Genomic DNA, 65,196 nt, shown 5'->3' with positions numbered 1-65,196 from the left:
CATTTCAAATAATGTGTACACTTTTAAAATCATCGTTCACTTACATTATCTGAGGCAAATGTTCAAGGCTATTGTAGTAGACTAAATATAGTATGATACTCATCGGGAAGAGTAATGGATGAATCAGTTTTTAGACAGTTTAGCAACATGTTCACATGTTTGGTCACTAAATAATGGCTAGTGGAAAGATGTTTCTGGAAAAAAAGACTTTGATTCCCAGGTGGGGAAAATGCCATTGTACTATTTGAACCAGGCAGTCAACCTGTATTGCCTCAATAAATATACACAGCTGTACAAATGTATATCATGTAAAATTTAAACCATGTAAGTCACCCCATGCAAAAAGGTCTGCGAGGTAGTAGTAATGTGTGAAACATTAGATGGGCAGACTCTCAGTTAGCAAGAATAAGGCACTGTGATGCATGCAGAGGTCCATGCCTGGATATATTCTGTGAGACGACAGGGTCTGGGGTGACGAGGGCACACATTAGGCCCCTTTATCTTCTGAAGGAACCTTCAGCAGAAAACAGCACTTACTGTAATTGGGATTGCAGGGAGAGCAGACTACATAGAATCCTCCTGGACTGGCTGGAGTGTATGTCTTGGGTTCCCCTTTTGGGGTTTCTAGCATATGCATGTGGGAAGCATGTTCATGTCGACAAAAGCACCAACGTGATCTGAGCCAAACGATCCATACAATAACACATTCTTTCAGTCATTCTTTCTTGACGTTTCCATTTAGTCCTTTGGCAGACACACTTATCCAGGATGACTTACAAAGCAGAGGTACACAAGGGCTAAGGAAAAGGTCACATGAACAACAACATGAACAGAAAACATCAGGCCAGCTCTGAACAAGAGTCAATACTTTACCCCAATGACCAGTGCCATGCTAAATACAGAGTAAGTGCTATAATATTTTAAAATTTCAACAGTTCCTTTGATCCCACTTTCTGTTCTATTTTAAAGAGTTTTCAAGAGTTATAAGAGTTTTAAACAGGATTTTCTTTCTAAATCACTGAGCTTCAGGTCTTAAGAGTGAATTCCTGTGATGAATTTTTGCAGCAGGAATGACTCATGTGATTCATGCCAGTCCATTCACTTCCCAGTTTGAACCCACGAATCAGCATGGTTTGTGTGTGTGTGACGGTGCGAGTTGTCTGTATACATGTTTGTGATACATTTAATTTCATAAAGATACTATGATAATGGCAAGACCAGAAAAGGAGCACATCTCTTGTTAAGGCCAACATTCAGTATTGCACCATAACAGAGAGCGATAGTCACCACACAAAGAGACAGAGAGCCTCCCTGCCTGGCCTGTCCTGTGCCCTGCTAAGTGGGGGGGGGCAGAATGCTCCCCAGGGAGCAGGTGTTTGAGTGGCTGATGTGCCGCGAGACTGAAAGCAGGCAGCAAACAAGGCTTTTCTGAACACTTGCACTGCCAATGCCCAGAGACAACATGGCGTCTCAACGGCCGCACTGAAGCCTTTAATTGGTTGTTTTCCATGAAAGGAATCAGCTACAAAGCTCATTGTATGGGACGACAATGTCTTTGCACCGAAAACCCTTCAACACTTTCAAGCTTTGGAGAGCCTGACACATGGCTTTACTTTTTCACCCATGCTCCCTTTTCACCGTGGAGTGAGCATTTTCCAGCTATGTGTTTTCGAATTTCTAGTATCAAGCGTTCTTTGCATAATGCATCCAATACTGAAACCTTCATACATGTAATTTTATGGTCATGCAGTGCTTCTAATGTTGTTGACTCCTTATGGTTTTTTTGATCGAGTTGTTCTCCGCCTCACTTCTAAGTTGCTTTGGATAAAAGCATCTGCCAATTGAATAAAAGTAAATGTAAATTTAAAATGGTCTTAATTACCACCGAAATAGATATTTCACTACGACTGAGGATGATGCATGTGTGAAAAATTTGTCATCTCATTGACTTCCAACTGTCAGAAACTAGGGGTGCATGCATTCACCTCCTGGATAGTGATTTTACGCTGCGATGTGACGATACTGTTCAGTAGCAAAGCGTAGCGGTCGGGAGGGAACATAGGTTTGCAGTAGTGCAGTCTTGTCCTCTGTCCATCTTAGCCCCTGTGGTGAAATGACTATTGTGAAATGACTACTGTGGCTAGAACAGTGGGATTGCTAGCCACATTCTGTGACAGACTGAAGACCCACCTCTTTAGACTGTTTGCCCTACCCTAGTGTGATCTCTTATTCCCCTTCTAAGTAAGTTTCTTATGTGGTAGTTTTGTTACTTGGTACGCGGCAGCTGTTTGTTTGGAATATTGTAGTCATGAAGTTAAAGAACATGAAGTTATTTGTGTAAATATGTCACAAAATAGATGCCACATGGGTAAGTTTTCGTCTGTTTTGTTCGGTGACAATTTGATTTGTAGCAAAAGCACTTATACTGCTTAGAATTTTTTATTGAATTTCTGTTTGCAGTAGGATGAACTGGCCACTCACCTCCACTGCTGTAGAGACTATGATTTTTTTTAATGTTTTCCACAGATCTATTCAATGTTATTCTGCATGTGATGTTTTGGGATGAATCATTTTGCCTTTAATTATATTTGATGTCAAATAATTTTAAAAAGTTCTTTTTTCCACTACATACAGCCAACCATAACCTTGCGAATAAAGACAAATACCTGAATTCAATTACTATTTGACCAACTGTCAGTACAAACATTTTTTAAATTCATTTTTGTGATTGCCCACCTTGCCAAATTATCCTTGTGAAGAAAAACGTAGCACCTGCATTTATTTGTAAGTCAAATTTGAGGACAACATTTGACTCCAAAGAACAGTCTTTATCTACACTTCAATTCAAGTGTATGCTCCAAAAAAACACAATTAAATTCTTAAATGTCTGCTATGCCTCCCAAAATACCAGGTTCAAAGTCATTACTATACAGAGAATGGATTTGACAGCTCTAGTCAACAATAATGCTACCTCTGTTTGCATACCAACCATCAGCAAAGGTTCAAGGTCAAAACTGAGCCTCATGTTTATACCTGAATGTGCAGTAAGTTTAGGATAACTTTTCCAGTCAAAGGATTCTTTCATAATTTCAGAGTTTTCCTTTGACCTCCACATATAACCTGAAAGCTAACATGACAGCTGATACTGTAGCATTACATTTTCATTGCAGAATCACACAGCTGACTTGATTTTGCGGCAGGTCCTTGGGTTGGTCTGTGCGCCTACTGAAATTCCAACCTTGGCAGAGATGAAATCAGCAGGAGAGCAATTGTAACATCCTGGGTGATGACACAGAAGAGAAGGTCACAAGGTCGACTGTGACTATTTTTAAGCCAAGCAAAAGTGGGTGTGGAAGGCACGCTAGAAGCCCGAATCTGACGTCACTGGATAGAGATCTTTTTAGATGTTCATTTTTTAAATCATTTAAAGGTCAATGCCACATCTTCAACACTAACATTTCTAACACTTAACACCAAAACAGGGCATCATATTTTGACATCATAGCATACGACACACCTACAACCCATAAGTCTGACATTCCTTTAATGTTGTGGTTTCCTCTGATTGAATTTCAAAAACTGGATTTGTTTACAGAGGGGATGTGCTTGAGTGCTCAAGAAAATGAAATTTCCACTGAGGTGAAAACTTCAAATAATTCCAACACCCCCAGAGTTCCCAAGATGAGCTCCCACATTTCTGGCAGCATGACCAATAGTCAGAGTACCAGTAGCAGTTTCCAGAGCATCTTAGAGTAGCTACATAAATGAAGATTCTGGTGAGGAAACTGGGATGATTGTCCTGTTTGTGACCTCTTTGTTCTGTATTTTCTGTTTCTCATTTAACTTCACAGGCTCTTCCAACACTGCCCTGTTGCTGACTTGCCCCACTGTTGAACAGGGTCAGGGTAACTTTGTCGCAAGCATCAGCCGGAAGTCGGAGATTTAACCCTCAAATTTCTGCATGCAAGGCCACTGAACTGCTGCATGTAACTCTGACATACTGTACAGCAGAGAACAATTTTGAAACAATTACAAAGATGAATAAAATGCTGTAGGAGTAGTCCCACACCCCCTCACACCCCGCTGAAATGGAGGCCTGAACAAGACTTTTACACAGAAACCGCATAACTGCATACTTCTCACCATATTACAAAAACAGATTATGCACAAACAGCGAGAAGGCCACAGGGAGGCTGAGCATTTCTCTCCTAAATACAAGAGGAAATACTCCATATTGTAGTTAATCTAAGAACAGTAATAAACAACATTAATACTAATAACATAATTGAGTCCTTTTTACCCGTAAGTTGTTTGCCATGTTTTTAGAGAGATTTGATACTCTTGCTCTTACATGATTGACTGTACCAGACAGATGGAACGGTGCTGGAGGAGCAGAATCAGCAAGCGACACGACAGGATCCACCATGGACGATCACACACACAGGAAAAAGTCACATGGCAACAGTGGGGGCATTGAAGACGCCATTGGAATGTAATAAAATGGAGGTTTTTACACTCTGTGAAAATTGCCTGTTGGTGTAGAAGTGACCCGAGTTGCGTACGTGTGTTTCTCTACACTGTGAATGTGAATTTTAAGGGATGCAATACGTGCTGTTAGACCAGAAAAGACTGCCACTAACACAGAAATCAAAGTAATAATTTATTGCACACAGATACAACACAGACACATACAAAGCTAGAGCCTCAGTGTAATCTATGACTCTAATGCTCTAGTGCTACATGAGACATTGAAATGAACACTGTACGTTTGAAGCTGGTCATTTAGATAACTCTCAGACCAGGTGTTGCTGCTGTTTCCTTCCATCCAACTATCTATTAAACCTTCCTGGTCTGTCCAAGCACCGACCATCTTAAGGTGAATGTTTCCGGATATCCAATCATTTAAAGCTTATTTCAAACCAAAATTACATCTCTGTGATTAATCATTGTGATATATATACATTCAAATCTAACCTGTTCCTCCTGGTTGAAGGAACAAAAAGTGTCTGATCACAATATGGTGCAAATTGATTCAGGGGGACAATGGGGTCTTTTAGATGGTTTTTGTATTGTAGGAACAAAGGTGAGCACACAGTGTGTGGGTGGTTTGGTTTCTGACCCATGGAATATTTGTGGTTGATTAAATTTTATAATGTGCATACATGTTTGTGTTCATTTGTGTATGTTTCAGTATATTGCAAGTGTGTGTGATTGTGTGTGCATTAGAGAAAGACAGGGAGAGAAAGACCTATTTCTCATCATGGAGGTATACAGCTAATGGGTAAATCTGGAAATGAGCATTAGACTCTGTCACTATGACAACCTACCTGTCAATCAGCATACACATAATAGGCAACAGACGTTCCAAACAGGCCACACCTGAACACACATGTTCCTCAATACAAGCAGTACACAAACACAAGAAAAGACACACTCCCAGACACGCACACACACAAATACATGCAATATGTAAAATCTAGTAAAAAACACTACTTTTTTACCTTTCCTTGCCTAAATTCTTATTGTGCTTGTTGCTTCTGTGCTATGGATTTAATGTAACCGACTACATAATGTATTCTTTCTTACAATGACTGCATCATTGTGGTGATGATCTGTCTTTGGCAGACTGCTGTGTGCTAGTTTTATATCTGATGTTCGTTTAAATGAAATAGCAGATTCCTAAAATTGTTTCTATTTGCACAAAAAGCAGACTAATTCTCAAGAAGAAAATATCATGCCAGGAGACTTGCAGACCACATATCCATTCAACACTGTAACTATGAAAAGTGGGGGGAAAGTTCTTGTACTTTCATAATTATTCTTTCAAATTCAAACATGTATTAATACATAACTACATTTATTTAATGCTTTGAAATGAATGGACATTTGCTCCACAGTGCAAAAACACATAACAAGTTGTAGTATTTATCACATAATGGCTTTTAATAAGTCAAGGACAGCTCATTATATGTAACATAATACAAACAATCCTTGACAAGTCTGTTTCTGTCTTCTAGCTCTGTCTGTGGTTTTCAACAATATAGTCCCCTTTAGTCCACAGGGGTTAAATCCCTCTGTCAACTGTTATGCTGTTGTGCACCTAGTCAGGGCCAAAACATTGCATGCTTTATGTCATTTTATTATAAAACACTGAAGGTGGAACAGTGAGTACAGTAGCTACCACTCATTGTGGTTATTGTATCCAAAAGTTACTTACATTATTGAGCACTAATCAAGCAAATGCCATCTATTTACTGCAAAGAGTGTCAGCACAATTATTAATTTCGTACAATAATATTAGAAAATAAAATTAATAACTTGGAAACAGGGACGTTTCTAGCTGTTGAAAAGATTCGGGTCTAAGTCAAGTTTGCCTGGGGCTTTTTTTTTTTTTTTTTTTTTTAAGGGAGATCGGCATCGGTATATGGTATATGAGGTTATATCTACCTTTATAATAAACAAATATTATCACACCTTCGGGCGGTGCAAGTCAAGTTCCGCTCTGTTACATAATCTGTCTGTTGTTTTGCTATAAACACCTCCCTCAGGGCGAAAATATTCGGGGCTAGGCTTAAAATATTATATATAATAATATATGATATAATATATGGTCGGACCTAACGACGCCACTACTTGGAACTTATGTAGCACACTGTACCCCATGCAACATTTCACTCTGACCGAAACGTTTTTTTCAGTCGGCAGAACCACTTGCGAACAGACTGCATAAGGGAAAAACTCTGAACAAATGTTGAGGCTTCTTTTAAAACACTACCCTCTTGTGGCCTTTGTGTGAACAGCAAAGGGAACACTGAACAGATCACTGAGCAATCCAGAGAACAGCGACAACAACCATGTGTTCCCGCAGCGAAACTTTCCTTTCATTCTGCTTTTTAGTGCTAAGGAAGTTTAAAGAAAAAAAATCTGTTCTTTTCATTAAATAGAGCGCTTTCTGGTTCAACTGAAATTTTCACCTGTCCATGCGCATAACCTGCCGGCTTGTAGAAAGATATAGTAGTCATATGGTCGCCAGGACGTCGAGGTCACGGACTGACAACGTCACAAAATAACGTTGCCGTTACGAAATGGCACCTTTCACTTTCCACGTTGCCGCGACGTCCGACTTGACTTTGCAGCAACATATGTTTGGTCTTTAAATTACGTTGCGGCAACGTGACTGTGTTAGCCTGGTAACCAAGTGCTTTCCAGAGATAGCCTATAACCAGTTGATATATGCCCTCCTCGGACCCAAGTGTTGGACAACGTTAAATAACTGAAATAACCTTCCATAAGGTTTTTACAAGTTGCGCTAAACCCAGGTTGTTTGTTTTTTAGCAGATATTTTTTTGATTATTTTATAGAGAGAGGAGAGCGGGAGTTTGAAAAAAAAAAAAACGACCATCATTGTTGGTAATGTGTTCTTTTAAAATGACATCCCTCCCATTAGTCAAAATGGGACATTACTCAATGCTGTGTTACTGAGTGGGTGAAATTAAGATAATGAAGATTATTTTGATTTGCAGTATTAGTTTTTCCAAGTATACGATGCTGTTTTTGTTGATTTAAGGCCCCAGAACCCAACTTTGAATCTCTCAGAGGCAGACTCTGATTTGGATCATTTGACAGTGTATCCTGAGATAGCATAATGGATGGAAGAGATGCTAAGTAAAGTTATATTTCTTTAGCATATACTCTTATTTTAAGGTGTTCTGAGCCCATCATGCATGTAAATTGGACATTTGTCTACTGACTGCAGCTAGTGGCAATATAAATTGGCAAAAGTTTGTGCGGAGAGTGGGCAGCCCTGTCTAGCACCTATGAATCCATTCCATTTGTAAGGACTGAGGCAATGGCGAATTGCATAGAATCATTATCCATTTCTTGAATGCTCGGCCAGGTCCAATTTGCTAAAATTACTGCAAAAATAAACAACGACTCTACTTTTGCTCTACAGGTGATTTTCCGCGTCTAGGGAGAATATTGTTGATGAGGATTGGGATTTTTTAAAATTCCCGTCGTACAGTAGTTCCTCACCGTGGTGTGTTGGTGAGGAGCGGGCCTCTTGCCCGGAACATAATTTCTGTGACTCCGGGGGAAGACTCCGCGGTTTGTTTCTCTGCTTCCCGGAAGCGGCTTTTCAGGATCCAGAAAGATGGCGTCTCTGTCGGTGTGCCAGCCTCAGTGCGGCGGTTTCAGTTTCGAATATTGTAAGAGGTAAGAATCACACGCGAATTAAAAAGGAAACGCGCTGTGTTCGCCTGATCGGCGCCGCCAGAGCGGACTTTAGATTTCTTAAAAGTGTTTGTGATTATTTGTGCCACCCGTCATTGTGTTGGTTCACAGTGGCTGTCACACGGCCTTGTTAACAGTGACTCAGGGAATTTCTCATCTTTCGTGAGCCGTGTACTCTGAGATGGCAGTGAATGAATGAGTTGTGTTGCTCATGAAAAGGGTTCACCTTAAAACTGTGAATGGAAACGTGTTAATTCAGTTGAAAAACATTTGTTTATGATTTTTAATGGTACTGTAGTTAGCTACTGGCTTGCTTGCTAGCTAGCTAACTGACGTTAGCTCCTCACCTCATTCTAACAGGTAGCTAGCGGGCTATTAGCGGAATCATGAATTCTGGCGAAATAATCAACTTTTTAATTTTTATGTAATTATTTTAAAAGTTTGGGATGTATTTTGAAAATTCTGAATGTAAGTAAGAGAATATGTAGCCAGCTGGATGGACCATGGTCTTGCGAGGTAACAGTAGTCTAGCTGAATAGCTAGCCAATACAAATGACCATTCTTGATAGCCGCGTTCGAGAACATAGTTAACGTTAGATAAGTAGATTGCTGGCCAATATCGTTGGCGATGGTAAAACAAATTCCATCACACCAATTAGTATTAACGTTATACATCGAGTCGATATAGCTGTAACACTGGCCGTAAATTTGATTGATTCCTACAATTACCCACGTTTCGTTTCTAGTTCTATTGTAAAGAACGCAATAACTATTTATCTGTGATATGTTACATTAATTAGGGAAATATCCAAGAAAAATTTCAGCCCTGTGTTAGGCTATGTGAAATCTGCATGAAATTGGCGTTTTAACGACTTTCAACGACTTTTAACGACTTTCCTGAAAATTGGCGTAAATAAATAAGTTAGGCTAAATCTCTGTGCAACTTGTAACTTCCCAAAGCTGATACAGAATTGTTTTCTATGAATGTCTGGTGAAGATGAATCAGCTGGGCTGTCTATAAGCCATACTGCTGAAGAGTCAGAGGTTCAAAAATGCAATGCATGCTTGTTCCTCGAAAACAGAGAGATGTCTGTAAAGGTCTCCAAAGTACAGCAAAAAGCATAGGAAAATTAAATACATTGTAGACTGTAAACAAAGAAAAGTATTGACCAACTGTCACCTTTTGAATTAGGCACAGATTGTAGAACAGAAATGATTGCTAAGTTAAAAGAGAAATATCTATGTTGTAGATGGGAAATTGAAGCATGCTTGAAATTAGGTACTTTTCAGAAAAAAAATGCTTTTCAAGGTTTGCTGGGTTAAAACAAAGCAAGCCCTTGCAAGGAGTGATAATTTGTTTGGATTGATATTTTGTACAGAATTTTGTGACAGTATCAGACAGGGATCCCAGTGTAGTGTATTGAACTGAACTGTACTGTGATCAGACACTACACTCCTAGAGGCTCATGATGATTGCGGCAAAAACTGCATTCTTGCAACTAGTGAAGTAATTCCTTTATCTACCATCACTGTCTTGCTGCTAGTTTGCAATCCAGCTCTGAAATGCCATCTCGAAGAGTGAGATTAATGCAAAAACATGAATCTCTGCTTTTGAAGAAACACCTGAGTGGTTTGAATATGAACATGATTGTTGAGCTTCAGTATAAACAGTTGTCAACGACGTAAACATTGGCTAAGAGTAGCAACGAGTTTTTGGAAAAATGTTGTTAAAAACTGGAGACCATTAGAAAGTATTGTTTTGTTGGAGAGCAGAAATGATCGTTTTGCAAAGCTCTGAGAGAGTCTTTGAATGGAAATGAGCTTCTTGTTTGTGATTTTTTTTTTTTTTGGAATATTACTTCTTTGTTGTTCAGGATGCTGCCCAAGGTTTTCATTGGAACGCCGTCCATTCCACTGTGCAGCCATTTGTTAGCTGTCACAGTAGCGACAGTTATCTTCAGTGTTTGCGTGTCTCTGATGTCTGCTTGCAGCGTAACAGCATGGCGGTGCACCCGTTTCAAAGAAGGCTCATTAAAATAAAATCTATTACCTCTCAAAGTGAGCAGCATCACAGGCTGAAGTGTAAAACCTTATTTATGTCACCACAGAGATTAGTTTGGGGCCCGTGTTAAGTGGCATTCTTTGCTTTTTTTCATGGAACGAAGGCATGTAGTAATATTGGGGCAACCAGATTCAGTGCTACCAAGACAATCCCAGATACAAATTTTACACTTATTTGACAAAGTGTCTAAAGCCACATTGCAGGTGAAGTGTTATTGCATGGACTCTGCCTGTGTTTGCCACTTTTTTTTGTGTGTATAATATTGGGGTTAGCAGGAGCTGTGTTTAACTGGCATAGGTGGGATCTTTAGTCAAATCCAGTGTCTGCCTGTAGCAGGAAAGGCTACATTCATGGCCACATCTGACACAGCTCTTTGTCTATACGCGTGTGTGTTTTATTTCCAGGAATGCTCTGTTGGAGGCAGAGATTACAAAACTAGGATGTAGCCTCCCAGCAGCTCGAAAAACCGGAACAACAATCTGTGGAGTCGTCTTCAAGGTAGGGGATTTCTGCCCAAAGGAACAGCTCACTGACTCTAAAGTTCTTTTTTCTGCTTTGTAAATAGCTTAATACGTCAACATATATCCAGGTTAGACTTGACCTGATCTCCTTTTCTGCGCTTTCTAAGTAAATGCCTCATTGTGTCATTTTTTAAAATGCATAAATATTTGCAGTCCACTGCATATAAATAATTGCTCTGTTACATCTTGGAGAACTGTGGTCTGAATCTGGAAGCAAAAACCACTTCTTCATGTGTATATAATTGGAGCTTGAAAGTCGTCATGGGATTTCTTGACAATCAGTCCTCTTCAAAGATGAACCCCCGGGGAAAGGTTTTGGTGTGACATTTCAAACGTACACCATGTCAGTGGCCATTGGAGGGTTAGTGAATGCTTGGTACAGCCAACTAAACACTTTGCACCAAGTTTTAATCTTACACAACCTTAGCTAAGGTTAGGTTAAAACACTGCCCATGTTTGGTGTGGTTTTTGTAGTGCATGAAATAAAGGCACATGTGGATAATAGAAAAGAACAGGACAGAGAAATTAAATTATTAATAGGTCTGCATCATGAAAGCTGGCATTTTGCACCACTGCAAATAGTCATGATGGCGTGAAACAAGTGATATTAATCCTAAATATTTATGAAAATGCAGGGTAACAGTAGTTGAGTATGTGTTTTGTCTATATATAACAGAAATACAGGGACTGGTGGGATTTTTTTCTTGAAAAGTTTTTTTTCTGGTGAAATGAGCTCCCTTTGTATTTTGCAGGATGGTGTGGTTCTGGGAGCCGACACCCGAGCTACAGAAGGAATGATTGTGGCTGACAAGAACTGCTCAAAAATCCACTATATTTCCCCCAACATTTAGTAAGTACATGCAGCACAAACTGACGCCACTTTGGAGGAAGACAGCCATATATAGCAACACCCGTCCCAAGTGCGTGTCATTCTGCTTTGCCTCTCCCACAGATATGCAGGGTGCAGGGTGTGTGATAGTTAACAGGGGACGTTGCCTTGCTTTTATTATTTCAATATTGTTTACTTAAGTCATACTTATAAAAGACATGCTTTGTGTCATTTTTTACACATCACACACATCCCTGTTTTACATATACGGATAATATAGGTTTATCATTTACTCCTCTTAAACAGCTGGACAGTTCGATAAGCACCCTGTTCAATTGCACAGCTGGGTTCAAACTTGCAACCCCTACCCTCTGCTCCACTGTGTGTTGAGGTGCTGCCTGATTTGAGCAGCGCTGTATTACTGCTCGTCATGTAATGCGCTGTTTGTCGTGCGAGTCGTGGCAGCGTCAGTGACCTCTGACCCCCCTGCTCTGTGCCGCGCAGCTGCTGTGGGGCCGGCACAGCAGCGGACACGGAGATGACCACGCAGATCATCTCCTCCAACCTGGAGCTGCACTCCCTGTCCACCGGCCGCCTGCCCCGTGTGGCCACCGCCAACCGCATGCTTAAGCAGATGCTGTTCAGGTAGGGCTTCCTCAAGAACGGAAATGCTGGGTCGTCAGTAAAGGCAGCATTTAACGTGGATGCCTAATTGGATGTTAATTGATGAAGTCACTCGCTGAATGGGTGGGGTTATTATTAGTTCTGTGATGTTCGATAGGTTTAGGATGAGGATGTAGTTGAGGATGAACTGTTCTTTGTTATCTTTACAAAATTTAAAGTACTTTACTAAAGTAATGAGGAAACATAAGGCAATAAACTGGCAGAATAAACTTAAAGAATATTTCAAATTAAAAGCTCTGAATTAGGTCAGAGGGGTCAAACACTAAAGTGAATAGAACAGATTTTAAACGTGTGTTTCATACAACTAGGTAGCATGAAGACTTCGTAAAGCATTTCCTTTCCTTCCTTCTGACTGTGAAGGGAAATGCACATTGTTGCCCCCTCAGGTTGGTGTGTGAACCCTGTGCTTTACCTCACAGGTATCAGGGTTACATCGGTGCCGCCCTCGTCCTGGGGGGAGTAGACTGCCTGGGGCCTCACCTGTACAGCATCTATCCTCACGGGTCCACGGACAAGCTGCCCTACGTCACCATGGGTGAGCTCAGCTCCCTTGCCTGTAACGGCCCGCAGCACCCTGTAATGGCCTGTAATTGTCTGTAATGCCTTGAACCAGCCTATAATGGCCAGCTTAGCACTCCCAGTGGTACAGTAACCTGTCCTATAACACCGTGTAATGACCTGGAAAGAAGGAGGAGAGCTTCCTGTTAAGCAAGGGTCACAGTACGCTAAGGAGGGAGGGAGTGACATGACTGACACAGGAGCTTCTATAGGAGATGTAATATATTGGATCAAGATGAGTACAGTGTTTTTCCACTGGTACAGGTGTGGGTTACTGACTCATGATCTGCCAGTGGGCACCTTGTTAAAAGGAGATGAGCAGTGAAGATCAGAGCATGCGTCACTGCTTATCTTTTTGCCTCTGTCATTCAGCCAACCACTAGAGGGCAGTGTTGTGTAACAACGGAGGAGTCGTTTTCTCTTAATTCAGTTCCTTTTCCCCAGTCCAGCTGTTTTACATGTGTTTCAGTGTTCTGTTGTGGGTTCTAATAACATCCATGGAGTGATCAGATTGTGGGCAACAGTGTGATTTAGTGGGCTGGGACTTAATAACCATGTGTAAGGCTTGGAATGGCGCTCATACCAGAGTAGGCAGTATAAACTGTCCTGGGAGAATGTTACATGGCAGACTGCATACAAATTGTATAAACTGTTTTCCTGACTTAGTTTCTAGCACTCTGCTGAAATGCTGGGTGGAGGTTGTGCTTCCCCCATTTGCACCGGTGTTCGTGATAGGAAAGATAGGCAGCTAGCCTGCAATTCATGACAAATGGAATGAAAATTTTATTTTATGAATGATTTACGCTAGTGTTATCAGTTAATATTTTTTTTATTTAAGAATTGCGAACTCTGAAAAATGATCTGTCTACATGGTTTCTTTTTTCACTGGGGTAATTCTCAGGTAAATAGTGCTACACTCATATCCCTGCTTCATTCTGAGCACCTGCAATTACTTTGGCGTCCTGTAAATGGAGATTAATTCGCTCTGTCTCTTGTTTTCCCCTCCTCAGTGTCCCTTGGTGTAATTTTAATAGTTAATGCCAAGTACATAAAACCATTGTTGTTTTGGGAAGAAGCAGCTGAACTTTCCCTGTGGAGCTGTTTAGTGCTTGCTCAGGACACCAGTCACTCAAGCTTTTGTGCTGACAAAAGAGAAATATGGCTTTGGCTTTTTTTTTTTTTACCTTTCCAGCTAATGATGCTAAGGATAGGGCTAGCCGTCGAAACAGTCCTGGGACCAAGAAAAGAGCGCTTGCTGTCTCTTCTAATGAACTGAATACAGGGGGTAACATCCTGCGCTCTGTGTCTGTGGATTGGGAACTTGGGTACTACAGAGGCAAAGAGACAGTTCCACACAACCCCCCCGCCCTTTCTCCTTTATCCTTCTGGTAGTCTGCTCTTTCTTTCTCTCTCCCTTCCTCTCTCTCTCTCCTGCCCCTTTCTTTTTCCTTCTCTTTCCCTTTCCTACCCCCCTTGCCACCAGTGGCCACACTCCCAGCTCATCCATATTCATAAATCAGTTTGAAGTGTTGCCAGGAAACTGTCTCCCTCCCAATTGTTGGGGGTGGGGGGGAAGAGCTGCCCCCTTTTTCCCTTGGGCATCTAATGGTGTCCCCGGGCTTAGGATGGCTTTGCCGTCTGTGGGTATGAACTGTGCAGTTACACTACTTCAGTTAAACTCAACTTACTTCTCCTCTTCAGCCCTTCTCAGTGTGGATTTAATGAATGGGACAGTCTGATAAAGATGTACTGACATCACCATGTAGTGCCCTTTTTGTGTGCTTCCAAACAAAGCTAGAGATGCATATAGTCACTTCAAGAGGGGTGAGCTCAGCACAGACTACCTGTCAGTGGGCCTTTCACCTCAGTAGAGAGATTAACTGCACGGTATTGCATTCCTAAAGAACTATGAAAGAGCATCTGTGTCCAAATTTGATTCATCTCCTGGATTCGTTGTTCCCTGTGAGACAGTGGAAAGCGTGGGTAACCACAGGAGTGTAACTGTGGAATGAAACAGGAAGTCCGCTGTGTGAAAAGAGGAAGTGTGTGACAGTTTGGAACTGGATGGCCTGGTGTTCTCTTGGTTCTACTGGTACGTCTCTGAGCTGTGACCAGAGCTAGGCACTTTAACAGGGCGTTTGCTAGTTGACTGTGGTTGGTGGTCCATTAGTCATGGGACCTGCGGTTGTTAGTAATGTGGTTTACGGTCGTTAACCACACATCTGACAGTCAGTTAGACGTGCGGTCAGCGATCGTTACCTATTCCATTGATGGTCTTTAACCATGTGGCTGCTTTCGTATGTTCTCTTCTAGGCTCCGGATCCCTGGCGGCCATGGCGGTGTTTGAGGACCGTTACAAACCGGACATGGAGGTGAGTGCGGGCACAGTTGCCTTATGGTCATCGCTGATGCAGGCAAGATGTACTCCCAGGCAAACTGGAGTCGAACCATCATTAAACATTGAAGGTTTGAAGTCTTGTTTAAGGATGCTGTGCATAATACCAGCTAGGTTAGACACCCTCTGTAGGGGCACTTGCAGAGAAAATACTGTAGTTACTGAAATAGTTATTGTAACTAGGTTAATGCTGCCCAGGTTAGTGTTTTGAGTAGTGAGTTTTTGAGCAGGTGAAAGGGTCCCAATGAGAGAGAATGCAACCTACCCTACCTAACCTCATTTAAACCAAACTGATATGATTCACCTATAGATGAACTCAACTAACAGGGAGTAAATTTTGAATGACTGAGAGCAGAGAATTCACTGTTTGTACAACATATTCATACTGAGGAAATTTACTGAGATTTTCCTACTTTTGTTGTCTTGTCTCCGCTTACTTGCATGTCCTTCTCATAGCTACCAAGAGCTCATGGACAAAAGTGAAATTGATGTGTATTTACATCAAAGGTTTTTATTTGTGGAAAAAATACCAGAATTATGCTAAAGCCCTTTTATAACACATGGTGTTTTTATGCGGGGGGGGGGTGGGGGTTGGGTTGCATTTCAGCCCGGCAGACGCGTGTGATTTATTGAAGTACTGCGCTGTGAATGATGTGTCTGTGAATCTGTGAAGCGGAGCATTAATCCTCTTTGTGCTAAATGTCAGGGAACGCTCGCGAACGCCGGTCCCGGGGGGGGCGGCCCGTCCCGCAGCCAGCGCTAATTAGGGGGAGGCTAACGAACGCAGCGCCGGGACGTGGTTACGGGGTGAGCCGGGGTCCCCCCCCCCCACCCCCCCCACCTCTCAGCTGCATCTCTGTCCGTCTCTGCAGGCAGTTTGCCGAGCGCATCAAACACGCGAAGAGGGTTTTGAAAGACAAAAGGGGGGAATTAGCATGCATTTGAAGAGCAGCGGTGCTGTCCGGGCTTATCTGTGGGCCTTCTGCTTTTGGCCCCCCCCCTCAGTGTCCCGGGAGGGGAGAGCTCAGTGCTCAGGAAGACCTTAATGACAGCCGGGAAGAAACGCAAGGGGTGGGGGTTGTTTAAGAAGAAGACGGGAGTGAAAGAGAGGAAAGGGGGGGGGGGGTGAAGAGAGGTGAAGAGAGAGAAAGAGAGCGGGGATGAGAAATGAAGAGGGAGAGAAGGAGGGAGAGGGAGAAGGAGGGGGGGATGAGAGAGAGAGCGAGAATGGCAAGGTGCGGAAGACTGTGTGGGTCCAGGCTGCCACCACAGCTCTGGAGCCCTGCAGTTGTGCCTTTGCTTTTTGAGGATGGTGCGCTCCACAGGCCCCAGGCCCAGCTGTGCCTCCTTCAGGATCTCGGGGCCCTGCTCTGAGCGTCCCGTTTGAAGATGCGTTCCTCCAGCATATCCCGCTTCCCACAGGCACGCTGCCGACCACCTGCTATCTGGACTGCTTTACTTCCTACTCTTTCTGCTTCTGTGTTTCTTCTTCCTCCCTCTCCATGTCTGTCTTCTCCCTTTCTCTCTCCCCCAGTGATTCAGTCTGACTGCATCAGCCTGTATTATAGAGTGTTCATCACCAGAGTACTTAAAGCATGAATGTAGATCAAGATCAACCCTCCCTTCCTCCTCTCCTCTCTTGTGGAGTAGAATGTAAATATTTCCTCCTCAGAGTCCCGATGCCAGCTGTGAGGCACTCTCTTTCTGTCCAAATTTATTGATCGGTAAACAGTCGAACATGTGCCTGGTGCTGGTGTATACTCCATTCACTCTGCAGCTGAGCTTTGTTGTGTCTGTCTTGACTGTCCTTGGGAAGATTGTGGGTCTTACTGGTAGTGAGGTGCTGCAGTGTGCTGATTAGGGAAGTCCTGGAAAGCAGGCCAGCACCGCCCCTGCCCTGCCCATGTCCTGCCCCAGCAGGGCTGCCCTTTAAAGCCTCGCTTTGGGTGTCCCTGGAGTCGCCATCCGCGGCCCTCGCCACTGTTGCCGTTTAACAAGGCCATGGCTCATAAATCATATTTTAAAAGGTGCTGCAGGCAGGTGTGGGTGAACGCTATGCTTGGCTCCGTGTATCGGCAGAAAGCGAGCCCTCGGCCCTTTCACAGTGACACTGCTGCAGGCAGCGATTAAGCAGAGCTGTTGTCTGCAGCTCTAATGAATCCCCAGGGAGGAAGCGCTCTGGAACCTGCATTGACTGCCCCCCAATCCCCCCTGCTGTTAGACAGCAGCCCAAACTTTTTCATCTACTTCAGTAAAATAAAACCTCATTTTTCTTCTGCTCTCTCCTTTCATCCAAATTAATACAGCGGATTACTGGCAGGGCACTATAATGGGAAAACTAGCCAAGCCCAGGGTGCTTTGGTTCAGCACAGTTCAGTCTACAGAAGGAGTGTTAGAAGAGAAGCAGAAGGTCCTGCTTGGTAGACAGAGGGGAGAGAGGAGCTGAAGAATGAGCTTGCTCCTGTTCTCACCTGAGCCTCCACAGCTCCACCCACAGTGAGCTGATTGGCTGAACAGGCCACACGCAGGCAGTCAATTGTACATCCAAACTCTTGTTTCGGCCATTTTTCTGTTTATTACTGTAACACTGAGAGTGCTAAGCTAAACAGCGCTGATTCTCTTTGGCAACCTGTGAGGAAAGCAGACACACACACACACACACACTCTTGTACAAAGACACACACAATGACAGACACCATGTTACATACACCCAGACACAGAGACGAGCTCTGTCCATTTCCTGAGGAGCATGCTCAGTCTGCCACAAGCTCAGCACTAAATAAGACCTTTCATAGGCTATCTGATGAGCGATCCATGAGTAGTCTTACTCCCTGCTGGGAAAAGGAAACCATTGTATATATTATTGCTCAAACCTATTAATCACAAATCATGTGGCAGCTGCAGACTGCTGATTTAAGATGAATTTACGAAATGACTCAGATTAGGTCTCTTTGTTGAGCAATAGAGGGAGCCCTTACTTTGCACAAGAGTATGCAGAAAGTCAGAAATCATTGTCGATAAATGACCCTAGTTATATTGACTGACATTCACCCTCCTTAGCTAGGCGCTATGTATTGCATCAGCTATAAAATGAATTATCCATTTTAATCTCTATAAACACTTTGGCTCACAAAGCCTAGAATTTGCTAGCAGTAAGATTTGAATGTGTAAAGTATGAAAGTGTTTCTGTGGTTTAAATTGTAAATTGGAGTTTGTGATTTAGATCTGATAGATCCAGACTAAGGCAGCAGCATTCTGTCAGCAACATTGTGGGGTGCCGCTTTGGTTTATGGTGATAATGAAATTAATTGTTCATTGAAAGTCAGTGTTACCACATGAATAAAGTAAGTGCTTATAATTCTGCTACCCATCCAACCCATATGCTTTCAATGGGCCTTTGATTCATTTGCTTTGCAAGTTCCTCTTAACCAGGGGAAGTCATGCCAGGCGCCTTGCTCAAGGGTAAAATGGCAGTGGTTAACCTGACACTTGAACCTGCAGGCTTGTGCAGGTCCTTGAAGCCTTGACTACGCTTTGGTCTTTGAGCAGTAATTAAGTGAGAGCACAGGATGAACGAACTCAAAGATGTTCACCAGGCGGCATGACGAACAGCAGAGCCATCAGAGTGCTGCAGCTACAACGTTAAAAAAAAATAACTGGCTGTAACCTCCGATGTTTGGTTCCCTTCCTTCCTCTTTATGGTCTCCTGTATTCTCTCCCTGTCTCTCTCTTGCATTTGCTGCCCTCCTCTGTCTCGCTACACCAGGAGGAGGATGCCAAGATGCTGGTGAGAGATGCCATTGCCGCTGGCATCTTCAACGACCTGGGCTCCGGCAGCAACATCGACCTTTGCGTCATCACCAAGGGCAAGGTGGACTACCTGCGCCCCCACGACGAGGCCAACAAGAAGGGCATCAGGTGAGGCACCCGTGGTCGGACACCCTGTCACCGCTCAGGTCCCAGGTTAAGGCCTGCATAATCACCCCCGTGGCACCGCCTCCCTCACTAAGCAGCAGCACAGGACTTGTTTAAAAAGCATGGGTGTTCATGATTGTCACTTGCATGAAGCAGTGCCGAAGAGAATGTTGGCATTTTCATATTTAACTAAATCCAATGTAATTGAGAGTCCAGCATTTTCAGATCCCCATTTCATATCTTACATACAGCATGTAATAGCTCTGTGTTTGTTTGTTTTGGGTTTTTTTTCCCCAAGCTTTTTCCAGAATCTGCTTCTCTTTTATTGGGAAGAAAGTGTAATCCAATTGTAGAACATGGGCGTTTGCAAATATATATTGATATTGTGGAGTGGAATGATGAGTTGTTAATGGGCGTTGTTTCGTTTGAAGAGCAATTGGGCTCGAAGCAGTGCCTGAGTAAGTAGAGCCCTCGTGTTTGTGTTGAAGTGATGTAGCCTCACTGCTAGAGTTTGAACACGTACTCACCACCTGAATGCGTCTGCTGTTGACCTCCTTTAACCCCACTTGTGTGTGTGCTTGCTCGCACGTGTGGCTTTTTTTTCTTTTCAGCTTTGAATTTACTCACCCACTTTCTAGTGCATGTCTCTGAGAGATAGACGTAGTCAGGCATTGGGTATTGGTACCGGGTATTGGGAATCGTCTGAGGTCCACTGTAGTGCCTTCCAGTGGCAGACGGAAGGCACGGATGATGAAGAGGAGGGTGAAGGGTGATAGTGGGTTATTGAACATGCACAACTTTGTCAGAGGTGACAGTCACAGGAGAGCCTTGGCCAGCTGAGTCTAAGCTGCCAGAGGCCCCCTTACATGGCAGCGTGTTCTTGTTGTGCCAGCAGCAAAGTGATTGGGCCTTTAAAAATTAAATATAGGAATTTTCCGTTCTTTGGGAAGGACCGTGAGCTCATTGGCTTGTCTCCCCCTCACCTGCAGAGCCGGAGACTACAGATACAAGCACGGCACCACGGGCGTGCTGACGAAAACTGTCACCCCGCTCCAGCTGGACCTGGTGGAGGAGACGGTCCAGACTATGGACACTTCCTAAGGAGCCAGCACACCTGTCACCTGAGTTTTTCATTTGTAAGATGCTCCCTACACCCCCCAAACCCCTCCCCCCATCTAAGTGTGAAGACGTGTCAGACCCCTCCATGGTTTACAATAAAAGCTTGTGTAATGAAGCACTTGCTTCAGTGTTATTTACTCTATATCTGAGGAAGAAGAAAAAACTCAAATCACTGCTGGCCTTGTCTTGGCCAAGCACCTTTTGATGGCTAATACGATGACTCCACCCATTCTTCACCTGTCATGAAGCCTCGCTTTCCCGTCGTTACTGTGCTGCATAGGTAACCTGGTTGGTTAGTTACAAGTCCATCTTTGTATGACTGCTTCCAGAATAATAACACAAAAAATGCCCTTATAAACAGCTGGTCATACCATCCAGAAATTTTTAGCATTTTCATTTTATTTCACCTACACAGATGCAGAAAAGAGATGCATCAACATGATTCCAAAAGATTAAAATCACAGTGACACCAAATTTCAAATCCCCTAAAGAAAGCTCAATTAAAAAAAAAACACAAAACCATAAAACAAACGTTTGTCTTCAAAATGATGAACAGTAATGGTTTCCATAAATGACATACCAGTCAGAAAATATGAAAGCAAGAGATCTGAAATTTAAACTATAACCATGTTACATGTTCAGTGTGTTGAGGTATTGAGGTCTGCCATAAGATTTAATACTAATTAACCTGCAGTCTACCCCTCTCCACTCAAACTTCTGAATTAAAATGAATAAGATACTTCTGAATAAGATTTATGTCTGCATTTATAGTGTCCTGCTTAAAAAAAAAAGAATAATTCTACAAGTAACAAAATTAAAAAATGTAATTCTGTCCCAAAAGTGTGAATCCCACAATTCCTTGAGCCACCTGATCCCCTGCTGTTCCCTTGCACTCAGTTTGAATCCAAGGCCTGGTGAGGATCGCATCTAAGAGAGGAATCCGAGAGTTACACCACCCTCTAGTGTCAGTCTGTCCCTTGCAGGGGGACAGGGTGTTGAGAGGAGGCACAGTTCAGGGGTTGACAGGCCAGTCCCACACAGCGACCTGATCACCTCCCCTTCTTGCTCACTGACGGATGGGCCGTGCGTCTCTCATTGACAGTTGTCACACAGCGATAGTCGTCCAATCAGAAAGCACAGAGCAGGGCTGGCACACGGGTTGCTCTGTCTCGTGACACATTGTGTCGCTGGAGTTTCTCATAACCTTACAGTCCAACGGAACATTTCCTGTCTGGGTTTGTGCAGAAGGGCATTTGCCGTTTTTGTCTTTTTTCTGTCATCACAGTTTATGACATGGAAACGACACAGCACACAGTTATTACATCAGCAAAGGAAGCCAAAACCCGTTGCCATGGCATCTTCCAGCAGGCGACTCCAAACCACCAAATGCAAAAAGTCCACTGAAGCTTTCAGACAACTGAATTTGGTGGAAAACCAGCAGTGAGCCTTTACAATATTTTATATTTTATAGGAGTTCCTGTGCTATGGTTACAAAGCATTGACAAAACGCTTAAGCATTAAAAATATGATAGCAAAAAGGAAAACTTAATATGCAGTCATTAAAATGCACAATTAGTATGAAAATAGTAAAAGCAGCCCCTTCTGCTGGGGCCTTCGCGTGGTTTGAGTTTGCGGGTGCATTCCAAACTGCTCTCACTCCCTTCTCCCCACAGCAAGTGATCACTATATGGAGTGTGCATATCTAGGGCAAGAGAGATGCAAGGGAGGGCAAGGGCATTATCTCTGAGGCACTTCAGTTTCAGGTCACACGATCAAGCCCACACAGGACAGGTTAACATAGGAAAACAGCACCATTTTTGCCAATGGTTTACAAATGCATCAAAATGAGCCCCTGTCTCATACACGCAATACATGAAAGAAGTGAAGAACCACTGTGTGAGGCGATATTAATGTGCTAAAATAAAAATGGCCTCTTGATTCATGTCTTCAAGGTTAACTGGTTACAGAATTATATGTCATCTTGTGCTTAACTTGTATATCGTTCTAACGCTATGTAAAAGACACATCAGAGTTACATTCTTTTTACTGAGTTCTTATCGCATGCATATCAAGGGGGAAAATAACATAGAAAAAAAGGACAACACAAGAACGGAAAACCAGTAGTGACTGGGTTTGGGTGAATCACCGTTACACATACAATGAAAACGCCTCCAAAATGGTGAAATTGTACTCGGCCAAAGCTGCTCGGTAGCAGCCCGTCTGAGTGGAGTCTAATTGTGGTGGGTGGAGTTCGCCCAACGGGCTGTTCAAAAGAGTGTTGCCATCCTAGTGTCCGCTTCCCATTCTAGTTGTCACCTGCCGTGCCCTCAGTGGGACTTACTGAAACAGCAAGTATCACAGATCGTACTTAAATTAAGGATGGAGACAGCAGACAGGCCAGTTTGATACTGCTGAAGAGCACAGACCTTAGTTTTTTTTCAGACAGACTACAGAGGAGCATCACTCCATCCCAATGGTTCGGACCAGCCCTATCAATACCAGCCCCTAGAAAGGGAACGAGGGAGAGAGCAATCTGGAATGCAACAGCTCTCACCACCTGCAGAGGTCTCTGTGTCGCCATAATCAAACGGACTGTTCTGTCCTTCTGTAAATCGGGACAAGGCCCTGACCTCCCATCTTCCTTTCCACCAATCACAGCACTTTGTATCAAGATTTTATTTTTTCATTTTTGCAAATAACCACCGCACTGTTGAAGGGGACTGTATAGGCCCTGATTAAAAAAAAAAAAAAAGATTTTCAAAAAAGAAAATGAACAAAAACTGGTGCACTCCACCCCCTTCTCAAACGTTCTCGGAGTGTTTCAAAGCACTTCCCTATCAGAAACAGAACCAGACCCTAAAGGACCAGGTCCAGGTAAGAGCGCAGGATGGCCTGCGTCCGCGAGGCGGTCTCCAGTCGGGAACACGGGCGTCCCGGGTGCGCTCAGGTGCTGGCCGTCCACAGCTGCATCTGCTTAGCAACCTGCAGCACGAAGACGATGTCGGGCCGCTGATCCGGGTCGGGGTTAATGCACATGCTCACCAGCTCTCTGAGCTGCAGAAACAGGGCAGGGACACGGGGTAAGACAGAGGCATTGATACAGCGCATTATACAAAGCAAGACACAATGGTTCATATCCAGGCGTTGCAGGCTTGAGTAACGGAGGTGCTGTTGTAGTACTTAACCGGAATGGCTTTACCAAATACGCAGATGTCAATAAATACAATATAAAAAATGAAAGCCAGGGTGTTTGTCAATCAAATAAATCATAGTTCTTTCATGTTTGAGGCATTTCTAAGGGTCTGTTGAAGAGGTGCTGTATGTATGAGGAAAACTGTTAGAAAAGGAAAAGAAAACGGTAACGCCAATCAGCGGTGATAAAAAATATCCTGACTCCTCTGTAAGTTCAGCGCTTGTCTTTTTCAGGGGAGCTTAAACTGTGACAAAAGCTGTTTGAATTCTGACCTTTATAATGCGAGCAGAGCGCAGAGCTGTCACAAGGTTCAGCATGAACACGGGGCCGAGAGACAGAGAGGCAGTTGTTGGGAGGGATATGCGGAGCTCTGCACCAGATAGCACTGCAGACTCTGACGTACGAGCCTTTTTGACTGGCCTCATTTAAAGGTCTGTCAGCGACTTCTCTGAAATCCTCCTACGTACTCGGAGACGGCACTCTCTCCCTCATCCCTGCGATCGCACCTCAGCCTCTTACCCTCATCTCTCTGTGCTGTCTCTTCCGCATCTTTCCACCCCTTCCTCTCTTCTCTGTACCCCCTCCGTTCTGTCTCCGACTTTTTTTTATCCTCCTGTGTTTCTCCTCTAACTCTCCATTCCATCCTTTCTGTTTCTGCTCTAGGTATCCATCTTTCTTCCCTTTTCTCTACTTGACACAATATGAATTACCCGACTGGATTGCATGCCACGGTCCTGCTGGAGTTCAGCTCGAGCGTCTGCTGTAATTCTGTTTAGTGATGTTTTTATTGAAATTCAGTAAATACCTTATTAAATACCTTATCCTTTGGTCACATCTGACATAATGTCTCATTTGTACAGCTGGATATCGAATGAAGTGATTCAGGCTGGGTAACTTGTAGAAGGTTGTGGTGGAACTGGCCCACCGGGCAATCAGAACTGCAGCCTTCTGATTACAAGTGCAGATCCTTTACCGCTTCCAATGAGTGATGGCAGAGGAAGAAAACCAACTTTCAGAGATGTAAGGTTCCGTAACAGGACCCCCTAAAAGCACTTCCATGAGTAAAGCAGGAATAACCTCTCTCCTGTTCCCATGAGGAACTGGCCCCAGTGTGCAGGACCTTACAGAAAATTTGCTAAGTCCTTTCTTGGCTGAAAGTATATTACAATGCACTGCAGTGTCTTACAATGAGCTAAAGTGCATTACAGCGTTACATTATTGGACGTTTCAGTGAGTTACAGTGCACCATGGTGCACTGCAGTACATTTAAGCATGGTATCCATTACAGTCCATTACAGTTTGTTACAGTCCATTACAGTGGATGACAGCTCTGGGACTCTCACCTTCTCAGAGTAGTGGTCAGACGGGAGCGGGGGGTAGTCACACTGCTCAATCTTCTGGCACAAAGACAGCAGGTTCATCTTATCCCCATAGAACGGACTCTGTAGGGCAGCCATCTGCAGGGAGAGATGATATTACTGTTGTGATTATCACTATCATTATTATTTGTTGCTGTTGTTGTTAATACTGGTTTTGATGTTTGTATGAGTTTGGTTATTACATATTAATTAACAGAGTATTACAATTATTATCACCAACACCAATGTTACGGTTACTGCTCTCCTTGTTTTTTTCATTATTATTATATCCATTAGCAATGCAAAATGTATGAAATCCTCATTAAAAATGGACAAAGTACATTCAAAAAATACACAAAGAATAAGAATATATTCCATACATGAAAATGAAGTACTATGAAATACGAAATACAATCCCTGTGAGAAGTGTAATTACCATGACACCGAATTGGAATGTCACAATAATGTTGTTTATGTCATGGATGGTGGCCATGCATATCATACAACAATGTATGTTCAGTGGCAAAAATGTGTCTGATCAAGTACTTCTGAAGGCAGTTCATTGTGCTAAGGTCTTATGTAGCTCCCTAGCACCATAGAAGGTGTTACTGTCAAAAGAATATTTCTTAGATGTGGACTTGTGTATTTTAAAGGAAATAGCTTTTCTGTGACGGTTGATAAGGGTCTCTGCCCTGCATGACGGATGACTCCAGACCACAGGAGGGCTGATCACATTACTCTTTGTTTTCACAGGTTTGCCAGATTTCTGTGATAGTAAAAACCGTTTTGGGCGTGGCGATACCTCTCCAGACGTGTCTTGAGCGTGTCGGTTCAGAGGTTCCATTCAAATTTAAAGAGCCTCCATGAAATACGGAGCACCGCTGAAATTCACAGCCGCAGCTGCTGCCCGTCTCTCTCCACACCGGCCACACGCGAGCCGTGGTTTCATCTGCCGTGCGATAACCCACTTCTCCCAGAATGCTTAATACGTGCCCCCCAGTGCTAGAGGAAGTCATCATGACCACTAATCCCCGGCTTTGATCAGATCCTCGGCGCACAGAGTCCTTTTCCTCCTTCCTGGAAAGCAGGAGGTGGTGTGGGAAAGGCTCGTGGGTTAATGCGTCGCGGTTTTGAGAGAGCAGCGTTAGGGCTTTGCTGCTCGGCGCTAAAAAAATAGCCCGGCGCGGGACAACAGAGTCGGACAGGAGTCAGTGGCCTGTTCTTTGAGTGATTTCCCTTTCTGCTTTCTGCGTTTAACATGCCAGGCATCACACACGGCACAAGGTGGCTGCCGTGATGTGGCGTGATGTTCGTCCGGCCTCCACGCCCACTCTTGTCACACTGGAGGGGAGGGCAGGGGGCAATGATGACCTGCATCTCTATTTCACACCACCCGTAACACATGAGACGCTCCCTGGGAGAGCAGCACGGTGTTTCACTGCCTGACGGCCTCGGTCCCACAGTGTTTAGCAGTGTAACGGTGTCTGTATTTACAGTGTAATGGTGTCATGGTGTCAGTGTTTGACACTGTGATGGGGTCAGTGTTCTACAGTGCAGTGATCTGTGTATCAGTGTTTTACAGCGTAAGGATCTCAGCGTGTCAGTATTTTACAGTTTAATGCTCTCAGCATGTAAATATTTCACTGTGTAATGGTGTCAGCATGCCACTGTGTAATGGTGTCAGTATGCCACTGTGTAATGGTGTCAGTATGCCACTGTGTCATGGTCTCAGTATGTTAGCGTGCCACTGTGTATTGGCCAATGTGTGTTCTCTGTGAAGCGTGCACTCATTATTCACGCACAGTGTCATTCAGTTTCAGACACACTGGGAATCTGAAAGAGCTGGGCTGCTGCGCGTCAGAGCTGTGTGAACAGGCAGGTGAGGAATGCAGGGCAGGGCATACATGTGTAAACAAGACCTCGCACATGCACACACTCTCACACATACACACACACACACACACACACATTTCTCTCACAAACTCTACCTTTCAAACATCCTCCCTCTTTCTCTCTCCCCTCTTTTGCACACACACTCATTCACATGTTCTGCCCTGCTTGCTTCTGCACTCTGTCATTAGCGGGATTTTGGAGGTGGGAGGGGCGAGGGCACAGTCTGCTGGTGGCTTTGAAGATGAATCCGTACATCACAACACTGATGATGAAAAAGAGTAGGCTTTTATTTTTAGAGATTATAGGTAATTCCCTTGCTCCCTCTGCTCTTCTATGAAGTCCTTTTTGTCCAAAGAACAGTAGTCCCGCATTTCAACTTCACACCACATCTACCACTGGTTTCCTCTTGCTCTCATTTCTCTCATCTAACACATGATACACTTCCATTCCCCTGGACAGCTGTGATATGGTATTGTAACAAATATAAAAAAGAAATGTAATTTTGATAGTGAAAAAGATTGCAAGTGTTGGAATAGAAAGTTTCAGGAGATGGAAGACCATTAGGATAAACGACCAATCACCACAAATGACCCGCAAAACCTTTCCATTCCGGCCCCTTTGGTGCTGCAGCCCTACACTCAATAAGGCCTTTCTGACTGAGCTCAACATGGAGCAGGATGAACCAAATGGCAGTCATTTAGCTTTTTTTACATGTTAATATACAGGACTTAGTTTGCAAGGATCTGTTTGTTAAATTTCTACTTATGCGGAAAGCAAATAGTAATTTATGCAGATTCAACAGAATCATTTGAATCTAAACATTACGCCACATTTCTTTAAACTTGAATTTAAGTAGATTCATTTTTTTAGTTCTTACAAATCATCGTAAGCTGGACAGCCAATGAAATAAACAAAGAAGTAATAATGTAACACTACAATAGTGTAGCATTTGCTTAAATTTGTTACTCAGCTTTCAGGGTGAGGTGTCATGACAGACTAAATTCCCCCCTTTGTCTTCCATGTATTAAACACAACCCAACCATTCACTTACAAAGTGTAATGAACCAGAAATTAATATGTATATATTGTGCAGGGATGCTGTAAATGTATAATATGTAAAATAAATGTAAGAAAGGGCGGGGTGGTGTGGAGGTCCCCGGCCCGGGAGCGGGGAGTGCTACCTGACGTGAATACTGGAGACCGCAAATGGCAGGGGTCTCCTGTGTGTCTTTTAGCAGAGGGCAAGTCAAGGCGGCTCAGGCTGGGCTTACCTCATACAGAAGGCAGCCCAGGGACCAGATGTCCGATTTAAAGTTGTATCCGTTTTCGTGGATCCGCTCTGGAGACATGTAGTACGGCGTTCCCACTGAAACACAAGGAGAAAAAGTCAATGATAGCGTTCACTCCCACCTCAAAACCCCCCACATACAGTCATCGGCTAAGCCAGCAGACAAGCAGTCACATGGATATGTTCCTCAGCTGCCACAGTGTCTCTGCCCATGTCCCGTTTAAAAAACACGTCAAATGCGCTCACGCTCTCTGGCCTTGAGCAGAGGTTGCGTCACTTAGTCCCACACACTCACACCACCCAAAGTCTGAAAAAGACATCCTTTCAAGGGATGCCCACACCAAACTTCTGACAAAACAGTGAGTGCTAAATGCATTGGCACTCGCCATTTGGCTGCGCTTTGAAAATAGCCATTGAGACTGTCTGAGCCCTCCGTCATCCTTTAATACCACTGGAAAGACACACTAGCCAAACCTTCAAAAAGTTTAGGTGAGAGGTTTGGCAGAAATGTTAAGATTACCCTGTCAACATCAACAACACACACCCTTGCGTTAGGTAAAATCCTAGTGTGGGCAACCGTTTAGCATGTTGACATTTACAACTTGTAAGACAAGATTATGTTTTTGTTCCTGGGGAATTGTGGCCAGAGCAGCACTGTGCTACACTTGAGCTCAGAACTTCTCAGCGAATATTCAGCTGTAGTAAGACTGATTGCATGTAAATATATGAGCTGTGGAGGTACTGCAAACCCGTTTAGGTATTGTACCAACCCAACATGCTCAGCGCTGTTGGAGAAGCACATCATTCAAGAGGTTAGGAGAGAGAGAGAGAACAATGTACAGGCTTATAACTGATGAATACGAGGCATATGGAAAGAAGGCAGGCGGCTTTGGTGGTCACTATCGCGTGAGCCTCTGAAATCTGCATCTGAGAAACTCATATGGAGTGAGTCACGGGTAAGCGTATGCTACACAAACAAACAACTCTGTGCGCATCAGAGCCCGCCAGATAACATCTGAGCAGACGACTAAAGAGACGATGCCCCTCACTCCATCCCACAACAAAAAAAACCCAAACAAACCACAGAGGGCTCATTTAGAAGCCACTACTCCGCTCTCCTCCATCACAGGAGAGAGCGCAGGGCATTAGTGGTGCACAGCCAGCCAGCCCTCTCCGGTTGTGCATTTGCATAGTAGATAAGTTTACCCGTACGTAAAGCATCTGGGATATGAACTTAAAGCCATGTGGTCGCAGGGACTTTCCCTAGTCCACGAGCCCATGCTTCAATCCACTGTTATGGAATGCCTGACTGCTCAGAGATGGGTCTGCGATGAGCATGCTCCATCAACTCACTCCAGATTAGTGCTGCGGATGAACGGATCAGCTAATCAGCTTGGGCCAGACGACACGACGAGAGCGCAGCGGGCGTCTGCCTGCCCAAACAGCATTTCTACTGATTGTCCTATGGGTCAGTGGATATTGAGGGGCAGAGGAACTCCAGTAACAATGTCAAACTTCAGCAATGATGCAAAATATCAGTGTGCGTAATTAAGGCCCTTTTGCAAAAGTCCATCCGCTTCCAAGCTCAACTGTACTGTAACATGACATCCAGTTTCCTATTCATTTTTAAGCTACAAAACTTCTGCGCTGGCCCTCATGGAAGATTAATATCTGCTTCAATGCACACATGCCACAACGTGCTACATCAAAATGTGCATGCTAAAATGTGCTCTGTTCATTTGGAGAAGAGGTCGTTAGGGCCATATGATTCTGTAATATGCTACAGTAACATTTAAGGAGGTACTGCTTTGAATTACTGGCATACTGGCATGAATTACTGATAAATTCCTTTTCATAAACCTTAAATCCTTTTGATTTCTATCATCTCTCCCAGCCTTGGCTTTCTCTGGCCTGTAATGAACATATCTGATGGTATTTGTGTGCAGTGAGTCACGCAGCCTTCCTGACAGGCTGTTAAAGTCCAGCATGAGCCACATCTCCTCCTTCGCTCTTTACACACAGGTTCACCTCACTTTCGCTAACTCTGAAAGGTGAATAACTTACATTCATTTTAGCTCACATCCTTGTTCTGGCAATTAAGTTTTTTTTCCCTTTTTGTGATATACCTTTTGATAAACATGAGCTTGTGCTGGGTATTTTACTTGACATTACCTCCACCCTCCCCCATTCCTGCTCCCCCCTTCCCCAGCAGGGGGCAGTGACACTCAAATGGACTCTGGGCTGCTGCAGTGGACAGGAGCTTCAGGAATGAAAAGATGGAGGAAGAGTGGAGATGGAGGAAGAGAGGCTGGTGGAGAGTGTGTGCCTGCACCCCTATTACCCTCATATTCAAACACACGGGGCAGGAACCTTAGGGGCAGGATATCAGAATCGTCACCAGGGAAATGAAAGCGGACTCAGGGCAGGCTCAGTAAAAGCTGCCTGAGCCATAATGGCTGCCATCTTGTTTAGGCTTCAGTGTCCTCTCCACTGTCCTCTACACACTAATGAGGATTCAGGTATCAAAAAGAAATGATGCACCGGTGCATTAAATCAGCACGGGCACACGCACACACACACGTGCGCATGAACGCTCGAATCAGTGATGTCACGAAAGTTCAAAAGTTGAAAAGAAGAAAGGTGAAAGAGGCTGCTGTTAGCGTTTTAGGTGTGGCTGTGAATAAACAAATTGCATCAGACTGTCTCGGTCCCAGACCTGTTCTCACACACAAGTGCAGTCAGAGGATGTGTACAGATAATGGTAGTCACCACTCTTACTCTCACGCCAAACAGGAAGTATCATTGTATTGCAGTATGTTGCTATGTTTGTGGCATAACCCCTGTGAGTCAGGCATGCGAACGAGTACGTGGGGTTATGTGCAGGTGTCTGTAGGGAGTGTGATGGGGACTTGCCAAGGAAATGGGTGGTGGTGCATAAGTGTTGAGGGAGTGTGTAAGGTGTAAGGTGTGTGTGTGTGTGTGTGTGTGTAGAGGAAATGAGCAGCAGCGTGTGAATGTTGCGGGCGTGTTTGCGTGGGGACTCTTACCCAGGGAATGTGCAGCGGTGGTCTTGGAGCTGAAGAAGCGTCCCAGCCCCAGGTCTCCCAGCTTCACCTCCCCTGTGGCTGTGATGAAGACGTTGGCGGGCTTTATGTCTGCGAGGGAGAGGGAGACGGAGAGGGGAGCGGGGTTCAGAGCTTTGCTCACACCCTGTCACAGCGCGGGACCCCGGCTGACCCCTCGCTGCTGAGCACTACGCGCGAGATGACTCTGACTTAACAGACAGCACATACCACCACCTGCCTGCAGGGGGCAGGCTAGATACTGCCTCGTAAGCAGCCCTGTGTGTAATGGGCATGTGAAAATGCATAAAAATCCTCAGGGAACATAACACCCACACAGGTGGCATGCAAGAGGGGTACCAGAGAGAGCCAGTAAGATCCTAACACACTAGAAGTCATACAAAAACAGGAACAGCATGTCAGGGGAACACGGAGTGAGAAGTGAGGGGGTAGGGGAGGGAATAAGGAGGAAAGTAAGACGAGAGGAGAGACAGGAACAGAGAGATCAGGGAGAGGATAAGAAAGAGAAGAGAAAGAAAGCAAGGAGAACGAGGGGGGCAGTGAGATGGAGAAATAAGAGGACGTTTACCTCTGTGCATTACTCTGCGGGAATGCATGTGTTCCAAGGCGCTGCACAGCTGGACAAAATACTTCCATATTGTCCTTTCAGGGATGAGCCGTCTCTTCTTCTTAAAATACTGTGGAGCAAATAAGGGAGTCACACGACTCTGCAGAAACCCCCCCCCCCCCCCCAACACTACCATCCTGGATCATGGCAGTCTATCGGCGGCTTTAGAAAAACACTGCCCCGCATCAAAAGACTCCATCATCCTCACATTAACATTTAACCCTCGCCTGTCTGCTCTGAGACACAGCAATTAGTGGCCATTAGAAGATGTGGCCTAATGAGACCAGACACTTTTCAATGGACTCAGCACCTAATTAGCACTAATTCTGTTAATTAACTGGTGAGACATATTTAATTCCTCAAAACAACAAATGTCTGTGTTGTTTTTTTTTGTTGTCTCCTACAACTTCTTTTAATGAATAAAGCTTTTGCCTTAAGCCCCTAAAACACAACTGAGCAATGCATAATTTTACCTATTCAGAACACAAAATTAGACACTAATATACAAACACTTTATACAGAAGAGAAACAACCCCAAAGCTTCTATGCAACTGCTCAGACTGCTGAAGCAATATCTGAACAATGCTGAGAAATAAGATGGAAGAGGAGGAAAAAAAGAAGAGAGCTAAGAAAGAAAGGGAAGACAAGAGAGAAAGAGAAGAAGAGAAAGAGAAAAGGCAATAGGAAGGAAAGAAAGGAGAGCTGTGTCTCCTCGCTCTGATGACTCTCTGCCATGTGTCTGACAGACAGGGTCCCCCTCTACTCCCTCACCCCAGCTGCATTACACCCCACAAGGGGGTAACACCTGGCATCATGGGTAATGATCCTCACACTGTCCTAGTCAGTGCTCAGCACCACCATGCAGAGATGTGCCCGCCACGGTCACTCTCCACTTAACACCGATAAGCAGCTGTTTTTTCCGGCAGAACCTGACCTTGATCATCTGAGAGAGGTCACCAGCATCCGCCAGCTCCAGCACGATGTTCAGCTCATTGTCCTCGATGAAGGAGTCCAGGTACTTTATGACGTTCGGATGATTCAACTGCTGTAAGATGCAAATAAAACAAAAACAAGTCAGCCAGATATCCATCTCTGACATGCAATTGAGCATGTGAAGCTTTGGGCTGAGAGACAGGGCTTATCATCAATGCTCAATGTGCCAAGAAAAAAAAAACCACTGCAGAGTTGCTGATACAGCTATTTAACACAGCACCACAACCAAAAAAGCAGTGCTAAACACTTAGCGTTAAGCATGGCAGACCTCCAAAAGCAGATATATAAAATGTCTTGAGGGCATGACATATGATGGAAAATGCCTTATAAGTTTTTCTATCATATAGATTTGAATCTACAGACCTTTTTGCAGTAGGTTTCTGATTCATCCTGCCCCACACAGAGGGGGGGGGGGGGGGGGGGGATTCTGGGTAAATTCAGTAAAAGGATTCTATCCTGTGTTTCATCAAGGAGGCCCACACCATATGACTTGGCCTTCCTTCTGACTCCGCTTCCTGTCCATGTGCTTCCCACTAAAGCCCTGATGTGGAGCAGCAAGCCAACCGCAGTTTGCAAAACAAACACAGAGGGGCTAAGGAGAATGAGGGAAAGCAGAGCCTCTCTGAGCCGCTAAAAGGGGGAAATCTGGGCTCTCTGTGTGCCCTGGAATCAGATCTGTGAGGACAGACCAGGTAGCTCTAGCGTTTCTTAGCACTCAAAGGCTACAGCACTTGCTGTAGTCCTTTCTTTGTGCATGTGACATTCAGCAAAAGGAGACTGTGACATGTTTAACGGGGGTCATGAAATCACGGCCACCCAGGACGCCCCACTGGGCATGCCATATCATCTGGGAAAAAACATGGTAACACACAAAGAGTTAAGACTTTTTAAAAATGTGGATCTTTGTTAAAAAGCCAGGTTAATTTTCTTGAGTTACTAAAGCTCAAATTGATGGTTGACTTCTCTCCCTCAATCAACACCCTCTTCAAGCTCCCTCCACCTCCCACCCCCCACCCCACCAATAGCGTGGACTGAAAAAAAGTTACAACATTCCAAAGAAGTGAAAAACAACAACAGGAATTTGTATGGCGCACAGACAGCCCAGAAAGTGCAGCTCCACTAGCTGAGCACCCTTCTAGCAGTGACAGAGTGAGAGATTCTCCATATTAAAGTGCTTGAGGCTGCCACGGGCGCAAGATGGAGATATAAACCCTATAGGAGCCAGAAGTAAATGCAAAACCTGCACCACTGAAGCGGTGGGGAGGGGGCCTGTCCGCTGCCCTGGCGGGAAATGGGCGCAAGACCCTTACTGTGCCCACTAGGGCTTGTACTGAAAAGGTTTGGCCTAACCCAGAGGTTGCTAATACACTGTGCCAGGTGTGCACTCATCTCGGCCACCTGGGCGATCAGTGCCCCCACATCATCTGCTGGGTCAGATTCAGCTGGGGAGAGGTGGGGGAGGGGAGCTGCTGATGTTGACAGCCAGACTCCCGAACCACACACAAACAGGCACACAAAACTAAGCGGAATGAGTGGTTGGCTTTCCAAAATAATGACAGCTGGATCACCATCTTAAAACCATCATTTTCTTCCATTCTGCAGCGCATCCGATGTCCTGGGGGACATAAGCCCCTTTCTTCTCTACAACTCACAATCCGCTGGAAATCCAGTAAATTATGAGTTTACGCTGCTGCAGCGTGTGCGGCATACACTTGGAGATGTCGAACATGTAAGTGCAAGCACGCATCAGCCATAAAGATAATTATTTAAGCCAGGCGTCTGCTGGCTCATCCATAAATCTCCCACATAGCCCTGCGGACAGAGAGCGTGAGACAAAGGAGTTAGCACACTGCTGCGGCCTGTGTGCTGGCCTGGGGATCTCAGGTGTGTGTGCGTGTGTGTGTGTGTGTGTGTGTGTGTGTGTATGTATGTGTGTGTGTGTGTGTGTGTGCGTGTGTGTGTGCATGTGTGTATGTGTTGGAGGGGGCTGTGTGTGTGAAATGAATGCATGGTCCAAGCGTGCACATATTCGTGTGCATGTGTGGAAATATGTGATTATGCATGCATCCGTGTGCAAGCATGTGTGCCTGTATCTGTGCACTCGGGAAAAAGACCTCCCACAGTCCAACTGACAAACCTGCACTGCACTGACCAGGATGGTTATGATACACTTCACAAGAGCACAGAAACAAAACAGGAAGGAAGTATTTTTCCACACATGACTTCGCTCAAACAATTACCACAGCGCAGGCGGGCCATGGTAGGGCCACATTGCTCAATAGCAAGAGATGCCTCTGTTTTCTCTCAGTGAAGATTTCGTAAAATTTCCACAAAAATCTCTGAACTTTGGTCTGATTTGTTGCCGCCGTGTGAAATTAGAAACAGAGTGATTTTTGTACAGGCAATAATTTCAAGTGTTAGACATTTCCTTCCTCGTACAGAAAAACGAATGTTACCTGAGAGTTGTACAATTACTCTCAACCCTCCTTCAAATGTGGCTTGTAAAAGCAGTTAAAATGTCACGTGCATAATTTATGCTGCTGTAAAACTACTGGCATGGAGGAGATGGCTGCAGGCGAGGCAGGCGACAGATGCAGTGCCATTGATCTTAGGTATTTAAGAGCCAGGCTGGAGGGCCTCAGGGTGACAAGTCAACTCAGGCCTCCCCTTCCACCTCTCCCTCTCTTTCCCTTTTCCCTCTCTCTCTCTCTCTCTGCTTCTATCTCTTCCACTTTCTCTCTTCCTCCGTTACTCCTTCTGTTTTTTCCTCTGCTCTTCTGCCCTCTCTCCCTCTCTCACAGCTTACTCTTGTCCGTATGGTCTGTTCTGGTCTGCACGGCCATATGATTTGCTGTGCTGTCCTCTTACCTTCAGAAGGTCAATCTCTTTAATACAGTCCTGTCGGGCCTTGGCATCCATCATCTCAAATATCTGCAACATTTAAGTTAAATGTTGAAAGGATTTCATCTCTTGCATGCCCAAATGCATATTCTGGTACTTAAGCATCATTTACATACTTACATACATACATTCATGTAATCATAAAACACTGTGCAATGTATGTTTTATTTTTTCCACTTTTGCTGCCATTTGCACAGCTGCTGTTGTATATTTAATGCTTATTTATTCATACATAAATAATAAAACGTTTTTATACATTTATTTTGTGATGAAAATTCTTGGGTGCTCAACAAGCATTTCATGTATGTGAAATGTATGTGAAAATTTATGAAGGAGGTGCTGGCTTTGAGGATTAGCTCAAATTAGCTTCCCTTGAGCAAATCAGGTATTTGCCTACAGGCCATCAAAGATACATATGAATGCATGGGTGCATGCTGTTCATGATAGCTTGTTGTCCATTGTTTCATGCTACCTGTCAATTTATGTTACTCGGACAAAATGCATATCTTTAGACAGAGACATTCACCATAGCAACAATGCTCTGTAAAATGAATGATTATTCAACCAATATGACTGCCTTTGCTCATGCTTGAATGACATTAAAATACACAAAATCAGGCATTTATCACATTAAAAACAGAAAATAAACAAGGCAAGGAAAGAGGACGCCGCAGGGGTAGTGTCCTGCACTGTTTAAGGAGTGGATTGCTCTCCTACCTGGACTTTCTTCAGAGCCACCTGCTTGCCCTCCAGCAGGTACGTGGCCCTGTACACCTCACTGAACTGGCCCCGGCCTATCTTCTTCTCGATGCGGAAGTTGGCCAGCGTGCAGCAGTACTGGTATGCTGGCATATTCCTCTGCATAGGTGAATGTTTTGGGGAGTGGAGGGGAGAGGAGGAGGGATTTTAAAAACTGTCATGGTCCACAACATGCACAAATACCTATTATTCTTGCCCATTCTTGATTTTCTGATGGCTACTCCATCTTGTCCCCATTATGTCACCACTGGCAGTGTTAATAATGGCTGAGGGGGGTAACTGCACAAGGACCGCACTGCTCTGTAATGGCTGAGGGTGGGAAGGCCCATTCCTGTGAAGGTTCCCCTCTCCAAAACCCGTATCTGTTGTGGCAGGAGAGGCAAGCTTCAGCGTTTGCTCAGCCGTTTGCGTCGGATGCATGTGGGGACCACCTGCTAGGGCCTGTGAAACCTCGAGCAGCTCACAGGACAAGTGCTTGTGCTCACATGTTGTACCAGTGACCTTACAAGCAATGCATTCACTGTCATTTCAACTGCCAGCACCGCCAGCACATTTTTAACTAAAAGGGCACATTTTACAGAGTATATTACTGTCCCGCTTGTGAGTTCCTGTTTGTCCTGTGCATTCACTTGTCGGCTGGTGAGGGAGATAGGCCCAGCATGCCACAGATGAATCACGCGGACTGAATCTGACCTTTGTGTGGGTCTGTCTCTCTCAGCAACTCAGAGCGCACTGTGCTGTCAGGGGGAAAGGTCACACCGTGACACCTGCAATCATGCTCTCTCCAAACAAACACACACACACCCAGACAGAAACATGCTCACATACCCACACCCACAGAGAGACATGCTCACACACACACACACACACACACACACACACCCACACACACACACACACATACTGAGCTCTGAATCACTGGAATCTCGCTGGGAAGGATGGTGTCTCACTTTGCTGGCTGAATCAATTTCATGTCAGAAGAAATTTAAAAAACGCAAAAACAAAGCAATCAAAGCCAGATAACAAAAGCAGTGACGCTAAAGGAAACATGACTGTGTGATGGTTCTGCCAAAAGGTCCAAAGGGAGAGGAAGGGTAGAGGGAGAAACGGAGCGGGTATCCGCGTGAGGGTGGCTATTCCCAGCACTGCCCCTGCCTCACTGTCTCCTGCCACCCGCCCATCCTGGGCAGTTTGCCTCTAATTAGCGCTAACCAGTGCAGCACCTTCCCACCCGCAGAGAGTGTCCTGCACATCCCACATTAACATCAGGCAGAATTTCCAGTCACTTCTCTGTTGCAGAATACCTGCAGTTACTGTTTTCCAACAGGACTAGCTCTTTCCAGAAACCTCCGAACGAATTTCCAGCTCAGTTCAGAAACACATTCTAAAATCTGCAAGCTAAACTTCTGACTTTTTCAGAGAAAGCTTATTGAACTAACTCACTCTGTGCCACGTTGTGGAAACACACAATAAAGACCCTTTGAAATTTCTGACAATGGAGCCTTTATTCCACTCATATGTATCAGTGTATGTCTAAATGAAATTTAAATCATAATATACTATATTGCATGCACATATATATTTTTGTTTCCCAGGTTTTTGGCCAGGAGTATGTCCAACCTAATATTACGGGTGACATTTAGGAGAGTTTACACATTCAGCAGGCAGTTTAACAGCAGACTGTGTCCCAGGGGAAGAGCAGGCCTTTCAGCGCGTCAGACTGGAGCGTGAAAGTTTGACTGCCTTCCAACCCCCGGCCACACATGCACCCCATCGTGTTCTGACAAATCGGGCAGGAGCACTGGGAACCAGGAACCGAGTGTTATGTTCCAGAAACATACCATAATATCTTGATTTCTGTCTCTGGTCTTGTGAGCGCGATAAAATCACCAACTCGAGCGTGTAATGTGTTTGCCAGATTTGATCTCTTTTTGAAATGCTATTAGCTAATCCAATCTGACAAAGCCTGTTTGTATCCAGGGTTTTGCCTGTGTTCATGGCATGCTGCCTGAGCCTTCAGCAGTAACCCAGGGCTGGTGCTGAGGACTTCTCTCATGACGCTTCTCAACTGTTTCTTTTACGTAGCCCAGATGCGCCCCTGCTCACCTGTGCTGTCATTACAGTGTAGGGTCTTATCAGCCTACGGGACTCAGCCATTGACTGCACCCTACAGTAAGGAAATATGAGCTGGAATTTGGTCCTGGATTTCTGGAGGTAAATACCCTAAAGATAAAGTCTTGTCCTTGCTGTTAAGGTGTAGAAATGCAGGCCCGGTTCCAACATTTACAGCCCATCGATCCCGCTCTGAATGGGTCAATAACTTGCTGCAAAAGTTAGCACCGAGTGCTGTCTTGTTCATTTATAAGAATGCATTGAATATGCTACAATCTGATACAATAGGACTTCGGCCCCACTGACACACATGACTACAATTCATAACTGGAAGAATTTTTTACATACTGAGAAAAAGGGGCTGAAAAAGGGACGAAGGATGGATTGGAGAGATAAAGAGCAGAAAAGAGATATGGAGAGAGAGACAGAGAGATGAAGAAAGAGAGGATGGAGGCAGAAATGGAGACAGAAGTAGAGGGAAAGAGGTGGAGGGAGAGTAATTTCATTCAATTGTAACACATCTCTGTGATTGCTCATACCTTTTCTACAAGAATTTGTAACAAAGAGCACCAGGTACGGTGGTACTCTCCCATCCACTACAGAAATGCTTGACAAACATGGGCTTTACTATGCATGTTGGCTTCACATACCAATCAGAGATGGCATTTGGCATCCGTGCTGCTAACCATGCTTTTAATAATGTAAATGTAAATGTAAATGTAATAAAGCCCACAATACGACAGAAGTTCTATCAGTGATGTAACTCAAGTCTCAGGTATTCATGTACGCTCACCAATCACACCAAACACAAGTGGCTGCATATTAGTAAACTGAGCTACACAGACAACTGTCTTCACTGCCTGCTTCCGGGAGGACTACTGGCTATGGTTGTTGCTGCAATCTGTAACCATTCTGTGCTTGACTTTGTACTAAGAACAGAGAGTAGTACTCATAACTGTATCTAGGTACAATGGGAATGTTGCCAGTGCAACACAGTGATATCATTAACTCATAATCACCAGGTCGCGACAAATTGTCCAGTAATTGCCGCCACAATCTGGTCACATGAGGAGGTAATTAGCCTCGATTCCCAAACAACTACAGGCTATTATCAGTGTATTTTTCCAGGGCGGAGGGATGTTAATGTTGCTTAATCGTGGGGTTGTTTAAAGGTTCCAGTGACACACAGTCAGAACCCCTGGTTTCCCATTGTAGTGCTTGTCCTCGGAATTAAAAATAACAGCCGGCTCTGCTGGGGTCTTTTCAGAAGCGGCCATCTCTTCCACTCTGCCTTTTGACTACAGACGAACGCAGGAAAAAAGCAAAGTGAGAGTAGATATTTTGCCGTCCCCTGCAGAGGTGCGTCAGAGGGATCCTATTTTGCATGTGTTTCTCTGAATCTTCAGCATGCACAGGAGAGCAGGGGAAAACCCTTCCTGCGTCGGGCGCCTATTTTAAACCGCGCCACTTTTCCCTCGCTCCCTGGTCACCTTATTCTCTGTGAGGTAATGCCTTTATTACTAATGCATCTCACACCTCCCACCTCCGCTAATTGTAGGCCGTCAGATGTTAAATGTCATTCATGCTCAGTTCAGTCACAGTTTATATTAAGCGGGGAATCTAACTGCGTAATTGAACTGTACTTAAATTAGTCAGCGCTATGCGAGTGTGACAAGTAAGCACTGTGTGACTGCTGCGTGACTAGACATTGTTAACTACTTCGCATGGCTGCGTGTATGTGTATGTGCCTGTGCAGGAGTGTGCACACATGCATAGGCGTGTGTGTGCACGTGTATAAGTATGTATACAGCAGAGTTAGTTCTGGAGCTACATTAACGGTTGGGGTCAAATTAAGGACTACACTTTGGATTAGGGGTGGAACAAGAAATTTTTAAATTGTAATTACCAGCTGCATGCCATAGCACACCTATAAACTCATGTTCCATGCTAATCATGGTGCTTTATCATGACATGTTGATGCAAAGCAGCTATTCTTCAGTTACAATGCATTTATATCTCTTAATGCCTTATTTCACATGTAGATTTACCCTAAACTCTTTTTGAATCTTCAGAAAACATCCATTCTCCACAATCAAACGGAGATATTTACACTGGAATTACAGGAGACAGCTGCACAGCTTGCAGTGAATCCCCCGGGACAGGAAGCGCATCTCACCTGGTCTTCTTGTCCTGGGAGCTTGTAGAGCTTGTTCTGATCCTCAAGGTTGTGGTGCTGGTGGCTGTTGTGTCCCTCCATGGTGGCATGCCAGGCTGTCTGACTCCTGTTATAACCAAGACAGGGTGACATTGCAACACAAATATCCCACTCTGCATCCCCCTCCTGCCTGGTGACTGAAGCTAAGTAGGGTTGGGTTTGGTTAGTACTTGCAAAGGAGACTTCCTGGGAAAACCAGGTATCTGCTGGTAGTGGAGTTGGTGGACCAATAAGGGGCACTCCCTCTACTCGACCTAGCAGAAAACCAATGTCCCACTGCAGTTATGGGGATGCTATACTTCAGGAGACTCCATCTGTCTGATCCGACATCCTGACTCACTGTGGCTGTTTAAGATCCAATGGCAGAGCACACTCTGGCATAAAATGGATCCTATACACCTTTACGGTGTGTATGTACATGCATGTATATATATGTAAATTCAGCTCCATGACCTTTAGGTTCACGGTGATCCAGGGCAGGGTTTGAGGTCTTGCTCTTAGCTCCGTTAAAGGAACAGGAAACGTGACCATGTGATGCACACACACGCTGGAATGTGCTCAGACAGCAGTCCTCTTGTTCCCGGTTTGCATTCCCGGCGATGAGTCTTAGTTCGAAGGGTGTATTGTGGTAATGATGATCAAAGGTGATGCTGAGTCAAGCTGTGTCTGCACACACAGAGCGCCCTCAGAACCCTTCCCCCATGCGTCTATCACACCAGTTAAATGAGATCCCACTGGCAATCCCATCAGAGCTCACGTGTAAATGAAATTAATATACGTGACTAATGTAATGACAGGCATCTGACTCATTATACTGTCTGACGGGGTGCTGATATTCAGAGGGGTGTGGTCGGATGCCCCGCCGCTGCTGTCAAACTCACACCCACAGCGGTCCAGGTCGGCTGAGGCATTGCTCCATTGAGGAGGCAAAGCATGCTGGACTACAGGTGCTCCAGGTCAGGCTGAGGGACACAGCGGGGTCCTGTAGTGGCCTAAGAGGCATGCCCAGAGCTGCAACACACCTCCTCACACTGCACTGACATGCCCAAATGCCCCCCCAGTCACCACAGACATGTAACTGACAAAAGAGGATGAACAGTAACGCCTCAGAACCAAACACACACACATGAAGACATGAAGACCCACACGTGCACACACATATGCATACACACATACACACGCACACACACCCATGCGTATGCACACAAACACATACACACAAATACATGCACACGCACATGCATATGTGACCGCATACGTGCACACATATACATGTTTGCACATACTGCCATACACGGGAACTTGCATGCATCCATATACACAGGCCTGTCTCCTCAGACACCCATAAGCACGCAGTGACGTCAGCTCCAGAGACACGTGTTGCTCACGGCTGCAGCCCTGCCTCGTTTATTAGAGGCGCCCCGGCTAATGCCGTCAGCATCAGACACTTTCTCAGAACATTTCTCTGTGGGCTGCCACAATAACCATGTCTGCATCTTTCTTCTCCGTGCCTACACCATTTCAAATGGAAACATTTTCTACTCTTTCCTTCTTTGAAAACAGCATCCACCTTCGGAGAGGAAAAAAGCCCCGCGCATGGCGCGCAGTTCTTAGAAGTGGCATAAAAGCGTGAAGGCGGAAACCGGGCCTCAGAGTCAGCTGCGTTGCGCACGCCTGCGCACGTCTGCACACATCTGGACACATCTGTGCGTGGGAAGCGTATAGCTGGAGCGTGTTTAAAGCACTCAAAAAAAATAATCAAATCTCTCTTGTCAAATCCGTAATGCCAGAGTGAAGACATGAGACATGAGGAGGTAAAGCTGTTGTGCTCACCACATCCTCCATCACCAGCAAGTGGTGTTAGACAACAACCGCAGATTAAGATGGCAGTATCTTAAGTGACCATATTTAAGAAACAATGCAAAATCAGACCGCATTTCGTTCGGCAGCTTCACACACAGGCGAAGTAAAAAACTACTGTTTCTGTTTGCCTTGAGTCACTCAGTTCATTGTGCATCCTGATCGGAAGTTTGGCAGCGTCGCCTCCATGTGCTTCTCATTGAAATCCTACAATATACATTCAGCCTTAACACTGACACGTAACAGCTAGTATTACTTCCCCTCTTCACTCGGCTAAGCAAGCACAACAGTCAACACAATTAATTTAAAAAGCTGTTTGAAAAAGTTGTGCATGGAAAACTCGTGCATTTATTTCACTCCACAAAGTGAAGATTAAATGTTGCATGATCCAGGGTGAACGTCTCTCCCTCTCTGACTCAGCAGTTTATTCATGTGCAATAATCTCCAGATCTTAGATATTCTGACATTTGCTAATAGATGAAAGAAAAAGCCTAAACTCCATAAATCTGATCTTTTTTTTTAAAAAAGGGCAGATCTCTCCTTTGATCAGTACTAATCAGACTAAACTCTTCCACTCTGTATTTCCCATGCAAACAGGCTGCACTGAAGGGCAATAGCCGAGTGTAACCAACCCCTACGATTTGTACTCACACACAGTGATAATTAAAGGCTCAACCGTGAAGTAGAAACAATAATAACCATGATGTGATCTTACAGTGACAGAGCCCACAGAATGTGAGGTCTGTAGCCTCAGTTTTGTGTTGAATTTGTATGGAAAAGTAATTCATACAGCAACACCCTTGATAAATGGCACTTCCTTAGTCTTTCAAGGACAGGAAATCTGTCTTTATCTCCTAGCGCATGCACCCGTTCAATGATTTAACTCTGTGGTGTAAATGAGGAAACGTTAAGACCAAAGGAACAGCACACCTTTGTACATTTAAGAATAGATTTAAAAAAGCACATGCACAACTATCAAAAAGCTGTAAATGACATAGGTACAAGCTTGTTTATAAATAAAAGAGATCTTTATTAAACAAAGGACTGATTAATATTTAATTGACCTAAATGTTTTTTTATTATTTAAGAAGAGAAACAGTTTTAGATTCTGTATTGCTCCTGACGATGGCGCGAGTGGCTGATGTGTGACAGTGGGGCGGGGGCCTCTTTAAATATCCCCACACGTCTCTCTCTCTCTCTCGCCTCCGAGCTGCTCTGCTCTCTGTGACACGCAGGGGGTCATGTGACCCACCCATCTGCACACCCGGGATTCTAATAAAAGAGGGATGGCTCGAGCTGCCGTCTGACCTCAGGAAGCAGGCATCCTCACGGTTATGACATCACTCCACCAAACACAGCTGACGCGGCCCAGGCCAGGCCTGATGACAGAGAGCAGCCTCTCCTGCTCCTTAGGCAAGACGTTTCCCCTTCAGTTTCTCTCATAAGATTGCTTCACCCTTAACAGTCTTTTCATAGGCTGAATCGCCTGCTATGCTTCTGGCCTGCTGGGTCATATTCCAAAGGCAGTTGTTTAGACATTTACTTTCCAGCTGGGCTCACAGAGGCGGGAAATTCCTCCAGACTGTATGGTGTGGACAGAACAGCCTGCCTTTCGCTTCCACATTTCCAGGCATGAGAGGTACCACCAGAGCCTTAAACGGATGGTAGCTAGTTAGCAGACCACTTAATAGCTAATATCTATCATCATGCCCTCAAAATGACCTTTACCAGCAATGGCAAGTTCTGGAAAAAACTGAAATGGTGCAACGTCACATGGGTAGGCCAAGAGGTTTCAAAATGACACATATCATAACTTAAATGAAAAAAACATGTTCCGAAAATGAGTGCGGCTTCCTCCAGGGCGACTATGCTACCAAATTGCATGAAGTGATCTCACTTCACATACGAGTTAACAGACATTCTGTTGCCTTCTGTTTAGAAATTTTTTGTGAGATGAATACAGTTTACATGTGTATTATTGGCATAGTTACATGTATATTATTGGCATTTCTTCAAAGAGAAATTAAAAGCTGACACAGAGAAAGAGAACAGTAGCCACTACAGGAATTGCAAAAGAACAGAATGTTACTTCTCTAGGGTTCCAAGCACTCCTGTTGATGAAGGAGAATAATATTTTGTTAAAAAGACATTTTGTTGGCATATTCAGGAAACTAAAAATTAAAAGCACGGCTAGTCACAAGGGTCTAACAAGGATGCATTATTGGGAACATTGTGTCTTCTTTATCTTGTTTCTATTCTAGAGAGGAACCCTGAGTTCAATGAACACCTGGTTTCCTCTCTGGAGAAACACGCTGCACCTTTGAATGTTTTTTTTTTTGCATTTAAAATACAATAAAGAAAAGGAAAATCTGAAAATAACTGTTTGGTTCTGTAGAAATCTGACCCACACCTCATAAAAGGGTTCTTTGCCACAAAGGCCTACAGCTGTTCACGCTAATCTCTGCTGTTTCCTCTTCCTGTTTCCTCTCGAGCTGTTGGAGTTACTCGCATCCCTGCATCCCTTTCCTACTTCAGAGCCTTCCTTAGCCGCCCATCCTCAGCCGGGCTGCAACGACCCTTAAGACTGCTGCCTCCATTAGCGGGATTCTGGCAACATCACACTGTATCTGTTATGAATTCAACCCCTTCTACTCTTTGAGGTCGGCCTGGGGGCCAGAGTGAAGCCACCGTACTTGGTCAACGTCATTTAGTTTCACGGGTTGCGAATGACATGCGTGAGGGCTGGAGCTGTCATTCAGTGCCGAGGCCACATCTGCCGGAGCGGCCACGCAGGGGTTGGCGGTGGCTGACGGAAACCGAAAGCCCGCGTGCGCACGCCAGGGCCCGCCGCACGCAACATCCAGGTTTCGCTGCAGGTGCGAAAGCGCCGTCGGCCCCCGAGGCGGAGCGGATCCGAGAGCGGCCCGCAAAGAAGCCCCACGACTCAGGTTTCAGAGGTCACGCTTCCTGTCTGACACGCTTTCGACGCTAACCAAAGCAAAATGTGAACAGGAAGCGAAACGGCACCTCGACCCTCTCTCTCTGAACACCCGGGCCACCCTGCTCGCCAGAGACCTTGCCTTTCTCAGTCTTTTTCATCAAGTACTGCCACACCCACCCTGGCCACAGGTCAAATCCTGTCCGGTTCATTGCTGTGGTCATCGCGAATGAGGCGCTCGGCCATTTAAACGCATCACAGAGGACAGGGATGTGTACTCATAAAGCTTGTGATGTAACGCATAAAAAGCAAAAAGTTTTACTCACTGTGTGTCTGAAGGAGGCCCAGAGGCCGTGGAAAGTTGTCTTTACTGGCCCCCACCTGCAAATGGGACACAGGGGAACATCAGGGCTTAATCCTGTGAGAAGGCCACAGACCTGACTTTGCACATTTGGAGAATACGTGCACATAGGCCATGTACATGTATTGTCACCATATGCACAGAGTGGTATGCATGAAACTGGCTTTGCCTATTTGTAATATATGATGAACACACATATATTAAAAAAATGTCTTTTAGATAACGGATTTTGCATTTCACCATATATTGACACAAAGATGACCCATTTATCCTCTGCACCAGAAACAGTGATATTAAGTTAGCTCTGTCTACCAGCCTTTATATGGACTTAGTTTAGAAACACAGGAGAGAGGCACCCATTTGATACATTTTTTGCTCCTTTGTTTCATCGATAACCACTCCACGCCTCTCATTTGCAGTACCCCATTGAACACGGGCTCCACAATGATCTTCCTGTTCCTCCACCCCACCCTTCAGAGAGTGCTATTGTTGGAACAGGGCTATGTCGTTAGCACTAACCTTGACTCCAGGCTCATGGCTGCAATCTTATCATGCTGCAATGGGACCCACACTAAGAGTCCAGAGGTAAATTATTAATTAGCCACAGCTGCTCTCTCCAACACAAGATTCTGGGAGGAAGAGGATTATGGGTAATACTAAGGGCCATGATAAGTGCAAAACACAGCCAAGGGGGAAAGGACGAGCTGCTTCAGGTTCTACTAAACATTTGTAATAGGAACTTATATTGACGTTTATCTGTTTCAACCACAATCAGGCCTCCTTCTCTTCCTTTTTTGACAGCCAAAAAAGCTAGGATTAAAAAGAAATGAATGATTCCCACTTCACAGTGGAGAGGTTCTGTACTGATCTTTCACTAATCTTGAATCACCACTGATCACTGATCACAAACACACACACACACACACACACACACAAACATGCACACAAAGAAACACACCAACCTGCATGTGTGCTGTGCACACACACACACACACACACTCACACACAGGAACACGGAGCTGCAGCTTTGCTGCCAGTCTCTCCGCCCTGGCCCACAGCCGACTCAGAGTCACCCCGCAGCGGCAGATAAGTTTCTCCAAAATAAATGGGGGGCGATAAGAGCATGCGTGCTTGTGTGATAATGGAGACCAAGCGTACCTATCGAACCAGGCTACTGAACACCCGACTCACAGAGGAGGGCGGCTGCGCAGCAAACTTCCCTGCCTCCGTGCCTTGCTCCCTGCTTCTGCCCTGGCTTTATCAATGGGCAATGCCACCAGCAGCATTAAAGCAGCCAAAGGAAACACACTGCTTTGATATTGCTTTTGGAAATTTGGGTTGGGTTTATTTCTCTTTCTACAGGCCTGCTGGTGGACAGCTCACTCTCAAAGGGGAAAGCCCTCTGCACACTGAGGGAGAACCACAGAGGCGAGACAGCAGCGCTTGACAGATCTCCTCCCCGAAACTGCTGTGTGCAGCTGGGGCAAGCGCAGTCATCTCTCATGCTGGAAGTGGAAACATATCTATCATACTTACACACAATTACAATGCCACTCTCAAGGGCTCAAGATTTATAGACAACACAGGAATGCGGTTTCCAGGGCTCCTTTCACAGCGTCGAGACCGGCTTGTATGGACACGATCTGAGAATAAACACAGGAGATAATCCTGGAGACAGCCTTCGGCCTATTTTTGCTTTAGTTCCATTTCGATTTTATTTTTTATTTTTTTTTCCTTCCTTCTTCGGTTTCCACTGAACAAAACATTCAATCAAATACCTCCTTTCTTGTTTTCATCTCCTTGGAACTGCAATTTTACAGAAACTGTCTCTTAAACATACACACATGAACCTACACAAATACACACACACACACCAGCACCAAGAACCACACACATCAATACATATATACTTGTACATTCACAAACACACATGCAAATACCATACACACACACACACACACATATATGCACACACACACATACATGCACATATTCACGAAATTTACCAGGATATATTTTTATATGGAGCTTGTTCAAGTCTACCTCTGCCTGGTTCCAGAATGCTATATAGATACACCTGTGTGGTGTGTGTTTTACATTGTGGGGGTATAGGATCTTGGGGGGTTGTGTGTATCTAGCTTTTGGCACAAGCACCCAAGGGCACAGTCATTAGGTGAGAGAGACTCACCATACAGACACGCAGACTTGTAACATCATTACATTTCTATGAATCATAAGCAAATGGCCACTTCTGCAGCACTGTGAAGACGTGATTGATACAGATGTAAGCAAGCCTACAGTTGAGAGCACAACCTGCAAGACAGGCTTTGTCAAATCATTTCTTCTTGTGGTAATGTCAAGCCATTTTCCTGTAAAGCTTCACATAAAAATCCAAATATGCTGAAAGGAAAATAACACAGGACAAGTTAGACCAGGGTAACTCAAGCCTAGTCCTGGAGGGCCAAGGCATCCATAGGCTTTTATTCTAGCCAGGCCCATTCATAGAATCATTGTTTTCATTGAACCAATTTTGCATTCCTCCCTAGTTCTAAGAACTGCAGTGGTGTAAATCGCAGGAAAAGCAATTTGATTGCTGCAACTGAGTAGCTCTGAATTAAGAGAGAAAGAGAGAGAGAGAGATCACAGATTCAGTGAGTCCCCTCTGCGCAGCATGCATGCTGCGGCAGGAATGAGACGTGCATTTTGCCAGGGAAGGCTCTGCAGAAACGGCATGATGGACCACAGCTCCGCTTTTTCCCACGATTCCCCCGGTCTGGCTTCAGGAAGCTCCTCGGCCCGCTCTCTGACACGGCAGGCAATTCTTCCCCATTACTCATGCCATTGGAATCATCGAACAGGATTTCCAGACTTACCCATACTTCGCACAATGGAGCAAGCAAACTGAACCCATCCACCCCCCCACCCACCCACACACACACACACACACACACACACACACACACACACACACACACCTCCTCCACCTCGCCCCACTCCCAGCTAAAAAAAAAGGAAAGAAGAAAAAGAAAACCAAAACAAACGAGTCAGTTCCTGCCTGAAGGGGAAGAGCAACAGATGGGATTTGAGTCGTTCCTTTAAAAGACAAAAAAAAAAAAAAACATTTACTGGATGTGTCCCACTGAACTATATTACTGTGTGTGTGTGTGTTCCTGCGGGGGGGTGTTGCCTTGCAACTGGCTGAGAGAGACGCCCCCCCCAATTATGCGCCCCTACCAATTGACAAAAACAGTCTCTGACTCTGCTCAACTTTCACCCCATTTTCTCAAGTTAGAGAGCTGTACTGCTAAACCTGGGGAATGTAGATATACTCCACAAAACCAACCTCCCCAACACACACACACACATAAACACACACTCTCAGATGGTCACATTTACACACACAAAATAAAGTAACGATTATTTGTGTGTCTGACTTGAAAGAGCACAGTGGGATAAAAGCAATATTATTTTACAGTTTACTTTCTCAATGCCCACATCAGTATCTCAGTCTCTCAGAGATGTTGGCTCTGTGACCAACAGGAAACTGGGCCCTGAAGGAGTGCTTAATGATTCAGTGCGACAGCCCAGAGGCTCTCTGGTCCAATCAGAAGACATCAGTGGCAGATGTCTTTTTTTTCTCTTGAAGTGAAAGTTCAATCCTGGTGTAACTGCAGTCGTCTCCCACTTGTGCGTGACAGCAGGTAACCGCGGAAACAGTGCTGGCCACAGATGCAGCTCGAGAGAGAAACTGCGCTGATAGAGGTGGCGGTTCCCCCTGTGCCACAGGGTTCAAGGCCTTCCCGCCTGACGTCCTCCTCGCTGCAGACGACAGACGCGGAAAACCGCCAAAAAACGAAAAAATGCTCTCTGCAGAAACGCTTGTCCTGCTCCAATTCAGAAAAGCATTTGTTAGAAAGTAATGGATACGTAAAAAAAAACACACATGAAATAGGGAATATACCAATGCCAAAATCTGGGATTCAAACAGGAGAACTAAAGACGGGTAAACAAAAAGGGCTAACACGCAATCCCCCAATCGTGAAGATCGTTTAAGTCTATGCAGATGCCAAGCCAAACCAAGCCAAGCCAACCAGCCCTAAAGCCCATAAAACAGGGTTCAAAAACTCCCAAAATTGTCAGCTCACTGTTAGCCAAGAGGGGAGGGGTTGTGGGATATATCTAGACCACAGCCAACCCATTTCACCGAGCAGAGACTAAAAACACTCTGCTACAGCAAGGGTGCTGTCTTTACTTAAATTCCAGCAGCAATGGAGGTGGGACAGAAGGCCTACAATGACATCCGCCCACTGCAAACTGCGATTGGATTTCATAAAGAGGCCAGTGTTGGACTGCAGGGCTTTGATCAACAGGGCAAGAAACATAGCACCACATTGAACCAAGCAAGATGCCACCGTCTAAGCTATGCAAGATGCCACCCGCTGAAACGGGCACGATGCCACCCGCTGAAACGGGCAAGATGCCACCCGCTGAAATGGGCAAAATCTGTCTTTGGGAATGTTGACGAAAGCTGTTCTTAAACAAAAGTCATTACGAGTTCTTGTTTTCTTGTTTTCTCTTACTTCTGTTCTTTTCAAACATTTCACATTGGTGATGATGCCTGGACTTTCAGATTTCTGGGACTTTAGGAACTGTGTAAGGGAATTTTGGGATGTGTCTGTTGCAGCTCTTACAAGTGATTCAATCCCCATTCAGATAAGAACTCAAAGACAGAAAAACAGGATGGCACAAAAAATAATCCACAAAAGAAATAACAAAACTACAGAAGATGATTATCTACCTGATTTTGGCCACCTGCCAACTATGTATTCTCCGTGTTCTGAGTAACACTACCTACGGCACACATTCATAGGAAAATTCATTTGTGAGAAAGGAATCCAAAGTTCATGGTATAAGTATAAAGTATAAAGAAATAAACTATAACTATATAACTATAATAAACTACTACCTAAAATCTGATTTTAAGCCAAAGAAAAATATATATTTAAAACATGTACACACACACAAACACACCTTTACCCAGGACAGAATGTCATGTGCAGAAGCTCACTCTGCCCTTCAGGGCAATAAAATAATGACTTAATTTGTGTTTGCTTGTAGTGACTTGTACTGACTCAGCTATTCCCAGCTAGGACTGGCAAAATATATGATGAATTCCATTAGTGGTTGGCATTGAAAACAAAAATGGTGTGGTTTTCTGCTGGAGACACAGCAACGGTCATGTGGCCACAAAAACATCCTCTCTCTGTAGGTACCAGAACTAACCTTTACCCTGAGTCTCTTTACAGCTCCTTAGACCAAGGGCGTTCTTAGGTGGTATTTTTTTTCCCACATTTTATATAACTGTTTCCATATAACGGCACAAGTAACTGCTTAGAAACCTGACTGGCTGTACCTTGTCATCAATGCAGTTTGTGGTTGGATCAAACATTCAACTGTTTCGCTGAACAAAAGGAAAGCTCCATATCACCGCTTTGCATGGAGATGAGGACACAGATCTCCTCTTTCATCTGTGAGAAACCCTCCGCACCTGAAATCAAAGCTGGGCCGTGCGCCCTTTGCTCGTCTATGGTCATATCTGATGTTCAGCCACCCACAGGCAGCTCACCTTATTCCTCAGAACAACACACACTCCCACTCCCCCTTCAGCCCTTGAATGGAAATTCCAACGAAAAGGGAACAACTATCCCGCTCTAAACTATCAGTTGTCACCATTGTGCAAGACTGAACAATTCAGAGAAGAGCAGAGCAGGGAGAATGCTTTCTTTTGAAGTAAATTTGACACCGTATTAAAGGACTACACAATACATGTTATGTCTGTATAGTGACACCGTTAAGGAAATGAAAAAGCTTTCAAACAACATGGCTGCGATTCAGGTGCTAGGGTGTTTGTTACATCTCTAATTACAGAGAATTAAAATTGTGGAGGACGGTGACCTTGTTGCCAGGAGGCAGTTAAGGCAGTTAAGTTTAAATGCAAAAATCCATACTATACTTGTTTCTTCGTTTGTGTCAATACTTCTGGATGGCAACTTTATTCTGTGAACATTACTCATAATTCAGCAATGCAAAAGCCTTATACTGTACAGCTGGACAAAATATGGCATCAGCCTCAATTCACTTTTTTAGCACAATGTGGACAGCTTTGTTACAAATTGCACGATTATACTGTTATACCTGCACACCAGAATTTACACTTATGTTCTCTTGCACTTGAAGTTGCTCTGGATAAGACCGTCTGCTAAATGCATGTAATTATAGAATATATTTCAGAGTATCCTAGGGTATCAATTTTCTTTAGTTCTAATTCTAGGTCTTAAGTGCCATTTCAAGGTTGTCAATGCTACAGAAATACTCTAGCTTAGCTAGATTTGGTAGAGTTAGGTAGCTATCCAACTTGCTAAAGTTAGTTCATCTCGCTAACTTTACCTACTTATCATTATAAACATACTGTCTGTACCTTGTTTTTGGTACTGCAGGGTTTTTGGTTATTTAGCCATAATTACATCAAAAAACAAAGAAAATTTGTTCCACTGCCATGGGCTCCTGGTCATCGGCGGCTGATGACATGGCCAGGATCGGACCCCAGCTGTAGAGCTTACAAAGTGAAACGCCTTGTCCACTGAGCTACTTGGGAGCCCACAATTACAGGATATAACAGTAATTTAAGTTTTGCCTGCACACTGCAGGGCTGTGGAAGCAAACCATAAACCTGTATTTCTACATGTACAGGAAAAGCTGACGCTGACAGTGGAACCAAAGAGGAAGATGCAGGAAGTGAGAGGTGGGAAACAGCATCATCCAGAGCGCTGGTCTTAGTGAAACAGTTTACCTGGGGAGGGACAGGTTTTAGCACAGGTGCTGTGACCACAAGGACAGTTAACAAAAGCAGTAGTGGCAGTTTTAATGATTAAGGCCCAGCTATGAACATATCTCTTCTTGCTTTGCCTGACTGCATGAGACAAGTTGTTTTCTATGTGGAAAGAGAAGTGCCTGGCTGCAGAGAACTCTGTCCAGAAAAGCTGCCCTGACCAAAACCATTGTGTTAATGTTATTATTATTGGCATTTAGCAGACACTCGTATCCAGAGTGACTTACATCAGTTACAGGTTTTTACAGTGTTATCCATTTACACAGCTGGATATTTACTAAGGCGATTATGGGTTAAGTACCTTGCCCAAGGGTACAGCAGCAGTGCCCCTGTGGGGATTCGAGCCTGCAACCTTTCAGTTACAAGTCCTGCTCCTTAGCCACTATGCTACACTGCCACCCCCACTGGTCTCTAATTCTAACTATAATCCCGACTCTTAACCTTACACTTATGCCCTTCAATACGATATTTCACTAAATAAAAACAACATACTGCTCCCTACTGTCTTTCATGCATGTGCCCCCTGTTCTAATCAATTCTAACAACTGCTATAAAAACAAACTTGACTGCTTTGTTCATGACAGTTAACCAAAAACGGGGAGCAGTTAGAAGCATCTGGCATCTATAGATGTGATCGCTTGGATGAGGGGGTGTCTGCAGCCAGTGACTACTGAACTTCTTATGGGTGTTTCTGCCCAGTAACCCATCATTCATACCACAGGCCTCCCCAACCCAACCCCCCAACTCTGCTACCACAACTGCCCATATTACAACATCACAATCCCCAAAGAAACAGGGCTCTCACTCACTCCTTCTCGCATGGCAACCTACAACCTCAGGCAGTCACCAAAACATCCACCAATTACAGCCCTCATGCAAACTGGTGTCATTTATGTTGTTAAGTGTACTCATAAACAACATTTTAAGCAACAATAAAATTCCCGTCCTTGTTTTAAAATTTTACATCATGCGTAAAAATCTATTTTGAAACCCAAATAAAAAGAATAAATACCAAGTGCAGGAAAATGGTGTCTTGTGGCCTGGGATAATCGACAGGTTTTGAGGAGCTGTGGAAATGCAGCATGACCCTCTGACATATATCTGTCTGGAATGGGTCATGCTGCTAAAGTTTGGCCTTCTACATTCCACACTTAGATTTTATGCAGAGTGTCTGATTGGTCAGCGTCCGTTCAATCAAACATGCTTCAGGGCAAGGGCATGGAAAGTCAGAAAGGGGCTGTTATGATTGGCTGAGAAAGGTTGTCCTATCATGGGTTAGCAATGCTCTGAGACTAAGCCATCTCTAATATCCCACTTATGAAGCAGTAGGACAAACCAAAATAGGGCACCCTTTCCAGACTAAGGTGTAATCAGCCTTTATAAAGTATATGTCTGCTGAGCATCTTAGTGGGGACAGAAGCCAAAAAAACTCTCATTTGCAGCCCTGGGAATGTCCTGTTTCAGTAGACTGTTTCAAGACTGAAGATGCTGAGAGATATGATTGATGAACATGCACTCCACACTACTGTATAAGAGAGGATAATCAATTTCCACCAAATTGATAAGCCCTGCTGATATTAAAAGCCATTGCATGAACTTGAGCCTAACACTGTGTTTCACATAAACATGTCATCTTTCAGCCACCAGGTGTGAGAGACAGATATGATGTCATCCCCCCAGAAAAACACAGCATAAACACATGTGACATCTGTTCCCAAATGGGTGTGTTGGGGGGATGGTCATATTTTGGATGGGAGAAGAAAAATTCAGTCCTGGTAAATCAGTACTATCCCTTTCTGTCACTGTCACAAACAAGTCACATGGAGTTTCCAAAAGAGATTTATTTCCTTATTTATTTATGTCAAAGCCTGTTCAGTTTACAGCAAGCATTTATTTATTTTCAGGCCCACACCTTTCGGTATGAGGAATGGACCACTTTTTTGTCCACACAGATGTAAACAGCATGTAGCCGTTTCTACGATCATCCTCTGGACAACCAGCTTTTCTAGTTTCTTTATTTTTATTGTTGTCAGAATTCTTCTGGTTATGTCAGTTCAAGCCCACAGAACCAACTAAGGTCCACCCATTGACAGAACCCTTAATGTTGCAAACGCTACACTCATTCAGTTCTACATGCGAAAGAGGCTCATTGGCTGTTTTTCCTTCTTCAAATGGCTTTCAATGACAGCAGCACCCAGAAATGGCCCGCTCCATGTAAGGTGTGGCGCTAGCCGTGTGCCAGCTCCGCGTCCAAGCTTTGGGGTGAGTCCCTCCAGGCAGACAGGGATAGAGTTTCCGTCAAGGTGTCAGACAGCACCAAGTTAATGTGTGGGCAGGATGGGACAAAAATAAAGACCAGGGGGGTCTAAATAGAGTTTTAGCCTGTCATGCAACAGCTGCGCTGCATTAAATTAAATAACCAGGAAAATCAAGATTGCTGGATCAAAAACACTTCATCAGCAATCAGGTGACCGCCAAAGAGTCCGTTTGGAGTTTGTTTAAACACAGGTTCAGACAGAAGCCAGTGGAGGTGATTCCAAAATCAACAAGTAAAAAAAAAGCACAAATGAATTCACTTGAATTGAACAGCTCCAGAATGTGTCTCTGCTAGACTGGTGTTTTGAGCCTTTTTTTTTTCTAATGAATTTCCAAGTAGAAACACCTGGTAAAATACACAGGGTGATGCCTCCTTGCCTTCTTGTTAAAATCCTGCATGATTAACTTCCTGCCTCTAGCTATCCGCTCAGATCCAGTAAGGTCAAAACAAATATGCGAAAAATTGTGTGAACAAGACGTCGTTGCACAGCACTTCCAGCCTGATTGGCAGGACAAACAATACCTTGTTTTGCATGAATCTGACTCGCCCGGGAGCTCAGACAGAGAGGGGATAGAACCGGGGGCGGAAACCCCCTTTCGGTGCAGACACACGTGGCTCTGGCCCTCGTCCATAAACCAGCTGACACGTGACTAATTTTAGAAGGTATTCGGTCCGGTATGTCAGTGCATCTTTACCCCTCCGCCACCCCCTCGGCCGTGCTCCAGCGTGACCTTAACACGCGTGTCATGTTTATCTTCCTACAACATCAGTGAAAGATAAGTATGATTGAGCCCATGCAGCGAACCCCTCAATGCGTGCTTCCCATTCTCGCTGCGAAGGACTCATGCATGCCCTCGCCTCTTCCTATCCTGTAAAAAGCAACTTCTGTGCAAGGACAGCTGTCCCTGTTAATGTAAAGTCGCCATTCAATCTAACTGCGATGCGCAATGTCTTTAACATTCAGCCACAGGTTTCAGAAAATGCTGCACCCCCCCCGGTGTGTGTTCCTCACACAATGTTTTTCTTCATTTCCACAATAATGCCAAGCCAGTCATTTTGAGTAAGGGATGAAAAATGTAACACTCACTGTGAAGTTGTCATGAAAAGTCAAGGACAATGCATGTAACAGCGTATTCTGCTACGGGTTTTGGACAACCACCCCTGACAAAAAAAAAACACACCTCATAATTACCCCAGGGTCACCAGCTCAGGGAACCAGTTGCACTCTTGTTCTGTCTCAAGAAGGGTAACGTCCGTAGTACACGTCCACATATTCATTCATATTTCTAAACTACAAGTGTATTGCTGTTAGATTGCACAGAGCCTTTGTATCAGTACCCTTTCAACACTGTCGACTGAGTGCAGAAGATCAGCTCCCTGTGTCAGTGGAATTCAGGTGCTTATCAGCTACATTGATATCCACTGCAGGGACTGCCATTCCCTGCTCTTTATTATATTATTAATAATATGTTGAAAAACAACACAGGACATGGCACTTGTCTAACCCTTTCTTTTCTGTTCCTATTCACTCCAGTGTTCTGTCTTGCTGCTGGACAGGAGACCAAAGAAAATCAGCTAAGTTGAGCTGGACCAAGTGCAGGTACTACACTGTATTTTTCCTCTATATACAAAAAAGCCACGGGTACCCTGTAATCCAGAGAAATTGGAACTTAGAAAACTTCAATCACAACAGCACCACTTGTAAAGGTATGACCTTGGAGCCAGAGTTTTTGAGATGGTTCTCACATTTTCTCCAAAGGGCCCCTCAAAAAAGTGTTCTGTTCTGACCAGTTAGAGCATATCAGGTCTCCCCTGTAACCCAGAAATTCTCCTCTCGTCGAGTTCTTCTATCTACTGTCAGAACTGAAATCCAGTTGGTGTTTGATGTGATATACAGCTTCATAACCTCTTTATACTCACATAGTTGACATATTTTACCTTTAAGAAGAAAAAATACATACCCAAAAGCTGTACCGTGTAAATTGCTTTCTACATTTAAAATGATCGATTTCCTAATGAAATGGAAATGAATAAATGAATACGTGGAATAATTCGCAATTTAGACACTTTTTCCCTCAATTTATGGACAACATTTTGAGACCGTTAAATCCAGCACTAATGGAAATCTCACGGTTGTTTTGTTTATTGTCGGCATGCTACGATGTGACAAACCAAATTATAGTTAAGTGACTAAAACAATGCGTCAGATCAAGACATTACCTTGTACTGCCACAGAAGTTTGCTACGGAGCGCATGACGTGAGAAAGTGGAAGATTCAGTCTAACTGCAAAAAATATAGGCATATGGTTACCTTTTTAAAAACGAAACCAAGCTGTACGCCTGTTAGATTAAGAATTTGCCTATTGTCATTTCGAGTAATAAATTAGGCCCATATAAAGTAAGGCAAATATTTAGACTACCAATATTCGCACCGAATTTCTCCTTTAGCATTTTATAGGCTATTCAACTTGAACGAGGTTCAGATACTTGTGTTTAAATTTTATTTTAAATAAAATAAACTGGAATAAAACAAACCGTTCTTCAACGTGAATGCCAATAACCCGAGTGAAATCAATGTATGGAAACTCCACTTATATTGGCTAACCCCGTAAATTCATCTCACGAACTATTATTGCGACACAGTCCAGCTGCGGGGATTCCACAGATTTTTTTTTTTTTTTTTTTTACTGTCGAAAATGCCCCATTTTAACTTTGCAACTACAAGACGGCGCTTTGATCCAGCATGTGCAAAATACATCCACACATGAAAATATGTAAGCATTTATAAGACTACATCTACCCAAATGTGACCGTGCAACAGCAGTAGCCCCAGCACCCACTTGTGACAACTGGCACATTAGCCTGGTGGAATAATCCAATTCCAGTCCTATCCATTTTAAACAAAGACGTCGGGGTCGCTGAAATCGGCATATTCTGTTATTGACGCTATGGCATTTTCCACATAATGACCTAGTTCTAAAGTACACCAGTCTGCCTTGTTTTCATGTGGCATTTAGCATCTGCTGAAATAGGGATAAAAGGGGGCATATCCTGTATTGGGGACTACAAACTGTTCAGATAAGAGCACCGAAGCCCGTTGATTTGCTAAGGCGTGTAAAATGCATAATCAAAAAATAAAGTTAACTCGTTTACAAAAAACAAATCGCGCAAAATGGTGCACGACACTACGAGGGTCGTTGTTTACAGTGTGCGCGCGGCGAAAGGCTGCACGCGAGAATGACAGCTAGAGCTCTCGCTGCGGTGTTACTTTTGTCGTCGGGTCCTAGAATGTAAAGTTTAAAAGAGAAGTACAGCACCGACGGCGCAAACAATAAAACAACAGGCTGCGTCCTACCTGTGTTCGCAGAGGGAAGTTGCTTTAGAAGGCCGTGTGGAATACGGAAAGTTTAAACATGGCAGTTACATTAATCCGCGTTGAGCAATTTCTATTTTAACTGTACAAAAGTCCACACTGACTCGCTCACTCACTCCCTCGCGCAGCCTCTCTCCAGCTCACCCTCCCCCTCCCTCTCGGTTTAACTCTCCCTCTCTCTCTCCTCTCTCTCTCTCTCTCTCTCTCTCTCTCACTCTCTCTCTCTCCAACTGTCTCAGCATGTTCCAGTATACATGCCACGCAGGCCTATTTAGAGTTGTACATAAATGTTTTATTCTTCACTGTTGGGGAATGCGTTGAAATTTACAAAACAAGGAGGGGGGCTTTCAGTATACAACTAAAACTAAAAACGATACATTGCAATGTCTTTATTTGGGCATTTGATCAATTGTAGAATGCTAATTAAACGTGACAAAGCTTTCTCACAGTAATAAAACCTAATCAAATCAAGATACTTTGATGTGCTGTCTAGCCTCATACAAGTCAATTATCGCTTTAGAGCATCATCAGATGCTCCATGAGCATTCATACAACACGTTCAAGGGCTGAGTAGTATCTCATTTAAGACAGGCACTGGAAACTGAGATAATAGCATTAGTAATGGTCATTAGTCATGCTAATAACATTAGTAAATGTTTATAATGTTTTATTAATGCATTAGTTAATGCATACATTTAATTCAACATCTTATATTTTAATACAACAATGGCAGACCAGACTAACAACAATCTCAGACCAGTTCTCACACTCACTGGTCTGGGAGTGTTGTCTGTCTGGTATGACACTGTTGCTCATTTAACTTGAATGGATACACTTATGTTCTGTTGGAAGTCACTCTGGAAAAGAACGTCTGCTAAATGCATGTAATGTAATATAATGTACATTTATCGCTCCCCTTTTCTCCACTATTAGACATCATCACGAGGTTGGTGGTTAATAAAATTCATGAAAAAAAAGAATACTTGTTTGGATTTATTACTCAATGTTGACAAAAAAGCCCCACAAAGTTAAGATTAAAAGATCCCTTTTAGAGGAGCAGGACTGCCTGCTTGTTTCTCAAATATACAAGTGCCGTTCTCATTTTCAGATCTCCGGCATCAAAAAAACTTGACTTCAAACTTATAATTCACAAAGGGATCGTGCCACAAATGCAATTTCGTTAACAGTGATCATGTCCACTCATGGATATTATCAACGTACTTAAACCACACAGGGATGTATACAATGGGAGGCACTAATGTGATAGTAGAAAGTTAAAATATGGCAGCGCTGCACAAAGCAATATAAGATATATGGAGTAAAAATGAAAAATGTGTGTTAAGACACCTCTCGGTCTACACGTTGTCAAAAGCCCCCTTTGAAGTAAAATCGATTTAATGCTTACATGGGAAAGGTTATACATGAATATTTTTGTTTCCTTTTTCATGCTTGCCAACGCATGCACAGTGTGTGCTGGAAATGTCAGTCTATCAAGGCTGAGCTCTGATAAACAAAGACTCTTTCCCCTCCTGCAGTGAAATCACCCTGTGTTGTGCTGGAATGTTTTCTTTTTAAAATCCATTCGTTAATCAGCATGGTGCCATCCCTGGGTAAACTGTCTAAGTGGTGTCTTAAGAATAACCAATGATGACAACAGGTGACATCTGCACCGTCTGGATCAAACCAAAACAAACAGTAGCTTTCCCATTTACACGGCCAACTTAAATTGCGCCAGAAATCATGAGAATGCTTCTGTCACCTCTCCTCATTATCCTCTCATCTTGGTTGTAAATTTTGCTTTTATCATTTTTTTATCTTTTTCATTATTTCACCTCTTTATTTTGTTCTCTTTTTGTACAGTCCCCAGGGCAGGGTGGATTGAGTTGATGCGTCCTTCACTGACTGCTCATTTGAAGTTGTCTCTCATCATGAGCAAGCTCATTGTGTCATGCAGTTTCAAGGAAGATCAGTAATGTTGAAATTTTTTTCCAGAATCCCCTGCACAAAACCCAGCCCACCCACTCCCTCCTCCCCCACACCACCCAAAAAAAGAAATTGCCAAACTGGCTCACTCATCATTTTCAGCAAAGAATGATGAACACATTTCTGTCAATGATTCTGAAACTGATTCACAAATGCATGGTTAGCTTTACATTATTATTTACAGTTTGATTTGTGTGAACATAGCAGCAGGATTTTGGGAGCTGGATCAACCAGTTTATTGTGGCTTGCAGCGCGGAGCGTTCATTAGCACTGACTTGATAATCCCCTTCTTTTTCCTGCCTGTCATCACTGCCTGCTTCCTGTACAGGTGGCCAGTATACTGCCAGATCTGGACACTGACAGTTCATCACTTAAACCACTGACAGCATTATCCTTTCACTGGCTGCCTTGGCCCAAGGCCTCATTGTTGGAAAGGGGAAGTTCAGAGTCTCTGGCTCGGTCTGTGAAGATGCAGGTTCTGATACCAACAGAGGTTAACTGCAGGGTTACTAACCTCTCGAAGAAGAAGCACAGACCAGTGCATCACAACAACCCACCTGTTTTTCTCTTTTGTTGAATTCTTTTGGCCTCTTACCTCTGCATGTCCACTCCATGATAACAATCGCACTGTATAGTTCCTGCTTCACCTACTCGGTTTAAGCGCTTCCTGTTGGGTGCATGTGATCAATGGTATGCAGCATAAATCTCACACCAAAAATAAGCATGTTTTCTTCCCTGGCTCTTTGTTGATGACTGCCTTGATAAGCACGATTCTTGTAAGCTTTTTTAAATTCCCTATTTCTCCATCATTCTTCCCAGCCTAACTCCCTGCGGCTATGTGTGTTGTGAAACACCATGAAAATGATTAGCAGCACAGAAGGGAAATTAGGCAAACCGGTTTAAGGATCGAAGTTGGGCATGCGGCTACAGGTCTTGTGTGTTGCTGCAATCAAAAGAAGAATTAAAAAAACAGAGATAAGGCTCAAAGGAGAGAGAGAGAGAGAGAGAAAGCACTGGGAATACACCAGGAAACTCCTCTGCACAGCCCGTGTCAGCCATAATTAACAATTATCTGGTGCAAAACAGTGGATTTTTAGGAGTTCAAATCCCGGTGGAGATGGTGTTGTTACAATTTATTTCAATTGTTAAATTATTTCAGTGATGAAACTGTCGCTAAATTAAGTGAGGCTAAATTCTGTAAGACTAGAAATGTTGCCAGTCACACCTAATGGAGGTGAATTGTCAAACATTTACATTACATTTACATTTATTCATTTAGCAGACGCTCTTATCCAAAGTGACGACATGCTGTGACAGCATGTGATACGTGTTGGAAGGAAGAACATTATTAAAAAAAAAACAACTCATAACTGGAACAGGTTTCTTTCAAAAACTATGGCCTTTCCAAGAGACATTACCTTTTGGCTCTAATCTAAGATAGCTGGTAATGATGAACCCCATTCATTAAGCCCATTAGAGTGGAGCTACTATGTGCTGTTAATCACTGGCTTTGGTACATACCAAACAAAAGCCTTAGCTCTCCACAGCAAAACACTTTGATTGGTCTTTGATTGGTCAAAGCCATCACTTTGAGGAGAAGGATGGCTCACTCTATCAATCACCAGCATGGCACTCCCACTTTAGAGATGGTGTATTGCAGCCATTTTTTCATATTAGTTGCCATGTACGGGTAAGAATTTTTAAGAAGCCAATGACATTGGGTGATGGTTCAAAGGACAGATTGAAACATCTAGTAGTGGAATTTTGGGATGCCAGGATGACGCCTCAACCCTCTGCAAAGAAAAGCATGTTTTTGTTCTTTGTTTTTTTCCACTAAAACTGGCACTTTGCTGAAACATCAGATTTTTTGTTCTAAGAGCAGGGGGAGTGATGCATCACAGACACAAAAATTATGAATCACTTCACTTTCAATTTACAAAACCAAACTTCATTTAGACTGAGTGAGAAAAAACAGTGTGTTGTGTTTCATTTTAAATCACATTTTTTTTTATGTTGCACAAATATTTGAAAATTGATTCTTTCTCACATCTCCTGTTAGAGGAAGAAAGCAATGCGATGAGCATTGAAAGCTTGTCCTGCTTCTGCACAGTGGGTTCATTCAGCCAGCCGAGAGGGAAATGTCACCTCTGGCTCTTACTGCAGCTATGAGGCAGAGAGAAAGAGCTCTCTTAACGTCTGGACGAGGAATGTCTCTTAAAATGAGGAGGATTTCCTGGCAAACAGCCCCTCTCTTCTATATGTGAGATCGGTCTACCCTGAAAAATATATTGGTTAACAGCCATTCATTCACAACAGGCATTTTATTCTTGGATTTAATCATACTGAAACTGATGGATCAAAAGTGGCTATATTCCTTTTGCTCAAAAAAATGCCGAGAGGTTGTTCATTTTTCTTCATATCTATAGGGCAAAGACGAAAATAAATGAGAAAAAATGAAATCCCTTGTTCCCAGTACAATCATAATGTCTTCTCATATCTCTATGGTCTATTGATTGGTCCTCACCACCCCAGAAATGATTCTTTCCTTGGGTGCAGTGGAGAAACAGTAGTGCTCTATTACAGCAATTCATCACTTTCACGAGATATAGCCGTGGCATAGCTGCCAGATGAGCCGCATGGCTATGAAAGGTATTATGCTCTGGAAATTTTTTTTAAAAAACGCTGCCGTATCAACCTGTTCCGTTCCACGGAGGATTCGTTTGCGTCACTGCTGCTAGTGCTGTGAGCGACACCAGTGAGGTAAACAAACAGGTCTCTAAAGGATTCTTCCTTCCCTCCTTTGAATTGTGTCAGCTATAAACTGAGTCCGAACACCACAGTGTGTTACAAGGTCATAAATGCTCATACCTTTGGGGGACCACTGTGGTTTTCATGAGATGCACGCTAGCTGTGGTAGGGATAACATTTCATTAGTAATTGCAGAGAATCCCCTTTCAAGGCCAGCAAGCTTGTTTTAGAAATTACAGTTGCAATAAAAGGAAAGATCAATCTATCATGGCGACTTCTACAGAGGTATATTGTGTATTTATAACACCTCACACATTCCCTTGGTCCCATGTTACATGCAATCAGGCAATGCGCTGCAGACCTGCAGGGAGGATGCTATCATTGTGACTTTCAAGAGTGTCACTGCTCTGCATCTGGGTCATCTCTGTGATAACTCCGCCGCCCACTCTGTGGGCTGGTTTTCTGAAGAGGTGGTGTTGTTTGGGTGTATGTCTCTGAGACGTGGGTGGCTCAGAGATTGGAAAGTGACATAAACCATGGACGGAGATGAGACGAAGAAGAGCACCATGCAGGATGCTGAGACTGAGAAATTTAGATGAGACAGAAGAAAAGAACACAGCCAGGTGTGACAGGCTTCAAGAGATACGTGACAGAGTCTTGATCAAAGCACCTTTGAAGGCAGCAGAGGAAGTGGAGACTGTGTGTGCGCGTTCATTTGATGACAATGTTTTACATTTATATTGCCTTTAATTTGGAAAATGGTAAAAGCACGATAAAAAAACAAAAACATACTTTGGCAAATGTTTTAAACCCAAAAAGAGATAAAGATGATAAAGAAAAAGAAAAAGGTTGCATGTTTATTTTTTACCATTTTTCCAATAATTTGTGCAGGAGAGGGTTAATTATAAGTCTTCTGTGAGTGCTGACACACTGATTCCACATTTCAAAAAAGTGTTTTTTCCTGAGAAACAGATGGAGCACATCAGAAATATTTCCTAACTTGGTAGGAGAAATGCAGTGAATTGTAGGGTCCCACACTGTTTTCAGGATCTGCTTCAACTGGATCTATTTAACAAGCAAATGCAAATGAAAAGCTACCTACAGGTTTTTAATTTACGTAATTAGTAAGCCATTAATAATTGTGTTGCAAGCGTACAGTAACTTTTTGTGTATTTATGTAGCATATGATATACACAGTTGGACACAATAAGAATAACAACTTCTTTTCGGGAATATTATTTTCTTTGAAGTTCAGTGGCACGTTTATGCAGCATGTTGTTGCCTTCCACCTCTTTCACTTAGAAATAACAGTCACGCAAAAATATTGCTCACTTAAATTTGATTCTCAGAGTTAAGGACAAAGCTCATTCTGGTTAGCTTTAATAGAAGCCAAAGGGAGGAAAATCAGCTCATCAACCAGCTATTAGGGTGCAGTTCGTGAGCGTGCCACAGGGCACGAAAACAGTTTCACAGATTTACAGTCCACATGGGCCTTCTGCAGACTTCTTTTCTCTTGGACACGGAGAGATAACACCTTCCTGTAAACTGAAGACAAACTTCCAAGTAAAGCACTGCAGAGCAGCAGAAGTAGGAACAGTAGAAAAGAGCATTACAATTACAATTACAACAGTTGCTACATTAGAACCCCTTGGACTCCCTTCATAAATAGATAAAAATGATCACCCTACAGAATCAAAAGCTCATCCACCCTTTTTTCCAGGAAGGCGTTGAGCAAGGACCTCTGAGGAAACATTGCCCAGCAATGAGGGCACGTCATTGTCCATTCATACATTCACAGGAGGTTATTGTCCGTCCGCAGAATTCCAGCTTTCAGTGATACAGACGCAAGGCAGGTTTTGTGGGGTCGACGGCCTGTGGAGAACAATGACAAACTCGTCGCATTCCCCAGCACTGGCCTGAGAAATATCTGCCCCTCAGCAAGCGCGGCGTCTCTGAATGTGTCCTCACATGGCAGCGGCTGAAAGCTGAATCACAGGCCTACAGAGAGCA

The 65,196-nt window shown here is 44.0% G+C and overlaps 2 protein-coding genes across 5 annotated transcripts; one reads left to right on the top strand and one right to left on the bottom strand.

Annotated features, from left to right (window-relative positions):
• The first annotated feature begins 8,131 nt into the window (after positions 1–8,131).
• Positions 8,132–20,420, top strand: psmb7 (proteasome 20S subunit beta 7). Its single transcript, XM_036529430.1, has 8 exons — positions 8,132–8,214; positions 10,699–10,792; positions 11,568–11,665; positions 12,149–12,289; positions 12,748–12,863; positions 15,200–15,258; positions 19,048–19,199; positions 20,186–20,420. The coding sequence occupies exons 1-8, from the start codon at positions 8,153–8,155 to the stop codon at positions 20,295–20,297; spliced, it is 834 nt and encodes a 277-aa protein (XP_036385323.1). The 5' UTR covers positions 8,132–8,152; the 3' UTR covers positions 20,298–20,420.
• Positions 20,421–20,975: 555 nt separating this feature from the next.
• Positions 20,976–58,553, bottom strand: LOC118778545 (serine/threonine-protein kinase Nek6-like). 4 transcript variants are annotated; one of them, XM_036530131.1, is made up of 12 exons: positions 58,438–58,553; positions 56,170–56,243; positions 45,842–45,896; positions 40,679–40,784; positions 36,349–36,489; positions 35,599–35,661; positions 32,672–32,782; positions 31,699–31,807; positions 31,095–31,202; positions 28,031–28,125; positions 24,852–24,965; positions 20,976–23,369 (listed from the first exon to the last, which is right to left on the bottom strand). In XM_036530131.1, the coding sequence occupies exons 4-12, from the start codon at positions 40,757–40,759 to the stop codon at positions 23,259–23,261; spliced, it is 933 nt and encodes a 310-aa protein (XP_036386024.1). In that variant the 5' UTR covers positions 40,760–40,784; positions 45,842–45,896; positions 56,170–56,243; positions 58,438–58,553; the 3' UTR covers positions 20,976–23,258. The 4 variants fall into 4 exon arrangements, with proteins under 4 accessions (XP_036386024.1, XP_036386023.1, XP_036386026.1 ...); XM_036530130.1 differs by lacking the exon at positions 56,170–56,243; XM_036530133.1 differs by lacking the exons at positions 56,170–56,243; positions 58,438–58,553 and adding an exon at positions 53,778–53,876.
• Positions 58,554–65,196: the final 6,643 nt, after the last annotated feature.

The sequence above is a fragment of the Megalops cyprinoides genome, chromosome 5 (assembly GCF_013368585.1).
Source record: "Megalops cyprinoides isolate fMegCyp1 chromosome 5, fMegCyp1.pri, whole genome shotgun sequence".
In the NCBI taxonomy this organism is placed as follows: domain Eukaryota; kingdom Metazoa; phylum Chordata; class Actinopteri; order Elopiformes; family Megalopidae; genus Megalops; species Megalops cyprinoides.
The sequence above is the reverse complement of the archived record's forward strand: the minus strand, read 5'-3'. Positions and strand labels throughout refer to the sequence as shown.

Excerpts from the sequence above, each read along its gene's own strand:
- LOC118778545 (XM_036530131.1), bottom strand. The coding sequence starts at position 40,759 with ATGGAGGGACACAACAGCCACCAGCACCACAACCTTGAGGATCAGAAC. Across the intron at positions 32,783-35,598 it reads AAGAGATTGACCTTCTGAAG|CAGTTGAATCATCCGAACGT; the intron begins GTAAGAGGACAG and ends TGCATCTTACAG. Across the intron at positions 28,126-31,094 it reads CACCGCTGCACATTCCCTGG|TGGGAACGCCGTACTACATG; the intron begins GTAAGAGTCCCC and ends CTTGTGTTTCAG.
- psmb7 (XM_036529430.1), top strand. The coding sequence starts at position 8,153 with ATGGCGTCTCTGTCGGTGTGCCAGCCTCAGTGCGGCGGTTTCAGTTTC. Across the intron at positions 10,793-11,567 it reads TCTGTGGAGTCGTCTTCAAG|GATGGTGTGGTTCTGGGAGC; the intron begins GTAGGGGATTTC and ends TGTATTTTGCAG. Across the intron at positions 12,290-12,747 it reads CTTAAGCAGATGCTGTTCAG|GTATCAGGGTTACATCGGTG; the intron begins GTAGGGCTTCCT and ends TTTACCTCACAG.